The following is a 72,089-nucleotide window of genomic DNA, read 5'->3' on the forward strand; positions in this document are numbered from 1 at the left end:
CAAACTCTTCGTGGCTCAAGGCCTGGATATGTGATCTAAAAGGACCAATCAGGGTCCTCATCAGAAGATATAAATAAAGACGAGGTGAAGTCCTTGCAGTATAAAGGAGATAAAGATTTTACTTTTGGATTTCTCATATAATATTCGGGAGTAGATTTTGAATGAATGGAGAGATATTCTGTCCCGGAGATACAGATGTTGGGGTTGTTTACTTGATTACTCACTTTCTGTCATCCTCTTCATTCCAGAGTTAAGTCCCGAAAGCTCTGCTTCCAAAATTTATCCAGAATTTACCTATATTTCTCCATTTCCATAGCTGCACTCAGTGCAAGTCATGGTCTTCTGTCTTCTGGGCCATTGCACTAACCACCTGTCATCCACTGCCTCCTCTTTTTCCTCCATACAATATGCTCTTTACCCAGCAAAGTGATCTTTACAAAGTGTTGTATAAATATAACAAAATGACCCCCCCCCCTTTACTTCCCCAACAGTTTCCCGTCAAATGTGGAACAGTTTAACTTCCTAGTGTGCTTTGCAAGACTCCACATATTCTGGCCTCTGCCTCTTCAAACTTTATCTTACAGCACATTTGGTGTCCATTCTTTGATTGATTCATTCAACAAATATTTATGTGTTGCTTACTCTACTACTTTTTAAGCAATGGGGATGCCATGCTAAGCAAGGTAGACTAGGTCCCTATTTGGACAAAGCTTACATTTTAGGGGGTGGGGAGAGAAAAATCAATAACACATGAACAAGTGATCAGCACTTATGAAGACAATAAAATAGAAATAACAAAGCAGTGATGGGTATTGGGTTAAATGGGTAACACTTAGATTGGGTGACTTTCTTTTTTATTCCAGGTCAAGGGGCCAGAAGGTTAGGAAAAATAAGTAAAATGATCTAATTTACATAATTTTTTTTTTTTTGTCTAGCTATTGGGTTAAAATACAGTGTAGAAATGAAGGACAGAAGCAGGCAGAGCCAGTTTGGAGGATCTTGCAAAAATTTGAGGTCAGAAAGACTGGGAGCCCTCTTTCTCTTTTTTAATGTCAGATATGCTTCTATCTCAGGACTTTGCTTAGAGCCCTTTGCTCTCAGGTCTTCCATGGCTGCTTTATCTTTGCCATTCATGACTCAGTCCAAATTCCATCTTCTCTGTGAGGCTTCTCCAACCATGCCGTGTAATGCAGCAGTAATTGTACTTTCCCTCTGTTTCATGAGATGCCCAAATGGGGATCTGGGTGTCCATGAGCCAGGAACTGGGCAGGTATCTCCAGAAAGGGGAGGAGCACTAGAGGAACATTCATTTCTCAACTCTTATTCCAGGCTCTTGCCCATTTCGAACTGTAAGGGGCTGTCTCCACAGCAGTGCTCTAGAATGCTCATGTTTCATATAAAGTAACCAAAAATGCTAAAATGATAATAGAGCTTAAAATAAAATCCAGAAATCAATAGGTATGTAGGCCATTTCTTCAATCAAGCTGAATGCTGCAAACAGATCCTCTCTACTTCCCTCTCCCTCTGTCTCTGTCTCTCTCTCTCCTCCTTCCTGGATCTCAGCTTTTTCATATGTAAAGTGAAGTATTTAAGATCAGAAGGTTCTGGAAAACCTCCGATTTTGGTTTTTCTGAGCTCTGCCCAACTTCTGCCCAGTGTCTGGGGCACCAAGCTACTCCATATGGTTCTGGATTGCTTGCTGCTGGCATAGATAGAGAGGAGAGTCTACTGTTCGCTAGAAGAGTCCACTTTCACATTTAGTGACTCTTGGGGCTTCACCAGAGACTCAACAGCCAGCCTGGAGAAAAACAGGAAAGCCAAGGGAGCTAATTAAAAGCTTTTTGATTGATCACTGGAGGAAGGATGAAAAACAAGGGTGAGCCTAGGAGTCGTTAATGCATTTGCAGCTACAAATTGCTTTTTGGACTCAGAATTGGCTCTAAGGAGGGACCTATTGCACATGAAGTTCTTACTCCCTGCCATCATCTCCCAGACTGTCATGTCTCCAAGGAACTGATAGAGAAGGCAACCAAGGGACCATGTGCATGAGATGTGTGTTGGAGAGCTGGAAGTTAGCATTATCTGAACAATTTCATACATCCGAGGTTGCAGCTCAACCTCTTGGTATCTAAAAAGGCTGGAAATCAATGCACCTGCTGTGTGTCTGTTGGTGGTTCCTTCCAGACCCAGATTCCAGCCAGAAGGAAGGTTGTCTCTGCCCTGTAACAACTACAAGTCTAGGGCCGCAGGTACAAGAATAGTGAGCCTGGGCATCTGTGGGGGCATTGAGTCTTCTAGCCCAGACTTGAGGACATGCTTCCTACCTCAGTTTCCTGTTGAACACATCGCTTCTCAGCCGTGCTCAAAACTCCATCCTGACTCCGGCCTCCTGACTCCTTGATTCACCTCTACCTTTTAGCAGTCCCTTGGGGTCCTGACCCTGTTGCTGGAGCCCTTCTGATGACCCCTTCGAAGATCACAGATGCGACATGCCACCTGACTCTGAGCATCATTCATGCCCAGAATCAGACTTGTTAGACTAGGTTGTTGAACCCCTGAAGATATGATGGACTGGACCACAGGGTGCCATGATGACTGCCTCCACACCCTATTACTGCCAAGGCCCATCTTCCTACCCAAATACCTTCCTTGCAGCTGCATCTTCCTGTTCCGTGATCGATCGCTGTGAGGGAAGGACATAGGAGCCATTCTGTGCAGGCACTAGGCCATGATAGAGAGAGAAAAGGTCCTCAGTCCCAGTGGGTCACAGACTTGTGAAGGATGTTCAGAGTTGGTCAAAACAGGGGAGGTAGAATTAAATGTCCCGGAGCTTGTGTGGAGTAGGTGGAAAGCAGACAGTAGTCAGTTCCAGGCAGGGCAGCAAGGCCCCTGCTCCCTCTTGTCCATCAGCCACCATCTTCTACCATTCTACCTTCCCCTCACCTTGCTCCAGGTGACCTGCCTCCTTGCTGTATTCTGACTGTGCCTGGTGGGATCTGCTTCCTCGGGGTCTGTGTGGGTCCCTCCATTTTATTCAGGCCTCTTCCACTCTAGTCTCAGCCCTCTCATGAGAGAGCCTCCCTTCACCACTCGGCTTGCAGAGGTGCTGCCCTTCCCTCCATATTGTTGGGCCGGTGGGATCAAGGGCGATTGGAAGGCACCAACAAAATGGTGGCGGACCATCCATCTTTTTACCCTTACCTTGGAACTTTCCCACCACCAGCAGACCGCCCAAGGACAGTCATCGGGGGAGACAGGGCCTATGCAGGAAACCCGAACTGCACCTTACCCAAACCCCATACAAGGGCATAAGCAGTTATCTCCCCATACAGACACAAGCCCTTACTCCTCCCCCCTTAAAAAGCTCGCATGTGCTCCCTTTGGGGGCGATTTCCCTGCCTGTGACTTCCCCGCTCTCTCCCTCCCCTGTGGGGCAATGGAACCTCTCCTGAGAGCCCGTCCCATTAAAAGCTTGCCTCAACCAACTTTTGCCTGGCCTCTCTATTTCATTTCACTACCAATCAGATTAAACCTGACACATATCACTCCATCACCATACACTGCTTATTCTTCCTTACAGCATGTGTTACCATTTGACATGTTATGGGTGTTCATTTGCATATTTGCTTATTTTCTGTCTCCTCCAACTAGAAGCGAAGTCCTGTGGAGGCAGGGATTTATTCTTTGCACTGCTGACTCCCCAGCACCTCAAAGGTCACCAGGCATACAGTGCAATGCTAAATTGATGCTTGTTAAATGAATGGGTAGATGATACAAAGGGTTGCCAGCAGATGGTAGACCTTGGACTGGCCTTGAAGGATGGATGGGGTTGAATGGATAGACATTCCAGAAGGAAGCATTTGTGGGGGCAAAAGCACAGAGGCCAGGAAGTGCAGGAGAAATGCAGCAGGTGGAGGATTGGGATATGGGAATAGAAGGTGTGTGTGCTCATAGCCAAAATGGGGAAGGTGCATGTCAGAATGTATAAGAAAATTCACTTCGGCCTGTGATTGTGTTGGATACCCACCCATCTGCCTCCATGATTCCTCCTCCATTCTAAACACTCCATCTCCCTCCTGGCTCTGTCCCACCCGCCTCACAGGCTGTTGACCTCATGCTTTGAAATCTCTTAAAGTTTGGTTATAGTCTTGCCCTTGGCCTTTACTTGCTAGGTGACCTTGCCGCCTCCTGTCTCAGAGCCCCTGTGTCATGCCCTGTCCCACACATTGCAAGAGTGCTACCTGGGGCAGGCTCTCAGTGCTTCGGGTGATAGCTTTCATCCATTGTCACCTGCTTCTCTAGGACCTGACCCTGATTTTACATCAGAATTATGAACAGTGACTCTCAGGTTAAGGAGGAAAGCAAGGGTGAATCTGATTCCTGGTTCTACCCCCTTACTAGCTATGTGACTAGTATCCGGACCTCGGTGTCCTTGTCCATAAAATAAGAGTCAAACCACTTCCCTCCCAGGTTCATTGTGAAGATTAAATGCAATTCCACTGAAGGTGCTGAGCACAGGGAGGTACTTAAAACAATAGATCAACCTCCCTCACTGCCAGTTCCACCCCTCCCCGCACCCCCTACCAAAGGACCCACAGCTTCCTGTGAAAACCTTCCTGCACAGCCAACTCCCTGGCTCCCCGGAGGGCCTGGACCACCCCAGGCAGCCAAGGCTCTTGCTAATTAATGGGCTGAATTTTCAAGCAACCTTAGCCTCTCCGAGGGGATCATCAGCCCCATTAATCAGAGCAGGCCTTCCCAGGTCTCCTGTAAGGCAGCCTCGGGCATCGTGCAAAATTCATCATAAAAACCCAAATGAGATGGCAAAAGTATGTTTCCATTTGAAAACTCTGATTACCCGTTTGCTAATGCAAGCTGGCGCCAAGACAGGGGTGACATTTTTATTTATTTATTTGTGGCTTGGTGTTTGTTCTTGTGATGGTGTTTTTTTACCCTTCTTCTGAAGACTGATTGGAACTCATTCAGCAAGTAGAGTATGTTTATTTGCTTAGAATCTAATTACATTCTAGAACAGCCAGGCATGGCACCTTGCAGTTTTTCTAGGCTGCTTTCCTTTTCCAAACACGTGGGAAAGTGGACCGCAAAGAAATGTTATAAAGCAATCATTTCTCTCGGATTTGGTAAATAAGTGGGGACCAGAGGATATGAGTGGATCTATTTCTGAAGGTGAAAAGGCCAAACCATCCCTTTCAGTTACCTACCCTGAAAACACTTTACATTCTGCTCACGTAGGTCAGTGGCTACTGTGTCCAGAGCATACTCCGAAAAATGTACTTCTTCCTTCCCAGATTTACATGGTAATAAGTACTAATACTTACTGAGCTTTTACTAGGTGCCAGGCACTGTTATAAGGAATTTAGTTGTATTGTTTCATTTAAACCCCATGAAAGCCTTATTTATTAACTGTGCTACCTGCATGTAACAAATAGAGAAATTGAGGTATACAGACATTAACTTGCCTGCCATCAGTTATTAAATGGTCGAGCTGGGTATCAAACCAGGCAGATTGGCTCCAAAGCTGTGTTTTTAACTGTATTAATGTATTAATATTAATGTTAATGTGTTAATATGTATTATTGATATTAGCATATTGTTGATGAACAGGTTAGTTGGCAGATAATGACAAATAATTAAACTGATGGATTATGGTCGGGGTTGACTCTGCTGTTGGCTTCCCATTTGATTTTCCCTTGTAGTTCCTGGTTGCTCAGTTCAGGCTACACATCTTAGCATCCCTAGCAGTGAGATAGAGTCATGTGACCAGGCATACCAATGGAATAGGAGTGGAAGTAATGTGTGTGATTTCTGATCCCCTGGATAATAAGAAGCCTCAGTCCTGGACTTTGCCTGTTTCCTCCCCATTGATTGGCTATGGTGATGACTGGGATAGTGTTGGGAGCCTCATGCTGAAGGCAGAGCTACACTCCAATCCCACCCCAGTCTGGTTCCCATGATGATTTTAAGCAGAGGGTGGCAGTCTGCCCTACACTGTTATGCAGAGAGTCACAAATTTCTTTGCTTTTTTATTTAAAAAATTTTTTTAAAAGATTTTATTTATTTGAGAGAGACAGAGAAAGTGAGAGCATAAGTGGGGAGAGAGGCAGAGGGAGAAGCAGACTCCTCAATGAGCAGGGAGCTGGACATTGGATTCAGTCCCAGGACCCTGAAACCATGACTTGAGCCAAAGGCAGATGCTTCACCAACTGAACCACACAGGCACCCAATTTTTTTGCTCTTTAAGTGATTGCAAGTTTGAGTCTCTTTTTTTATGGCAGCCTACCTCTTATTCCAACTAATACAGTGATACCCACCCGCCTCTTTCATAGAATCAAAGGTTTTTTTGCCTTTAAAGGTAATCCAGGCTAACTTTGAATCTATCACCTGATAGAACATTTCTTGGAGACATTTAGTTGTAGTTGGCTTACTTTCTATTAAGTCATCCCTAAAGCTCTACCATTATAAAATTGATAAAATTTAAATTCTGAGGTAATTCTAAGGTAAATGTAACTCAGTAACTCACATGCAGCATTCCATTCTCCTTAAGACCATATAAAGTCATTGAGATTCTCTTTCCTACATCCAGAGCCTTGTATTTTCTGAGGACAATGATCCTGCCCCAGAAGTGGTCTTCTGGGCTAAATGTTCTCCATTTCTTCAATTTTCTTCTTATGACATTGTTTTGAGATCCAGGCACCAAATCCCCAACCGTATTTCAGGATGTGTATAGTCCTCAAAGTATGGTGACGCAGGACAAATCCCAACCTTGCATATGTGTTTTGCCCAACTTGGAGAATAGCAGGATAGCTATTCTTATTTTCATTTCTATGCTTGTATTTATTCATCTTGATATTAAGCTCAACAAACATTTATCCAGCTTTTTCTGTGTTCAAGGATGCTTGGAGGTAATAGGTGTGGCTTTGGTAGGTGCTTAGCATGGCTGATTTACTCTGAGCCTTCTGTGGGCTGCTACCATATTGTCCTCATTGTTCTGTGAGGACGAGCGCCAGCTGGAGTCAGGGAGGCAAGAATTCCTGTCCTCTTCAAAGGCCCTCTAGCTGGACAAAGAATCAAATAGACATGAGACAGATCAACAAGAGAAAATCAAATTTAGTGATGTGTACACATAGGGAATCCATACAGATAAGTAAATTCCAAAGACAGGCAAAATGAAGTATATATGTAATTCTGTAGTAAAGAGAAGGGGGTAGGGGTCTGGGACTACAAAGGGAAGGGATGCAATGTAAGGAAGATGAAAACGAGTAAATGTTTGCTAGATCATTTGGAAACAATGAGATCTAAAAGACTTTGATCAAACAGGTCTTGTTAGGTTTCTCCCTGTCCGCCATACCTAGTTCACAGTAAAATGTAGTTATCTGTGGTGATATGATAGCTCTCTTTCTGGAGCAAGTCTTCTATCCAAATTCTTTTCAGGCAGTTGAGGGGGAGGTAAAGAGCTTTTCCTGAATCTGCTGGGTTTTGATTGCTTTTTAACTCAAAATAATCTTCATGCCAAAGCGGCCCATCTTGGGACAGCCTACGCTGGTTTTTTTAGACACAAGTGCAGGACCTAACAAACACCTCTGTACAATTCCATACAATGACAGTTAGTTCCCCATACCGTCCAATCAAGATCGTCACCGCCTGATTCTGTCATCTTATGCTTCCTTCCAGGAAAGTGATGAAGAGATAGACACAGTTTTGACAGAGAGCCTCTAAAGAGTAATAAGCTTTAGCTTGTCACCCACACACCGCATCATTTATCCTCAATCTAGTATTTAGTTTATGTGTACAAAAAAATGTCATTTTTTAATATCAGAGTGGACAATTTACTTGACCTTGAGAACTACATTACCCAGATTAATATTGTTTGGAGTGGTTGGGTAGAAAAGCCTATGTCGTATTCCGTATAAAGCCTTTAGGTCTCTAACACAGGTTTGAATTTCTGGTACTTGGTGAAACGAATAGTTCAGTTTATCAAAATTAAAGACTTGTTAGAGGGCCTTAGTGGAATGAATGGACGTGGTGTCTGAGGGTATTTGAAATGTCTGCCGAAGAAGGAATTCTTGGATGTTTCTCCAGTGAACATTGCTTTATTTGTACACTCTCTCTTCAAGTTCACCCCATGATCATGTGCTTTTGCCCATCCCCCATGTCTGTCTCTTGTCTGTCTCTGTCTCTGTCACATACACATAGCCAGGAGGGTCTGTTTTCCATGGCTATGCCTTCCAAGGTTTTCAGCTCTGCTGCTGGCTGTCTTATTCTTTCTGGTTAGGTACTCCTGGTGACTTCTGTGTATACTACCATCCAGACCTGCCCCAAGGACCCTCATCCCTGGTCAGCTCCCCACAGCAGAGAGCAATTCCTGCACTTATGATGTGCTCAGACATCTTACAACTAGTTACCTTCCTCAGGACTATTTGGGACTCTAGAAAACTCAGTGGCCCAGGAACCAAAACTGACAAATGTTAAAGGAGGCACAAGAGACAGACAGAGAAGACCCAGTCATCCCATCATTTCCTGAGAAGCTTACTGGTGAAACAGGGTAAGACAGGTGCTTTTGCTTAGGGCTGCCAGGCACGTATGTCTCTTGAAGACAAGTGTCTCAGTCTGCTCAGGCCGCCATAACAAAATAGGATGGGCTGTCTGACTCATTTCTCACGGCTCAAGAGGCTGGAAGTCCAAGATCAGGGTGCTGGATGATTTGGCTCTTGATGTGAACCCTCTTCCTGGCTTGCAAACAGGCATCTTTTGCTGTGTTCTCTCACATGGCAGAGAGAGAGCAAGCTCAGGTCTCTCTTCCTCTTCTTACAAAGGTACCAATCCCATCATGGGGGCCCCATCCTCATTACCTCATCTAAACTGAATTTCCTCCCACAGACCCCATTTCCTAATACCCTCACACTGGAATCAGGACCTCAACATATGAATTTGGGGGCACACATCCATTCAATCCTTAGCAGCAAGGAAAATAGGCTAGCTATTTTCACACCCCAATTTATAATCCCAGCTCTGCCATTTACTAGTACAAAACATAAATTCTCCCACCTCAGCTTCTTCTCTAGGAAGTGGGGCCATAAGCACTTATGTTAATGCTTTTAGTGATATCTGCATGCTCAAGAGATGTCATTTCCTATCTCTATTCCTTGAAAGCTGGTTCATACTTCTTTCCAGTATTTAACTTTGGTCATCAGTAAAGGTAGGGTTAAACTGGAGGGGATTAGAAGCCAAGTGTGTGGATAAAAAAATATCAGATCATCATCCCAGTATGGCTAACTCGAGAGGAAGGCAGAGGCTCACCCTCATGTCTACAGTCTCTCAGTATCCACTTCCTGCCCTCCCAAGGCTCATAGTTATTTCACAAATCAAGCAAGCAGTGGCAGGACTGTTGAGTGCTGCACTCCCAAAATGTTGGACTGGCCCCTTGGATGCCCCAAACAGACCATAATGGCTGTACGGTGTTCTTAATAAAGAGCTATTCATCTAACATGTATTTATCTGGAATCTCCATGTGTTGAACTTTTATACTGGAGGCTGAGGAGTCACAATTACATTGGTGAATAACAGGTGCCATTTCTTATGCTGTTCCCTCTGCCTCAAACACCCTTCCTCCTAACCCTCTTGTCTGCCTGGCAAACTGATATTTCAAAACTCTGTTCACACATCATATTCTGTTTCATGGCTTCCCTGATCCTTCTAGGTATCATTACTCTCTCCCTTGTGTTCTTACGGCATTTGTTCGTAATCTCATTTTAACACAGCACTTTACGTTATAGTGGTTTGTTCGGAACAGGAACCCCCTCCAAGACAGGGATAGTGCCTTAATATTTGTCTTTTGGAGATCTTGTATGGATCTCAATAAATGTAGGTGCTCAATAAATGAATGAATAAAACGATTAAAAAAAGTTTCTCTGTCGTAGAGAATTTAGGGTCTAACAGGGAAAGAACATTTATTTCCTCTATAATCCCCCCACAAAAAACAAATCGTAAATTTAATTATGTCCATTTTATGGGAGAGGAAACTGAGTCCCACTGAGATTAAACCACTTACTTGAGGTCACACCATGAATAATTAGCACACTGGAGATTCCAGCAGAAGCTGGAATTCTTCCCACTACTTCATATGCATGATTAACTGTGATATGGTGATCTGAAGACTCCTATAGCCCCGGATGGAATGCACACTCTGCAGGGTTGAGAGTGTCACAAGAAGATTGTCAGGTCTTCCAGGTCTGGGAGAGATAGGAGGCTCACAATAGATATTAGGGAGGCAATGGCTTCTCACTGATCAGATATTAAAGCAAGACTCTGATGGGGCTTGGGATTACCTGGCTGAAGTAAGACCACCAACCTCTGGATGGATACTGCCAAATTTATCTCCCCCACCCCACCCCACCCAGGGGAGTCACGTGAGTAGCCTGGGAGGGAATGTGAGACCATATTGAATCCAGAATATCCACTTGGTAGAGTGGAAATGCCCTGCTATTTGATCCCATTTACCTGAGTAGGACTTTATATACAGGCATCTCAGGTTTTAAATTACATGTCATTGACAATATTGCTCTCTGCGCGTGACATGAGGGGTTGTCCTTTTAGGGAAGCCAATATGAGCTTAGTGCTGGGCATCTCCATCTCAAGGAAGGAGAAGTTTCTTGGTTTCATACTTTTAGCAGATCTATGCTAAGCATCCCAGCAGTGCCAGGCCCTGTGGTAAGTGTTGGGAATACAGACATGGCTCCTGGTTTTAAGGGGCTCAAAACATGATAACACTAACAGCTACGATTAGTCTATTCATTCCTCCAACAAATATCTGTGTTACTTACTTTTCACAAGGCACCATGACAAGCACTTGGAGTCTATCAGTGACTGTTAGATAAAAAAAACCCTGCCCTGTTGGAGTCTACATCCTAGCTGGAGAGGAGAAGTAGTAAAAAATACAACAAATGAGTAAGCTATGCAATATGTTAGAATATGATACATGCTTAATAAAACGGGATGGTGGTGGGGAAACATGGTTAAAGAGCTGGAAAGTACTGATAAGAGGGAGGTTTGCATCTGCAAAAGGTGGTAAGGTGGCTATCTTTTAGGAAGCAGCCCATGATGGAAAACATGAAGGAGAGAATGAGCACGCGGATATCTTAGGAACACACTTGGAAGTGATGGCACAGGCCATGCAAAGGCTCTTGTGTGGAGTGTGCCTGGTAGGTTTTGAGGTACAGCAGTGGGGTCCCTATGGGTGCAGAGAAAAGAGCAAGGAGGAGAGTAAGAGATGAGGTCAAAAAGAAAAGTGGGGGAGCACAGTATGTAGGGCCTTGTAGGCCATTGCCAGGACTTCAGCTTTGACTCTGAGTGAAATGGGAAGCTATGGAGGGGTTTGAGCAGAGGGAGGATGTGGTCTTACTTACAGCTGGAGAGGATTGATTATCCTCAGATTCCATCAAAAGTGGAAGCAGTGAGATAGGTGAGGAAGCTCTCTTCTGTTAGGTGAGAGATGGAAGTAACTGGCTCTTTGGGGTCATAGAGGTAGTGAGAGATGGTCAGGTCCTGAGTATGCTCTGAATGCAGAACCAGTGAGATTGGGAGTGGGATATGCTAAAAAAAAGGGGGATGATGATGCTGGCTTGAGCTCTAGAAGGTTGGTGTTACCATCTACTGAGGTTGGGAAAGCTGTGTAGCTTTGGAAGTGCCCATTAGGCATCAAAGCAGAGAAGCTGAGTGGATGGTTATTCACCTAAGCCTAGAATCTCATTAGCGTGGGAGCAGATTTTGAGGGAGGCTTGGACTGGAGATATGAATTAACAAGCACTTACCAATTGCCAGCACTGTATTAAGCATTTTATAGACTTTGTCCCACTGAATTCTTAATGCAATCCTGGAAGATAGTGTTTCCTCATGTACAGAGGAGGAAATGGAGGCTTACAGAGTTTCATGCAACTAGCCCAAGGTCATGCAAAGAAGCAGTTATGCAACCAGGTCTCAAACTCAATGTCACTGTGGGATAAACAGTGAGTCCTAGGGGAATTGGTCCACTAAGCTTGGGTTATGCTTCAAAAAAGTATAAATGTTTTATACTTTTATAAAGTGTCAACCTTTATACTGCACTGGGACAGAGCTTGGGGGCAAGGAGGGTTTGTTGCGGTGGGGGTGGTGCAGGGCCACTTAAAAATCTGGAGCATCAAAAAAAAAAAAAATCTGGAGCATCAAAGAAATACTATAAGTTGGTATAGGTGGGACAACTTAGGTACCTAAGTTCCAAAGGAACCTGAGGCTGCTAGGCTGAGTCTAGAAGGATTGGAATTAGAACAGAGAGTGATAGAGGTGGGAAAGAGGAATGTTAATGGGGGGCCTCTGGATATCCTGACTTCTGGTGGCCCAGCTTCAGACTCCCTCTGCTCCTCGTGAGTCTTCCAGAGCCACAATGGTGAGTCTGACACACAGAGCCAGACATTTTACCATATATTGTTCTCTGTATGACACAGTCATGACATCAGAACAGTTTGGCACCTCTGGGGATGACTTCCAGAAGGAAGAGTGTCTGCAGCATCCATTGTAGATAATGGGCAGTTAACAGGATCCAGGTGAAACCACTGGCCCTGAGTCTTCCCAGAGTCCCCTAGTCTGGATTAGGTATATAATGAAAGATAATAAATGTCCTCACAAGATCTCCATGCCTGTCTTGCTTTGGATACTTGTTTTCATCCAAGGGAGCTCCTTGTCTTGATCTTACTTCAGAACACTGGGATTGACCAGGTCCTGAATGGAGCAGCCAAGTGAATCTTCTCGGTCAATCTTACAGGATTTCAAAGGTAAAAGGACATTAAATTATAATTCCCTAGTGGATGAATTAATCTCTCCTAGCATCCCAATCTCTTCTTGAATGCCCTTAGTAATAGAGAACTTCTTAGACTATTAATGGAGAGAAGACAAGTTATGGCTAAAAGCCAATAGCCTTTGGAATTAGATGGATATGGGAATAAGCCCCTGTACTGATCCATCTACTACCTGAGCCCCTTAATTTTCCAACAAGTTCCTTCATTTGTGCCTTCAAATGGCTCATCTATAAAATGCAAATCCCATTCTCTTCCTAGCTGGTTGCTATAAGGACCTTGTGAGGCAGGATAGTTATATGGCTGTGGAATTAGACTGAGTTCAAAACTTTGCTTTGCTCAAAACCTATGTATTCTTGGACAACTTACCTAAACTCCCTAAGGCCTCATTTTGTTTAGCTCCAAAATGAGAGCCAGAACAATGCCAACTTCCTAAGCAGGCAGGGCTACTGCCAGTTCATGCATCACTTGGACATGAATGAGAAAAAGGTTCTCGTTCCTCCAAGTGAACACAGCTCCACACCTGGGCTCAAGCCTTGGCAGGCACTGTGGTCCCTCAGCCAGGCAGACCTCTTTCTGCAGAACACACATGCATGAGGGGCCATGGCATTCTGCTTGTGGTGTTATTGTGACAATTACTCCTGTGAGCCACTCAGAACATTGTTTGGTGCACATAAGAAGCATTTATTTAATTCATGTTAGTAATTATCATGATGTAAAAATATTAGTTCTTAAGGCAGCCTGTTTTACTATGGGATAGTTTGGACTCTTTCCTCTTGCATGTGCTGAGATGAAATCTGTCTTCTAACAAATAAATCTTCACCCTAACCCCTGTGGCTTCATAAACTCTCCTCTGCAACATTGTCAGGTGGGCTCTTCTTATGGGGGAGTGGAAGACACACCCCTGTTCTCCACCTGCCTTTGTATCTGTGCCCATTGCCATTGGATTTCTCCTTCATCAGGATTTAGAATCTCTTTTTCCCATCCCAAGAATCCGAGCTGGCCTTGTGGCTTGGTCTTTTCTGCTTCTGTTCTTTCTTGAAACTTTGCTACCATTGCATGAGCAACCCCAGGCTAGCCTGTGGGATGATGGTGGACGTGTGGGCCAGTTCTGTCTTATATGGTTCAGGACTTGCTACCCCAAAATATGGCACCTTGGCATATATAATATCTTAAGCTGAGGGAGTTTGAGAAAAATGGCAGAAGCAGAAAGGTCACCTTGACCTTGTTTCTGTCCTTCTCCCCCCGCAGCTGCAGTTCATAGAATCCTCATATGAGAGGTACTCTTCCCCTACCTGCCGGAAAGGAGAATCTTTCCATCTGGAGGCAAAGGGATAGAAGTATCCAAACAATCAGGCCTTACTATTGTTTCCCTCAGTTTCCTACACTTTCCTATACTCATCTTTGTTCTCTCCTATTTCTCTATGACTGTCCACTCTTCATCAAACCCAGCATAAACATACTCGGGTTTAGCTGCTTCTTTGGGTCTTCATTTCCTTATGAGGTCTCCTGTGTCACATAAAGCATGATTAGATAAATTTATATGCTTTTCTCCTGCTAATCTTTGCCAGTTTAATTTTCAGACCCAGGCAGGGCCCCTAAGAGGGCCAGGAGAACCTTTTTTCTCCCTACACCCTCATTGCTTCAGCTGATAACCAGCCAACTATCAGACCTGTAAACAAAAATGTTCTAGATGAGCCATGCCCTGGGGGGGCCCACCCACTGATCACAGACACAACAGTAAGGCCAGCTCAACCTGGCTCATAAACTTGTGCAAGAAAACCAGTGCTTGTCGTAGGCCTCTGAGGTTTGGGGACTGTTTGTTACACTGCATTATTGGGGCAGGAGATAGCTGATTCAGGTCTGGACTTATTGGTGGCTGTATCCAGACTATGTCCCAATTTTAGACAGAATTCAATCTGTCCCATGTCATTAACAGCCTGCTACCCACCCAGCTCTGAATTTATAAATCTCCCCCACATCTCTCTAGAGCCCTGCCCCTAAGGCCAAAGTGATTTTCTTCTCCCCCCCAGTTCTTTCTCTGCCACCTCCTAGATGAGACTATGGGGACTAGACTTGGTCAGAAGGAACGTAGCACCAGCCTTGAGGCTTTCTCTCTGCTGGTCTCGATTTCAAAGGACATTTGATTCTGGCACTGCCGCACACAGTTCCAGGCTTAATGACATCTCAGGGCTCCCACTAGAAAAGCCCTGGTTTTTCCAAGGGTATATAACTTAGCTATTATGACTCACTCTAGGGTAAAACTGGGCAAACAAGTCCTACCGCCCGAAGGCGATTTTGATTTTTAAATTATGAAATAAATCATCCTGAGCTTTTATGTTTTGTTGGAGTTTGTTTTTGTTTTTCTCTCTTGCTCCAAAACTTCCACAGTAGCTTTCTGGTTTGGGATTATTTATCACTTGGCTCTCTTCTTGCCCAAACCATATTTGTTTTGTAAAATGACAAATCACCCTGTACACTCCAGGCCAGAACCTTGTGCCGAGTAGAGCATGTGGGCATGGAAGGGGTCAGAAGTAGAACAACAGAGGTTAGCTTCACTTCAGCTAAGAGGCAGGGAGTAGAAGAAAAAAAAGAAAGCATTCCCAAGGCATGTTGGCGTGGGAATAGGTGTAAATACAGTTTGATGCTGAAGTCCCTGCCTTGGAAGATCTACTTTTATTATGTTTGAATATATGTTTTGAAACCAGGTGTTTGTTTTCCTCATTTAAAAAGTCTCCACAAAAAATAAAAAATAAAAAAAAATAAAAAAAAAATAAAAAGTCTCCAGAGATTTGTTGTGAACCACAAATGTTTTAAATCAGAAATTAGACACCTCCCAGAAGACATGGGGCCACGGGTCCTCAAATCCATGAATGTTTTAGACTTGTCTGTAGAGTAGACAGATAGGATGTCTCACAGGTTCACATGTTCATCTTTTCATGAAATGTGTAGTTACCTCTGCACAGACAAAATTCTATTTTGGGTAATAAAGCAGAAATTTTTTAAAAAGCAACCTCTAAATTCATCACAGATTTTAGCCATTATATGGCTTCTCGGTTAATGAGCATTAAATATATGACTTTTACCATGAGGGAGGAGGTTGGCTACACATTATTTTTTTAGATTTTAGAAGAGTCTTTGCACTTGAAATCTTTGGGAAGCAATTACCGATATGGGAAGAGTAAGGGTGCTGGAGCATTTGGGCATGGGGAATGCCAAGAGGACTAAGTATTTTCCTCCTGGGAATTGCTGGCCAGTTTTATGGATATGAATTAAGGTCACTGCAAAGGTTGCAAGTCTGGGGAAACAACAACAAAATCGTCAATGGTAGGTTCCCACCTGGCTTCAAGCCACGCACCCTTCCTCCCAACTGCGTAGCAGCTACACTGAGGAGTGTGACTCATGGTGGAAACAGAAGGGGGAAATGAGAGAAGATGACAGCATGGCTACTTACGGGACACACAGTAGTGGCGACCTCCAGACTTCCTGTCCCAGGAGGGAATTCCATGTTATCACTCAGCCACTATGATGTTACTTGCAGTCAAAAGCATTCCTGACAGTGCAAATATTCATGAGTGCTTGCCGGATGTGAGTCCATCTTGCATTGTACATCTTGAGAGTAGACTGTGATACTGTTCACATCTCGGCTTTCTGCAGCTTTAGCACAGTGCCTGTTAATACAGTTGGGCTCAAAACACATTGTGTTGAGTTACATTCCCTCTGTTCTCCACCCAGTAAGAAACCTAAATAAGCCTAACTAATCCTGTTCCTGCTAGTCCCTGCTCCAATCTGTCCTTTGCACACAGACACCAGACAGATGACAAAATTCCTCTTCCCTAAAACTCTCCATGGCTCCCCAGGGGGTCCCATAAGGAAGTCAAAAATTCATTTATAAGGCAATCAAGTTACTCAACAACTTGACTCTGACTTGTTTCCAGCCTCATTTCCCTTTGCATCCTGATCAATCTCCAATTCTGCACATCCCAGTTTCTTTATTGTCCTCTCTCCATATTCCCACGTGGGTCTCCCAACGTGGACCACCCATCCACCTCGCCTCCATGCTTTCAAATTCTCAGCGCAAGCTCCACTGCCATGTGTAATCATTCCAACAAGGAGGAACAAAGCCTTGCTTGGAAAGGACAAGACAGATAGACAAGACTTTGAAAGAGAAAACCAATGACTGACAATTGAACCAGAAGGACAATTCAGCAAAATCAGATAGAGAGTGGCCTGTGAATAAGTCCATACAGTAGCAAGAATTTTTAAAAGATTATCACGGAGCCTGGTTTTCCACTCAAGTGGAATCAATCATGCCGTAGACTTTGACACCGCAAAGCCATCAGATCAGAAGCTTATTTGGGAAAACACATCTCAGTCTGCTAAACTGAAACTGTTGTGCTGGGTTTACCACCTGGCCTGAGCCCCTCCTCCCACAGGGCTCCTGGAAAACATGATGAAGAACAATATCACCCCTAATTGAAAAATTGTTCTTGCACCTGTGAGCTGTAAACTCTCCACTCAGATGGGGGCCACATGCCCATTTATGTGAAGGCTGCTCAAAATTCATAGCCATGCTGGGCCCGATGCTTGGCTTCTGCAGCCTCTGGGTTGTTTACTGCTATTGCTCAGAGCAGGGTGAGTGAACATATGCACATTTTTGTGTCTTTTTTTGTGGGGAAGGCAAGTGAAGGCACCTGAGTGCATAAAACTTCAGTCCAAGTTCACATGCAGCTAGAGGAAGTCCACCGAAAGCCATTCATGTGTGGCTCACTTGGAAATTCATTTGGAAGGGAACATTTCAGGTAAAGTTGGAGGCCAAGCAATTTCTTTTCTTGCCAGAAATGTGTGGGAATGGCCTTTGGTGTGTTAGCAACAGGACACGGAGAGAATCGGTACTCATTGCAAGGTGCTTTGCATGCCTTCTCATTTAATCTTTGTAATAAACGGAAAAGAAGATATTGTACTTCCCTTTTCACAGATACAAAAAGTGAGGCTCCGGAACTGACATGAGTAACCAGAGCAAGTGGGGTGAAAAGAGTGGTGCTGGTGTTCACATCCATGCACAGCTAATGTCTCACAATCTCATCCTTTCATTCAGCTGAGATCTTTGAGTGCCTACTATGTGCCAGGCACAAGTCTACAACCTATACTGGGGACATGTGTTCCACATTGCAGTGTGTATAACTTTCAGAGATGAAAGGTGAGTTGGGCAAGTCTTAGCCATCGACTGTGTAAGACCAAGGTCTGGAGGGCTTTATTAACTTTCCCGAGGTCAAAGGCCAGTAAGTAGTGGTGTTGGAACTAGAACTTGGTTTAGTCTGGCTTCAACCCACACTGCCTTTAACTGCTTGCCACTTCAGTTGGGCTAGGCTTGTGTCTCATTTCTATGCCTACGACTATCCCTGGAAGAGCCTCTCAAGGCTCAACTGCACTTTCCTGTGCCACAACCCTTCACTGCCTACTGGGTGGTTATTACCCGATCCAATAAAGTAATCTGTGTCACAGTTTTTTTTTTAAGATTTTATTTATTTATTCATGAGAGACACAGAGAGAGAGAGAGAGAGAGAGAGAGAGAGAGAGAGAGAGAGGCAGAGACACAGGCAGAGGGAGAAGCAGGCTCCATGCAGGTAGCCTGACATGGGACTCGATCCCAGGTCTCCAGGATCAGGCCCTGGGCTGAAGGCAGTGCTAAACCGCTGAGCCACCCGGGCTGCCCTGTGCCACAGTTTTAATGGGCACCTTAATGTCTTATGGAACCCGGTGAGCATATTTGCATTTTAACAGCAGCTCTTAATTCAGCCCCATTCACCCTGGCTTAATTCAACAAATACAAGGAGGTTCCCTGTTTGCTACATACAAGGCACTTTGCTACGTGATGTGGGGAGACAAAAGGTGAAAACAACCCAGAATGTCTCTTCAAAGGACTCTCAGATTCTTGAGCAGGGGTGGGGGAAGGTAAAACCTGAATACACAGAAAAATGATGCCAAGTAAAAACATAGAAGCACATTATAGAAGCATGAAGAACCATTTTGTCTTCACTCAAATGAGTGACTAAAGGTTTAAGTAAAAGGTAATGAGGGTCCTTGTCACCCAAACCCTGAATAAGGAGACTGAAATCTGAGTTCAAAAGCCTAAAACAGAGGTAATCTAGCTTCACAAAACATGTGTTACAAGAATTTAAGGGCCAGAGGTTCCAAATGAGCCAGCCACCATCTGGAACACTGTAACAGCTTACTAACTGATTTTCTGCCTTTGGTTTTGAATCTTCCAGTCCATTCTCTTCTCTGAAGAGCAGGAGTGATCTTAGTGAAACTCAATTCTGCTCATTATTCTCTTGCTTAAAACCCCTCAGTTACCCTCTGTTGCCTTTAGGATAACATTTGAGCTTCTGGACATTTGTGAAGTGGCTGCAGAAATAGATAACTAAAATGTCGGGTAGGACTTCTCCTGCTCAACCATGCACCTGCTACATAACAACTCAAATAATTGTGTCCAATCATGGAGCCTGTGCTGCAGAGGGACAGAGACAAATTTGAGCCCATGCAGAGGATATTATGAGGACATTAATATGACTTAAGCTCATGTCATAGGAGGAAGATAAAGGGCCTGGAGATGTTTAAATGAGAAGACCAGATGCTAGGACAATGACAGGGGAAGCAAAGGCTGAGGACTTAGCCCAGTCCTCAAATCTCTCTAAGACCTCCATATGCAAGAAGGTGGAGTCTTGTCCTTTTAGTTTCTAGAAACTGGAACCAAGGATAAGCAATGAAGTTCAGAGAAAGTAAGATTATAGCTTAACCAAAGAATGTCCCAAAGACCAGAGTGGCTCAAAGATACAGATAGTAATTTGAGATATCAGGTGAGGGTTATTTACTGTGATATCTTCCACTCACCTTGAAGTACCTCAATCTCATTCCCCAACTTTATCACAATCATGGTCTGACACCAATGACATAGGCAAAGTTTTGGGTGGATCTGAACTAGAAGAGACAACAATCTTGAAAGACAAAGCTTTTGTCGTTGTCATTACTATTCTGAGACAGTGAGTTCATTTTTGTTTTTTTTGGTTCTGAATGGTAGACGTTGAATATCAAGAAGGAAAGCTCTTGTGGAATTTAAACCAGAATCAGTAGTTTGAGAGGAATACATGATGATAAAGAGCTGATTTTTACCACCATTCATTCATTCATTCATTCATTCTTTTCTTTCTTTCTTTCTTTCTTTATTTATATTAGTTTCAGAGGTAGAATTTAGTGATTCATCAATGGTGTATTATACCCAGTGCTCATTACCTCATGTGCCCTCCTTAATGCCCATCACCCAGTTACCCAATCCCCTCACCCACTTCTCCTCCAGCAACCCTCAGTTTGTGCCCTAGAATTCAGCATCTCTTATGGTTTGCCTCCCTCTCAGTTTTCATCTTATTTTATTTTTCTTCCCTTCCCCTATCTTCATCTGTTTTGTTCCTTAAATTCCATATATGAGTGAGATCATACAGTATTTGTCTTTCTCTGACTGACTTATTTTGCTTAGCATAATTACCCTCTAGCAAAGAGCTGGTATCCAAAATCTATAAATAACTTATCAAACTCAATAACCAAAAAACAAAAAAAAATCCAGTTAAGAAATGTGCAGGAGACATGACCAATAAATATTTATTATTATTATTATTATTATTATTATTATTAAGCACTTATTATTCTCCAGGTTTTATTCAAGACACTTGGGAAATAAAAGTGAACAAAAATAAGTTACATGTCGTAGGATGGACATGTATCCAGTGTAAACCTAAGAAGCAAATGATATATATGTTAGAAGGTGAGGAGGACTATGGGGAATATGGGAAGTGAGCTCAGAGTTGCTGACTAAAAGTGAATTGCTATTTTAAAAATGATAGTGTGGACCTTACTGTAGAGTTGAGATATTTTTTTAAAAAAAAGATTTTATTTATTTATTCGTGAGAGACACACAGGGAGGCAGAGACACAGGCAGAGGGAGAAGCAGGCTCGCTGTAGAGATCCTGATGCAGGACTCCATCCCTGGACCCTGGGACCCTAGAATCACACTCTGAGCAGAAGACAGACACTCAACTGCTGAACCACTCAGGTATCCCTGAAGAGTTGAGATCTAAGCCCAACCTTGAAGATGTGGGAGTTAGCTGTTTAAATAATTGAGGGAATAGTGCTGTAGGCAGAAGGAACAGCCAATGTCAAGACTGAAATATGAGATTATGCTCTGCAGGTTATGTTAAGAAAGAACAAGGGGGCCACTGAGGCTGGAAGGAGTGAGTGGGGGTGGGGAGAGAGGTGAGACAAGAGAGCAGGGTCCAGGAGAGGAATCTGAGAGGTCTTATAGTTTGTTATCAAGACCTTAGCTTTTTCTCTGAGCAAAATGGGAAGCTATTGAAGGGGTTGGAGCAGAAGAGGGATGTAGTCCAACTTAGGTTATAATGGGATCACTCTATTGCTGGTGAGAACAAGTGGAAGAATGAGAGTGGGAGCCCAGGTGAGTGTAATTGCAATAAACCAAGTGCCAGAGATAATGGGATGGAAATGGGCAATGGTCAATTACTGGAGTTATTTCAACAGTAGAGCCACCAGGATTTCCTGATGAACTGGATGTCAGTGAGAAAAAAGAGGAGTCAAGGATGAGTTGAAGGTGTGGGAGAAGCAACTTGAAGTCCCTCCCCATGGTGATGGGTAAGAGTGAGTGGAGCAGGTGTTAAGTCAGGTGAAAGACCAGCAGTCCAGTCTTGCTTAATTTTGGTTTGTTCTACTTGTTAGATATCCAAGTGGAGATGTTGATCGTGCAGATGACAGTCAAGGCAGAATTTCAGGGGAGAAGTCTGGCCTGGACATACAAATATGGGAGCAGTCTTTATGGAAAAATCTTTCCTCATCTTACCCTACAGTTACATTCCTAGAAAATCAATGTATATTAAATTCAATGTATATAAAAATCAATGTGTATTAAAGCAGTGCAAAAAATTGCTTTTTGCTTATTTGGAATTAGTGTCTAAACACAGGTCATTATAAACAGGAAGAGAGTCATGCAAGATGAAGGATTCTTTACGTAGGAATGTCTCCAGCTTTGTAGGACATTTAACATGCCTGAGCCCCACCCAATAAAAGCCGACCAGTGTCCCCAATCACAGTGACAGTTTAAAAGTACTTGCATACATTTCCAAAATGTCCCCTGAAGGGGATTACAACATTTCCCTTCTGAAAAATCTCTGCTCTGCGCACTCTACTTTAGGCTTTAAAGATCACATGTACTCTAGTGACAATTCTGTATTGCCAGGTGGACCTTTCTTGCATCTTAAGCCCAACTGGCTGCTAGACACCTCTGCTTGAGTGTCTTGCCAGCAACTAAAACCCAACATGTCCAAAGCTGCCTTTATTGTATCATCCTGCCAAATTGCACTCTTCCTCATCATTCCTATAAGCAGCACATGCAGCTACCTCATGGCTGAAACTCAAAACCAAGGCATTATCCTTATATTCCTTCTCCCCCAGCCAACCCTCTAATTTAGCAAGTCATCCCAACCTTACCTACCCATCCCAACCTACCCTCTGTGTCTCACCAAAGGTCCTACCACTTTCTTCCAACCCTGCTGCTATTATCAAATCTAGGCCTCTATTCGGGACATTGCAACACCCTTCTTTGGCTTTGTGTCTTGTCTTGATTCCTCCAATGCATCTTCTCTTCTGGAGAGCTGGAGTGATCTTCAGGAACCTTAAATCAGATCATTATTTATTCTGCTTAAAACTCTGTAGTGACTCTCTATTGCCTTCAGGATAAAGCTCAGGCCTCTGGACAGCTTTATATTCTTTCATCTGCTGTTCCTCCTGCCCTATATTGAGGGTAACTCTCATCCTTTATTCTCAACAATACATATTTTTCTTCAGAAGGCATTCCTTAACCCCTGGCCCCAAACCTGGGCAAAGTTCCCTCTACATGCTCTCAAAGTGTCCTGCTCTTTCTCTAGCATATTTTTCCCATTGTCTTGTAACTGCTATTTGTTTGTCCCTCTCTTGATTCAACTGCAAATGACAGGAAGGCAGGAATCTTGCCTTGTTTTCTACTGTCTTCCTACTGCCTTGAATGGTTTCTGGAACATAGAAATTTCTTTTGCAATGACTGAATGGCAGTGGATAGATGGTTAGATGGAAGGATGCATAGATGGACAGCTGAATGACAACTGTAGGAGTTATGTTCAAAATAAGCCTGAGACATGGGCCCCTACCAATCAAAGTAGATCCTGACCATAAAAAAATACCACCCACATCATATGCACTTACTGAATGTCAGCACTGGATGGATGGATGGATGGATGGATGGATGGATGGATGGAGTACAGCTCTGAGAAATTGGGAAAAGTAAAAATACTGAGAAATGAGATCAGAGGGATGGATGCTCACTCTGGTCCTTCAGACAAGACTTGGAAAAGATACCTTCATGTAGACATCTTGGCCATGATTTCAGAGTAAGAATCCTTATTGTGGGGTCTGTGGGTGGTGTTCAGGGTGTTGCCTACAAGCCCATGGCAACGGCAGGCAACTTTTCCATTAAACTTGTTGATTTTAATGGCATGTAACTCCATAGCTTTTTACTAGGTTTCCAGAGGGTTCTGTGACCTAGAAAAAGGTTAAGACCACTGCTTTAAAGACCCAGACCATCAAAGGTGAACACTGCCCTATCTTTGAAGCTTTGCCCACCATGGTGGCTTTGAAGCTGAAAAGGCCATTCTCAAAGGTTTTTATGTTCAAGCAATTGAAATTTTTCTGATGAGAAGCTATTTTTGACTTCTCTGAAGCCTCCTGAGAATGGGACTAGCAATGGGGCGAGGTGGGGGCTGGTTCTAAAGTGCAAGTAGGTGAGGGATGGTATGGGCAGGTGCTGTGGTCTGCTCCCTATTGGGGATCCCAATGAGCTCCAGAGAAGGAAGGCATGTGATAGAAGCATCCAGCTGGGCAGTCAGATCTGTTCAACTTTGCACTTGTTTGAAGATTTTACAGACAGCTTTAGAAAAGATCATTTGGGGGCCCTAGCTCCAGTGTAGAGCAAGCACAAAAGGGTACCACACCCCAAAAACTGGATTATGATAAGCCAGTTGACAAGGGTCCTTACAGAATAATATTGGTGACTGGCTGGGCTTATCAGACGCAAGCTGATGGTTTGGGGAGGAGGAGCTGCCATTTCTGCTACTGACATTGTGGATTGAAAACTCTACATAACATCTATCCCTGGGCTTTTTCCAGAAGGGTTATATGCACACACACACACACACACACGTATGATTTGATATTGGATTTCATATATATAAAATACATGTGCCTATATAAATATATATTTTTCTTTATATATATTTCCATATATGTATACACACATTTCTTTTCCAAGAATTGCAGAACTAATTATTATTTTGTAAATACATTCATTTGTACACAATTTTATTTTTTTATTTTAGTTTTTTAAAGCTTTTATTTATTTAGTCATGAGAGACACACACACAGAGAGAAGCAGAGACACAAGCAGAAGGAGAAGCAGGCTCCATGCAGGGAGCCTGATGCAGGACTCGATCCTGGGACTCCAGGATCACGCCCTGGGCCAAAGGCAGATGCTAAACCGCTGACCCACCCAGGGATCCCTATACACAATTTTAAATGAAATCAGATTTGTACAGTTCAACCATACCTCGGGAGCCTGGAGCTATCCAATCTGGAGAGGCCAGATGAGCTCCAAGCAAAATAACGTGCAGCCTTCCTTGACTCCAGGGCAAATGTGTGACCTTCTCCAGGCATTATTCCATGCCATTCACATACTTCCCTTGGTTAAATCATTTCGTCATTTACACACACACACACACACACACACACACACAAGGAAATTGTCCTCTGTTAATTTTCCTTTGGGAAAATAAACCCTCTGCTTTTTGAGGACCCAAGACGGAAGTTCCCAAGCAAATCAAGCTTTTTTTCTCTCTGAAGTGATATGAGGCCCCTCTGTCTGGCTGGAGAGAAGGGAGGACACCAGCCCGGCTACCAGGAACATGTCTTGTCTGTGACTACAGCTTGTGGTGCCCAGGTTGCTTTCTGAAAGCACAGGGCCACAATTAACTCCCTGGGCTGAGCCTGGCCGTAGCTAATGAAGCAACTAATTCCCTGGCAGGAGCAGCTCCTCATCTTGTGGTCAGGAGACTCAGAAACCTGCCATGCTCAGACTCAGCTCCTGCTTGTCACCCCTGGCATTTCTGCACATCTCTGCCGTCTGCAGGGCGGTTTTGCCTGGACTGGCTTCTTTGACATGAAAGGTTTTATTGTTCTTTAATGTAGTACTGATGGGGATCTCAAACCCCTGCCCAGGCAAACCCCAGAGCCTTCCTGTGTGTGTGCATTGGGGGGCATGGGGCTTCTTCCCATCTCATGGTCATTCTGTGCCTGTCACTCCAGAATCCACAGCACATAAAGGGTGAGAGGAATATGAGATTACTTACCTGGTCTTTTTTGAGGGACAATGAAAGAAGCTCTTAGCCCCTAACCACACTCTAAATACTTGTACAAATTCGTGAGGTACCTTTAGAGATCAGAATCCTTCATTCCACAAGGAGGCCTTAGGGTAAAGGGGAAAATATCCCACAGATCAAAAACCCTTTGACTTGACTTTACTTATGAAAGGACACACAAGAAGGAGATGGGGCTGTTTATCAGAAGAAGGCAAGTCGCAGTGACTGTCTGGCACTGCTGGACAGTTGGCAGGAGGCAGGAGGAGTGCCTTGGTCTGGGCAGTCTCCGGAGCTGTTATGCACAAAGCAGAGGAGATGCAGAAGGGTGATTCCAGCTTAAAACCAGGCAGGCACTTCCCCAGGAGGCAACTGCAAAAAGGACAAGGCAAGAGTGAGACCTTCTCCAGGTAAAGCCAGGGACCCACTGCTGGTGTGCAGGGGATAGCTTCCCCACTTCAGGTGGGTGTTTCGAAAAAATAAAATCTACAAGCCTCATCTCACTTAAGATTTGATAAGAATTGCTGATGTCTATGCAAGAGCTTGTTGACTTATAAAGGGAGAGGGAGAAGAATGGGCGTCTCTGGAGGATCTGAAAAGAAATTGGTGTACCAGGAGTGTCAAAGAGTATGGGAGAGGGCTCTAGGCCTCGGGCCTGAGCTTGGTCTGCTGTGCTCTCATGGGTAAGAATGTGCCCTCTGCAGACTGAGCGGCTGGGCATTAGAGCTCAAGTTCTCCTACTGTTGATGCAAAGCAGACTCGGAGTGGCAGGGTTTAATCAGGAAAACTAGGAGAGCATTCCAAGGAACTACAGCATGGGTAAATTCTATGTACAAGCAAGTATCAGTGTAAGCAAACCTGTAATCTAGCAGTCAAAATTCCACACCAACATTTCCCAACAGTGGTGCCAGGTATTATGATTTTGTCTTTTAGATAGAAGCCATTCCCCTCTCCCCCCTCAAAATGCTTGCATTTCCCAATGGGCCAACACTAACACATGTTAGAATGACTCGCAGAACAGCTGGATACTCCTTTCCACCACTTGGAAGTGTCACTTACCATCTCCCAGCCTGCTACCTTATCTCTTGCTTACAAATGATGTGTATGGGTGGTTATAAGTATCAGGGGCTCAGGGTGGGAGGGTTCCACTATTCTACAGTGATCTCTCCTCTCTTCTGGGAAAGAATTTATACACAGGGAGCAAGAAGCAAATAAGAACCAGGGAATTGTTTTATTGAGAGCTCATCTACCGAGGTGAGGGCAGCACTGGCAAAGGCCCCAGAACCCAGGGTGATATCCTATTGATGCCCATAATCTGAGTTGTAGGGTCAGTAGGAGCAGAGGGGATCTGTGTTCATTTGTCCAGCAAGTCACAGGGTGAAGAATAATGTAGTTGTGAGTACTTAGCCTTACAATGCCTGGGACAGGGTAAAAAGCTCAATTTATAGTAGCTATTATGAGTGATAATTTGATCTAGGATCATGCTCTCCTAGAAAAGATTAATGCTTTCCTAAATCTTTTATATTGGGAACCTTTTCCTTATTACCAAATAAATTTAACTTTCAAAAAACATACTTTTAGAAAGGCAGAGGTGCCAGCAGTCCAATTATAGCTATTAGATGAGGTCAAAAGGTCTCAGGTACTCAATTTATTTGGGGGATACATGCTAAATTGCAACAAGACACACCTGGATTTCTCACCATCAGCCTTTGTTTGTCTCAGTTTACCTTTAATAGAGGGACCGCGACCATTTACTATGCTTGCAGGGTGGTGTGTTGCAGGCAAATGTGGGCAACTTGGAGTCAGAAAGCACAACTTTTGTCTTCATCAACTCTGATGTCATAGGCAGTCTCTGTCTCTCTGTCCGTCCATTATCATGTTTGTGAGATGAGTTTAGAGATGCCAGCCTTGCCACATTGCTGCCAGGGTCCCATAGCTCTTCTCTCTGATGCTTGGCACATCAGAAATAGGTTACTCATTGAAGTTACTTGCAGTCAAACGAAAAAGAAAATTCAATGAATTAGAAGTCACATTTCCAGCCTCCACTTCCCTCTCTTAGAAAACAAGGAGCTGGGCCAGCTTAGGTCTCTTTCATTGCTGTCCTTCATTTCCATGCTACAATCATAACTAAGAAGCTGGTACTAAAAGAGTTCATAATAAGAAAACCTGGATCGAATGGAAGGATCATAAACACTTGAGCCACATTTAAAGAGAGAGCTAGAACTCACATTCAGGAGATCCAAAAGTGAGAGTCTTTCTGACCCGGGACACCAATTCTGAATATGCAGCTCTGAGTATTTTTCATGCCTGTCCCTGAGGACATAGGTGAAAGGGTATTCATGGTAGTGTTGTTTGCAGTGTCTGGGAGGTAGATGCCTCCTTAGGATCCATCGCTGGAGGGAATGGCTACAAGTAATGAATGGATGCTAGCTAGAGAATGTTAATTAGCAGGAGTTAGAAGAGGCCAACTGGTTATATACATAGCAACACAAATGGGTCTGATAAATATAGAATGAAAAAGGTAAGGAATGTAATGAACCCTATTCTTGCAATGCCATTCCTGCAAGTTAAAGACACCAATGCTCATACAACAAAATTACATATTTACAAAGCTATATGTACATTCAAGAATAGCTAACAAGCATCAGGATGGCAGTTCAAGAGGGTAAGTGAAACAAAATGAGTTGGGAATGGAAATTCTTTTTAAAAGGACACCAGAGTCAAGAAAGGGAAGACAATATAGCAAGGACAATATAAGTAAGAGTCTTGCCATCAACAACCAGTGACCCACATGGGCTCATGCTATGTTTGTATTCTGGGCAGATTCAGAACATATGGAGAGAGCAGGAAGCAGGACCTCAATCAGAGTGAAGTGACGGTCAGGTTTTGTGTGGAGAACATATGGTCTGGAGCTGGGTCATGGTGCTGGGAATTTTCTGTGTGCCTCTCCAGATCTGCTGCCCACACTTGCTTTGCACCCAGAAAGTGGACTTCTATAAAGAGCATCTGCCTGGATTCTTTGCCCTGGGCTTCCTGGTGGTTTTGGTCAATGGGAGAGGCTGGCAGGAGATGAGCAGGATGAGGAGGGAGAGGTTGGGGTGTCCAGTTCCCTGGTTCCTCACCACCAGGTCTTTGTTTAAGAATGCTGTGCTCCTGTCCTGAAAGTCCCAGCTCTGACGGGCCAGGCCTCTACCAGGGGATGGCTCTCACCATCCCTTGTCCCTTCTAGACCTAAGATGGGTTACAGCTACCTGCTGTGGATGACCCCAGGTGCTTCACCCTCTCTTACTGTTGCTCCTTAGATCTGTGCATGCATTTGTAAATGGTTCCTTCCTGAAACTCTTAGCCAGGACCCTGGTTCATACAGCAATTGTGCCAGAACTCGTCAAATAGTATTCAGGAATTGGATTGCTCACATATCTGATGAGTCCTCTGACAATTTCCTTGCTATCAGAATGAGACACTGGTTATCTGTGGCATGTGTTGGTGTCAATTACTCAAATTATTGCTGGTGACAGCATGGGAGAGAGTGCTGGTGGAGACCAAGACTTGGGGAGATTGAAGGACTGATATACATAGTCACTATGGCAACAATAGAGATTTCAGAGATGTCATGTGGGCAGGTTGCATCTGGTGGCACTAGAGAGAGTATACAGAGAAAAGGACAAATTGCAAGACTTGAATGTCCTTGAGAAGGCATAGGGGTAAAATTAGAAAGCCCCTATGGTCACTTTGAATGAGTCTCTTATGTCCATGAATAGCTTCTGGTGGTCAAACTCAGGGCTATGGCTGCCACATCTCTTATGCTAAAGCAAGGGACTAGAGGACAGAATGAGGCCCTAAGATATGGGATGAGGATTGTGGCTGGAAAGAATTGCAACTGAGAGCTCTCCTTGAACATTCCTTGTTGTCTCTGTCTGTTGAGAAGATTTCCCAGCCATAATTCCTTGCATTACCTTCATCCTAGGAACTGTTGAATTCTCAGGACCTACGTGCACAATCTCATTGCCTCCAGGCTTGAGGTGACAGTTAGAGTCCTGTTCAGAGAAGTACAACACCTGTTCCAAAGGGAGGGAGACTATTATTGTAGTTTAAGTTTTAGGGTGGATTATTACTCAGCAAACTAATACAAACAGCAAAGTGTTTGCAGTCATCTTCACCAGATCTATATGACCTGCTAGATTTGCAGTATCTTGCTGACTTTTTTCAACAAAAGTCTAGAGATTATGGGTGTTGATTCTAAGAGTAATAGATCAGAGAGATTACAATATATATGATTATATCAGAAGAAATCTGTCAATGAGGGACATTCATTTACGTTTTGAGATTGGTGTATTGACATAAATGACAGAGAATGACGGTAACTGCCTACTGGATTGGGTAATGGAACATGGATTCAATAGCACCCTCTAGCATCTTTCCCTCAAATGGCAAAGAACTGAATCTTGCCAATACTCTGAATGAGTTTATTTTTTTATTTATTTTTTATTTTTTATTATTTTTTTTTCTGAATGAGTTTAGAACTGGATTCTTCCCCATAACTTTCATAGAAGAGCCCAGCCCAGGCAACACCTTGACTTTGAACTTGTAAGACCCCAAGTGGAGAACCTTCATCTTCCTCTTAGGTAGGCTTAGTTGGTTACTTCCACTCTGAAACAGAAACCATTGCTGAGCTTCTGATTTGGCACTTTTCTTTGGGGGATAAGTCATCTACCTTAATGCAGGTAGATTCCATTAGATTTCTTTTCTTGTGGATGAAGTAGCAATTTATATACAAGAGAATGTGTGTGTGTGTGTGTGTGTATGTGTGTATGTGTGTATGTGTAGGTAGGTAGGTAGATATAGTCTAAATATAAACTAACCTTCCTGGCTTGCAGTGCTTCTGTTTGCACCACCAGTCATTGACTTATGAAGGTTTTATCTATTGCCATGGTGTCCCACACTTACTGCCTCTGCCTCTGACAAAGAAATTTATTTTATGATGAAAGAAGAACACCACTACACTTACATCCATTTATTTCCATCACAGAAGAGAAGATGATTTGATAAACTGATGGAATGCCTGTTGAAACACTTATGGTGCCAGTTGAAAGACAATACTCTAGGAAGTGAGAATTTCTTAGGTATAGTTTGTGCCTTAAATCAGCTGCCTGTATATTGTGTAGTCTCCCTTTCTACAAAAGAATGGAGGTGAAAGAGTACTTAAGGAATTTTTGCTTCCTTTCCCAACAACTTTGCCCTTAGAGTGTTTAGAGGTCCTTGTGCCCCAGGGAAGAATGCTACTACCAGAAAACACAGCCATGGTTCTGTTAAATTTGAAGTTGAGCATTTTCCTAGACATTTTGGACTCCTTATGCTACTCAATCAACAGGCACAAGAAGTGTCACTGTAAAGATTGAATCCTGATCACCAATGAGAATATTGTGTGCTGTCTTATCCATCCTGGTGATAGCCCACAGTATACCATCTGTTGTATTATTTATCTATTGCTACGTAGAAAATCATCCTGAACCTTAGTGACTTAAAACAACAGGCAATTTATTAACTGAATCTTAGACTTTCAGGTCTCTCATAAGGTTACAGTCAACGCATCTGTCAGGGTTATATCTCATCTGAAGGCTCAGCTGGGGAAGGATCTGCTTTTAAGTTTACTCACATGGTTGTCAGCAGAATTCAGTTGTGCAATAGCTGTTGGACTGAGGGCTTCCATTCCTCAGTTCCTCGGCTGTGGACTGGAGGCTACCCTCAGATAATCTCCATAGGGTCCCTCACAGCACATCAGCATGCTTTATCAGAACAAGTATGCCAAAAGCGAGAAAAATGGAGGGAGGGAGACAGAGAAAGAGATCAAATCCTTAATAATCTCAGTGTGCCTTGTGAGATTAGTCAGGAATATAATTCCATAGATTAGAATCAAGTCTCCAAAGTCTAGCCCACAATCACACACTTAGGGGGAGGGGTTTACACAAGGGTGTGAACTCCAGGAGGCAGAGGTCACTGGGGACCATTTTGGTCACTCATTTTATGATAAAGGATTTGAAGCAATAAGCTTCTATCCATTGTGCCCTATCACCCAGAAGGACTAAATTGAAGACCAATCTGGGAACCAAGGAAGTTTTCTGGGTCCTTCTTAGTACTTCCTTGCCCAATAGTCTTGATCAGTAGAAAGCTGTTCCTGTTCAATAAAGAAAGGTGATCAATTACTCAGAATCTAAAAAAGTGACGGTTTCATCATTCCACCAGGTAGAAAGATCAGGAGATGTTTTGTAGATAGTAATTTTGACATGGTAGAAGGAAGCAATGCATTGTGACTAGTTACAGAAGTGTGGACTATAACAGCTAAATTTTGGGTGAATTAATTATTCCCTTGCCTTCTTCCTCTCCTGCCCCACTACCTTATATAAAGAGCCCTCTTGGGGATCCCTGGGTGGCGCAGCGGTTTGGCGCCTGCCTTTGGCCCAGGGCGCGATCCTGGAGACCCCGGATCGAATCCCACATCGGGCTCCCGGTGCATGGAGCCTGCTTCTCCCTCTGCCTGTGTCTCTGCCTCTCTCTCTCTCTCTCTCTGTATGACTATCAAAAATAAATAATTAAAAAAAAAAAAGACAAAGAGCCCTCTTGGTGTTAATATTTTAGGTTTAAGGTGGGAATGACTGATTGAATTGGCATTATTGGGTGATGATACAATACCTGGGAAAATTTTGTGTGTCCCACCTGTTAAGGACAGGTATTTTCCATCCAAACAATAAAAGTGAATGCAAATGGACAAAGGCATTGAGTTGGATTGTGTTGGATGCTCTTCATTTGCTCTCCCAGCTGCACTCCCTACACTTCCATGGCTCTTCTGTTCCCTGAGAGACTGGATTCTAAGGGTTGTTGGGTTCCTGCGGGATTCAGTCAGAGTCATTGACAGAAGACTGGAAGAGGAAGGAGACAAAGGCTTTGAGTATTTACCTCCTTGTGTTCCTTCTGGGTTACAGTTTGGGAATGGGTGCTTTCTTCTTATGAAAACCACAGTTTCAGGGAGGCCATAATCTCTAACAACCACAGCTCTCTTCAGTTCTAATAGGAGCTTCTTCCCTTGCCTCTTTGGTGTAGGGGAGGTAAAAATTTTCACTGTTGATGGCCCCAGGGTGCTTCATTGTCCCTTGTGGGTTTCTCTTTCTGCACAGGCTTTTATAAATAGTCTCTTCTTCAAACTCTATCCTTTTGTGTGAACCATCTGTTTCACTTTGGGGCCACAATTTTCATGAACAACTTTTCTTTCTTTTTCTATTCAGAAAATATACACAATTTAAGTTTATGTTCATGAATTATTTAGTATAGTTTTTATTATAAAACTTGTTTTGTGTTTCACAAAGGATGTTCAGCAAACACTTAGTGAATGAAATGCGTGAATTGTGACCTGAAATCTAACAGGATCATCTTTTTCATAGAGACAAAAAGCTAAGGAAACTTCAAATATAACAAGTCACTGCCAGAGTCCAGAAGGATTTATGTGACTGATCAGAGTTCATTCAATGAGTTAGAGAGCTCAAGTATAGGATGTACAATCCTGAATTTTCCTTAAAAGGGAAGCTGGCCAAAGTTTGCCCTCTTACAGAAAGAGGAGAGAAGGAGGGAGAGAGCATGGTGGATGAGGACCTTCTCTGATGAAAAGGCTGAAAAGTTTAAACACAACCTTCTGCAAATAACAGCTACCCAAGTCTATCTCTGAATTTCCACTCTGGTCCCCTAAGAGCCATCAAACCTGGACCTCCAGTGACTAGAAACTCATAAGTGGGTTATTTCACTTCCTGTCTGCCAAACACAGGCTGATGCTACTCACTCAGTGTCCATCAGAACATTTCAGAGAGGACTAGTTAGATTTGCAGAATGCCTTTGACTATTTTTAAGACTTGACTTTCACTTGACTTTAAAGCAACATATTTGGCTAAATAGTATCTTTGGCTTTGAGAAGCTGGCGTGAGTTGGCCCAGTGAGGCACTGTTTGATCCAGCTTTCTTCAAGCAGAGAGAGCCCTGGACCCCAGTGAACACCAGATTCTTGAGCTGTTCTGAAGTCCCTTCAAGACTTGTACCCTGACCCCTGGAAAGGGCCTGCCAAAATCTGGGTCTCAAAATTTCCATCTGTCTCTATGTTTCTCTCTTAATCTTCTTCAGAAAGATAGTCCCTGGAGCTTTTTATTTTCAGCTATCTTTGGATGTTCTCTGAGTTCTCTAAGATTTGGTGGTGTGTCTGATTGATATCTATGGATGAACCATTTAAAGTGAGATTGATAGAGATTTGTAGAATGTGTAAAGAGCTTATGTTATGTTATATTAGGAAAGAACTGTACAATACCATCTATACAGTATGATCATAACCCCTTAAAATATACTCAGGAAATATAACATCCTACAGGTCTTTGGGATGTGGAAAATGGAGTTAATTTTAATATACATTCGAAATAATGTTTATAAAGAGTATGCATCACATGGATAGTGTAAATATTTACTTTATTTAAAATAGGTTTAGGGTTATCACTTGAAATTGCAGAGTTTGTCCAGGGCTCTGGGGGCACCTGGGGCTGAAATTCAGACCACACCTGGCCATGGCATAGAGGTGCACTTGCCCAGGGTCCCACTTCTTTCACATTTATTTGCCCAGAGGAAGCATCTTTTTCAATCCTTATGGAGTTGTTAGAAAGAACAATGGCATCTCAGAATATGAAGCTGGTGAGTAAGTTGATCAGCCTTATAATGGTGAGGTTGGGGTCCTAATTTATCTAAATGAGACAATTGTGTTTTACATGTTCCTCACCCTCTGACATCATTTAGAAGCCCAGAACAATTGTTGTGTAATTGTGCTTTTTGGTTCCAAATAGAGCGGAACGATTCAAATCCAATCTCCTGTGCTATGAAGACACGCCAAATACAGTGGCAACTTTGCGCCTAAAGTTTGATCGCAGTGAAACATGGTAGGTGTTTTGGATCGTTCAGCGTTAAGACTCTGAGTAAGTGTTGTTCTCAGAAGGAAGCTGGGCTGATTCTATCTGTGCAAATTAATCAGAAAGTTCTTAGCCCAGGTTTTGCAAATTGAGTTCTGTGAGATGTTAATGCGATTTATAGCCACACATCCACAAATAGATGATGGAACTATGATTTGTTCTAAAATCTACATAAAAGAATACTAAATTAGGTGCTTCCTATTTTTTCAGAGTCCCCAAAGGTCAATAACAACCTAATGGTCTGTGGGGCTCCTACATGCTGAATAGTGTGCTTCCCAGGATGTGAACACATCACTGCTTATACTGCTTCCCCAAACCCCTTCTACCCTCAGTAATAGGAGAGGTGAGGGTGGATAAAGGACTTCAGAGAGATTAAAAAGTAAACATTGGTCAGAGTAAGAGCTTCCAAGGAGCTGTGAGTCCCTGCTCCCCTCTTCACCAATAGAGCGGGGGTGCTTCCCCCACAACTCCAGCCAAGCAAGGAAAGCTTCAAGAAGACATTTCAAGAACTTGACATGTGTTCCCTGGAGTTGAGGAGTTCAGAGCCTGGCATCTGACTCACATTCAAAAATTCAGGAAATGAGAGCTGAGGTAGACACTTCTCTAGCTGGCCTGAGAGCAAGAACAGCTGCTCTGGGAAGGGTTTGACTTCTAGGGTTTTGTGGTCCAAGAATGCATGCATATTTCTGGAGATTCAAATGTGGACCTCTAGGAAGGGCATGTGGCATCAAATCACAAGACAGACTCTCCCTAAGAAGGCCATCTGCAGGTGTGGAGAGGGAAGTAGAATAGGAGAGTGGGCCAGAAAAGACCAGGGAGCCTAAGAGAAAGTCACCAAGGGAACAGTGACGGAGAAGATCCAGTGACCCAGAGAGTTTATGAAGAACCGACAAAGTCACTGGAAGACAGGAAGAGCCACTTCTGGACAACAATCTTATCCGTAAGGTTCCAACATGAAACAGAAACAGGGCTTATCGGAATTTCTCACACCTGCAGGAGTCTCATGTGGTAGCTGGTGGGTGGAGAAGGTAGCATTAAGAGAGAAAATACACAGAAAAGACACTATACACTATACTTTCCTTTTACATCTCTGCTTCCCTGACTAAGATTGACATGAACAGGGGGCAGAGAAAGATTTTAAATTGTCTAAAGTTTGGAGTTTCAACATTTCACTGGACTTTATTTTTTTTTTAGTACTGGGGCAAAGGCTACTTGTTCAATAACATAGTTATAAAACTAAGAGATCTTCCTGAGATTTCATCACAGACAAGGAGGAATGAGTCAAGAGAGGGGTTCAAAAGGAAAGTGGTGTGAAATAACCCAGTGAGTTTCTGCTCTTGTCTTACCAGGTTCAGCTCATTCGATTGGCTGGTTATGGTTGTCTAACTGTAAAATCTTGGTTATTGATTTCACCTGCTGATAACAGCAGCCTTGATTCATGCTTCCCTTACAATGATATTATAGAAGGAGCATCCACTATCCAACTTGCTGGAGATGATTTCACATCAAAGTGCCCCTCTTTCATAATTTCTGAGGATTTTTTTTTCTTGTGGAATTGTAATCCTTACATAGAAAGGTACATTTTTCTGGCCCCAATATTCCAATTTTCTTGTTTCAATTTGCTGTCCCTCCTGTTGTTGGTTCTTACGAAAAATAGCTACTTTCTGTTGGTTCCATGGAACAGACCTTGGTGACTCCTCCCTGGTCCGGGTGACAAGGCGCTGCTTTCCTCATGTCCACAGTATCAACCTTGTGTGCTCAGATGGCTACTCTGGAGCAAGAAATCCAATCTTCCCCTTGAAACAGGAAGTCTTATAGCTGCTATTTTAGGAACTAGAATTTCACTATGCCCCTGGTGCTGATACTGCCACCAATTTGAGAGCTCCTGCAAAATCAGAATGTTCAGTGGTGCCACTTATGCTTAGTTATCTCCGCATATCCTAAGACATCTCACCTCAGCTACCTGAACCACTCCAACTCTTCCCACATATCGCCACTGCTCCCAGCCTCAGAGAGGAAGGAGTCTCTTTCTTCCCTATTCCAAAATCAGTCTATTTCTTGACCCCAGATTAACTGCTTCTCCAGGATGACTGGCAAGGTAATTGTTAATTTCCTTCGGGAGAGTGCCCTACCACCAACCACTCCTGTGTAATATTGGCCCCAGCAACTTAGCAAGCCAATAACAAAATTTGCTTTTTCTAGGGTTAAGACGATCTATGACTGCCTTTTTACTCAGGAAGCTAAATATATTTATGTAATTGCCTTAATTGTTATGTGATAAACTATCTTTACAATGGATTATAGTATGTAAAAACCATACCAATTGACCACCACATTAATATCATCTTTGTTATGCGTATTTCCTATCATTTCAACACACTTTTATGGTAATATTCAAATTGTATTGCATCGTTAATATTTCCATGATTCCAACATATTCCCTGTAGATCTATGGCAAAAAGAAGGAAACCTTGAACCAATTGTGGAGTCTCATGGCCCTCAAACTGTGTGAATCAAACAAAAACTCAGAACACAACCCCAAGCGAAGACAAACAATTGCACTTAATAATGCATGAGCCGTTATTGGCATTCCATCAATGCAAAAAAGTTGTGACAGCTTATAAAGTACCAAATAGTTCAAGAAATACTGTTATTAGTAGATGAGAGGGGGCTGGTAAGTAGGAGGCAGATGGAGGTTGGTCAGGTTGTTCCAAAATCATGTGTCCACTGTGCTAAGGTCTCAGTGGCAAAGAGGATGAACAATCAGAATTTGCTTAGCAGTTAAGAGTGTGGGAGTTTTAGAAGGTGCCACAAAAGATTGTCATTTATCTTGCTGCCCAGGAGGTGTGGACAGAGCTCCAGTGACCTGCAGAGAATAAGTTATGTTTGTCTTTCTGCCTGCAGGCTCTCATCAATTACAGGTTCTATAAAAGTAAATTGGGTGCCCTGCTGGGGAGAAGGTGAAAGGTCCATAGGGATTTCTCTCTGGGCTCCTTCTTATTAGAGAGGATAAAGCAGTTCCTGAATGGGTGGGAGACATATTCCAACAAAGCAGTCAAAAACAACAACAACAACAACAACAACAACAAAAACCCAAACAAAGCAAAACAAAAAAAGGATTCAGAGAGGCAGAGGAGGGATTAAAACCACTGTCATGAGGCTGGCCAGAGGAAGAAGGCCGTGTGGAGGAATAAGGGAAGGGAAAGGCTTTGAGGTGGGCAGGCTGGCAGGTCTGGGGAAAGCTGTGTCTTCTGAAAGAGCTGCTGCAGCTCATACTTGGAAACAGGCTGAAGGAGGCTTGTGACTCCAGGGTGATCTGGAAGTCTGCTGAGCTGCACGGGGTGTCTGCACGCAGACCCAACATGCCTGATCTGGAGGAGAGCTGACTCCTGTGCCGACTGCCCATCTGCCCAGATGTGTCAGACCCAGCATCACTTCCCACTTCCTCCAGGCTGTGTGGGTGAAATTGATCCAGCCCTAAGCAACTTGAAACTTGCCTGGGTATTAATAGTTTGATGCCTGGGAAAGAAGACTGAAGGCCCTCAAGATGCAGGTATTGACATTTCTTCTTCCTCCCACAGAAGGATGGTCATTTAGAGGAGAAAGGAAGGTGTGTGGAGTGAACCTGGTAGAAATTCAAAGAAATGGGTCATGGCCTTCTAGACTGTGTGTTGAGAAGCCAGAATAATGAGCTTGCTACAGCTAGAGGCTACTGGGAAGAAAGGGTCTTGTTAAAAGTGAACTTCTCCCCTGATCAAGGAGGCTTTCAACTGAAATTTGAGAGGGATGTAGGAAGGACCCAGATAAAAAGGTGTGTCAGGAGACCATGGAGGATGAAGGGTACCATCTAGAACAGCTATCCCCAAATGTAGGAACTTCAGTTCTGCATGAGGTTAATTGTTGTTCAGGTAAAAAGGATTTTGTGATGAAGGAGGAGTGGGAATCCCCAGGTTATACTCTCAAGTTTCTTTGGGGAAGGGCAACTCATATTACATGTGTGGTCTTTCAAAGGGGATTAGAGAGAAGTGTCCCACATCTTCTTTGACCACAGAATATGTTTTTTTTCCCCTCACTAAACCTTTTAATTTTTTTAAAGGATTTTATTTATTTATGAGAGGCACAGAGAGAGAGGTAGAGACACAGGCAGAGGGAGAAGCAGGCTTCCCACAAGGACCCTGACGTGGGACTTGATCCTGGATCCCGGGATCACACCCTGAGCTGAAGGCAGATCGCTGAGCCACCCAGGTGTCCCCCTCTTAATGTTTTATGAAACAAAACGGAATGATGATTCATGGCACCCCATTTGGGAAGCACTGATCTGGAGGCATGTAGCAATTCTATAGAATTCTCTCCATCTCCTTCCACAAGGAGTAGGTCAGTTGGCATTTAAGAGAGCTCAATAAATAAAGTCCTATTCTCTGTCGGAGTTAGGAACTGATCCAATGTGAACAGCTAAGCCAGAAGGAAGAACATCCAGGAGTCCCTTTGTTACTAATTGGAGCTGGGTGGACAATATGGCTTAAGGTTTTTTAGTCATGTGGTGCCATGGACTGAAATGTGTCCCACCCCCCCCTACAGTTCCTGTGTGGTAGCCCTACCCCTCACTGTGGTAGTATTTGGAGATGATGCCTTTGGGAGATAATTAGATAAGCCCATGATGAAGATAATGCCCTTATAAGGAGAACCCCAGACCCTGCCATGTGAGGACATGGGAGAAGGTGGCTAACCAGCGAGCCAGAAGAGAGTTCTCATCAGAGCCTGGCCATGCTGGTAGCCTGATCTCAGACTTGCAGTCTCCACCAGCTGTGACATTTTAGCCATCCAGACTGTGGTTTCTTGTTAGGTTGGTCTGATGGGCTCAGGCCCATTAAGACATGTGGCTTCCCTAAATGAATTCCACTTACGCCATCAGTCATAAAGAACTCTGGAAAAATGCAACCTTCCATCATGAGGAAGTTTACACTTGGCTAAGAACTGACTAGAATCCTTACAGGTGAGCAGATCTGCCATGCAGGCCAAGTGGGTCCTCCCAAACTCACTGATTAGGTATGTCATACACCCTACCTTAGGGCAAGGAGGGTGGAGAGTAGGAGGCAGCATTAGGGATGAATGAGAATGTGCTCTTCCCTCCCAAGTTTTCCATTCACCAAAGGAAAAGTTATCTAGTGAGGGAGCATTTGGAATGCTACTGATGTCCTGTGTGACCATGGAATGAAATCAAACAAAGAAAAGCAAGAGTGATCTCGTGGATGTTCAGGGCCTGACCTGGTGCATGGCTTGTGCTCAGTAAATATCTGCTGACTGTAAATCTGTGAGAGGCTACCTGTGTCTCCCAGTCTGCTCACAGAAACTCCAATGAGCTCATTAAGAGTAAACACCTCAATGTACACTAGTTCATACTTGTGGACCCATCTTGACAGCATATCCAGGACCACATGCAGTGAAGAAGAAAGAAAGTGAGCTGGGTATGTCCTGAGATGCTAACAGGGAGGTCAGAAACTCAGTGTGGATTCTAAAGATTCTTGGCAGAGAGATTGGGCACTGGGAGCCATGGTTCTGAGACCTGGGAAATTCTGATGCTTGTAATATTCCTCCATAAGGAATTCTTCTATTTTCCATAATGAGTAATAGTAAAATTCATAAATGGCAAATTCCAGGAGAGAAACAAAGAGATCAACTGGGTTTGGAGGGAGGGTCTTCCCAGGGACAGAGTGAGCTGTGGGATCCATAGCAAGGAAGAATGGGGTGTCCAAGTTTGTCCGGGCCAGAGAGGGGCCTTGGCCTTCAGCAGTTACAGGATTCAGGATGGTATTTATGCCCAAATATGAAATAGAGGGATGCAACTTGTTTTAACAAAAGAAGTCTAAAAACATGGACTTGTTCTATCCATTATAATGACACCTGCAGTGGAGAAGTTTATTTATTTATTTTTAAAGATTGTATTTATTTATTCATGAGAGACACAGAGAGAGAGGCAGAGGGAGAGGCAGGCTCCCTGCGGAGGCCCAATGCCGGACTCCATCCTGGGACCCCAGGATCATGACCTGAGCTGATGACAGATGCTCAAACATTGAGCCACCCAGGCACCCCACAGTGAAGAAGTTTAAACACGCAAGTTGAAGCAAAGGTTCTGTCATAGTGAACTCATTCAACAGGCATCTGCAAGGTGCACGCTGGCATAAAGCCATAAATTCATTCATTAATTGAATACATAACTTGTCTTACATAGATCCCTATTGGTTATAACACAACTGAGAGTTAGAAATGCATGTAAGATATGATCATTGCTAAACTTCTCTTGTTGTTGGTTTTTTGTGTTTTCTTGTAGGTATTTTTTGTGTGTGTGTGTTGTGTTGTTGTTGTTGTTTTTTAACTCTTGTGATCTTTGGCCTCTCAGTTTAGTTAGGTATATGTTACACGTAAAACTGTTCAGATCATGGTCAAGGATCACAAGTGAGACTACCTGTGCATTGCAGGGCAAACACAGCTGCATTGTAGTTTGGTTTTGAAACATTTTTTAAAGCCAACTTATTCTTTTTAGCTTGCAAAAACAAGACCAACTTTGAGCTATTAAAAACACCTTTAGCTCTGGAATTTTTGGAAGAAAAACAGCTTTGTTATTTTGAGTCTGAAATTCTCCACTCTGAATTCTTTCCTTCCTAAAAGAAACGATTGTTATTGTAACATGATTTCCTGACCAAAGTTGTGTTTTCTCAAGAACACAACTTTCACATTTTGTAAGAGAACAAAGTGTGCTCACAGGACCTGTTATGTGACAGGCTCTTCTTTTCTGATCAGTGTCTTACCTTGGTTGTCACATTTCTGGGAAGTCCTCCCTCCCCCATCTCCATTCCAAGGTTGGACCATATCACCGTGGGCTATTGTTTATTTATAATTTGGCCACGCCTTCACCTTCCTAAAGGGTCTTGTTTACTGTTCTTTTTTTTTTTTTAAGATTTTATTTATTTATTCATGAGACACACACACACACACACACAGAGAGAGAGAGAGAGAGAGAGAGAGAATGGCAAAGACACAGGCAGAGGGAGAAACAGGCTCCAAGCAGGGAGCCTGACATAGGACTCAAGCCCGGGTCTCCAGGATCACACCCTGCTGAGCCACCATGGCTGCCTTTGTTTACTGTTCTTATTACATAAAACAGACCTTCAGTAAATAGTGATTGAATAAATGACTTGACAAAAGGCAGATTTTCAGTGAAGTTAAAAGGGAGAAGGAACAGATGAGGTCTTGCAGGACTCTGGAAAAGCTCATTTGGCCAAACCAAGACACAAATAATGAGCAGGAGCAAGTGAGTTGAAGAGGTGCCGGGGTGGGGAAGAGAGAAAGGAAAGGAGAAAAAAAGAGCTCCATGCAGAGGACCAGTATTTAAAAACCAAAGAAAGGGAGGACACAATGCATCTGTTCTGAGAATAAGAATGTAATGTTCTTGAAAAACTTCATCTGATAAAAATTCAAATTATTAAAGTATCATTTCAATGGGAAAAAAGGGTTAAGGGGTTAGAGATTTTCAGGCTCAAAATAACAGATGATGCTTTTTCTATATAGGTCTCAAAATCTGCAAAGAATTAAGATCTTGTACCAGTAGGAATTTCAATGAAGCAGACATCTGCTGGAGGTCTAACTCTGTGAAAACACACCAACTGATAAATTTTTATAAAAACCTAATAATCATTTCATTTTTCAGAAGCTGGAGTAAGCAATAAAGGGGATAGAGCTTAATAGCAAAGGACACAGGACAGGGCAGTGATAAGCAAGTGGAGGACCTTTATGTGAGCCCTCCCCTCATCTTCCTTCCTATTCTCCTATTTTTCTTCAACACTTACTGGGTGCTCAGTGCCAGAGATACAAATGAAGATTAATAATGTTCCATTCTTTTCTGTCCTCAAGGAGCTCAGGGGCCAGAGAGAAAAACAGTTGCAAAACACAACTAAAAAGCGATATAAGAAATGACATATCTGGGTTCAAATTGTGCAACTATCTATAAGGAGTTATATGCATCTGATGGCATTGGCCAGGGGGCTGCGTCCACTTTGAAGTTGACCTATAAGAATGTATAGGAGCTTCTACTTCGATCAAGTGGGATAGGGAAAGGGCTTTCAAAGAATTCCCAGGGGAAGGGACAGCTTAGGGAGAGGCAATATATATGAAGGGGAATCATAACTGTATGGGGTAGCTGAATTAAGAGGATTAAAGAAAAAAAAAAGCAAGGTAAGGCTGGAAATGTGAGCCTGTAAACAGTGTCTGCCTTCACACATGTTGTTATGTGTCAGATGAATGTGAATTACAGAGGCAAAGAAACAGACAGAAGGGTTTTAAATGGAGGAATTAAACGAGTAGATTTGCATTTTAGCTCATAGAGCCAACTGAGTGGTTAATGGCATGGATGGGAGGGCTGTACTAATAAAATACAATCTGCTTTCCTTAGCTTTGAAGATAGTAGACTTTAAAAGGATCCCCAAAAAGATAGGAGCGGTCTTACAGGTTCAGATGTGACAAGGGAGAACTTGTCAGGATATTCTACAAAATGTAACTCTTGATACATTTATTTATTCACTTATTCAACGAAGTGTCACCAGGTGCCAAATATGTGTCAGAGGATGTATTGGGTTCTGGAGAAAGAGCTATGAACAAGAGCTGAGAGCCCTGCCCTGGTGGCACTTACAGTCTGGAATGTACCATCACAGCCTGTTGGTTGATTGTGAAGTGAATTTAATGGGTTTTGTCCATCAGCAGCAGCAGAGGAAGGAGAAGAGGAGAAATGGAAGCAGAAGGAGATAAAGGGGAGGAGGAGGAAGGGGACAGACAAGGAAGACAGTTAAATAGCATGGCACAGAGTGGAGGAGAATAGGAAATATAGGGTGACATCTCACAACATGGGAGTAAGAATTGCCTCATTAAAATGCTCATGTATGGCACCCATGTATGAGTCCATGTAGTGGCCCATGATGTAAGATATATGCCTCACCGTGCATCACAATCAAGAGAGTCTGAAGAGCTGCTGGTTTGAAGCATAAGACTTTAGGGGTTTCCTCTGTTGGAATCCATTGCAGGTACAACTCAAATCCCAACATTCCCTATTGATTCCACCCCATCTGGTTCTCTCTCTCTTCTGCTCCTGGTACCTCTTTTCTCTTCTGTTCTTTTGGTACTTTTAAAATGAATGTTAGAGTTCCTTACCTTTATGTGGAATCTACTGGTAATTATTTAGTTAATACAATGTTTATGGAGGCCTCCCGCCCCCATCACCATAAACATTGATGATTCAGAAGTGACTTCAATAAGATTCCCTGGCATAATAGTGTTTACGGTATAGTAGGGGAGATGAACATCACTAAAAATATCACACAAATAAATAAATAATTACAAACTGTGATGAGTGATCCCAAAAAGGAGCTCAGATTTCCAGGAAGGTGTACCAGTTTGTGCACAGGAGGCAGTGAGGTGTTTCTGAAGAAGCTGGAGAGAGAGGCTGTGCATGAGGGAAGGTGTATTCGTTTCCTGTGGCTACTCTAACAAATTGTGACAAACTAGATAGCTTAAAACAACAGAGATGTACTCTCTCAGGATTCTGAAGGCTAGAAGACCAAAATCAAGGTGTCAGCAGAGCCTGCTCTCTCCAAAGGTTCTGGGGAGGGGCCTGTTGCTGGCTTCTGGAAGTTGCCAGCAATCTCTGCTGTTCCTTTTCTCAGAGTGGCATCACTCAGATCCTTGCCTCTATGGTCACATGGCCTTTGTCCCTCTGTGTATTTCTTTGTGTCTTGTCCTCTTTTTAAATGTTTTAAAAGATTTATTTATTTATTTATTTATTTATTTATTTATTTATGAGAAATAGTGCAAGCGAGTGGGGGGAGTGGTAGAGGGAAAGAGAATCCTCAAGTAGACTCCCTGCTGAGTGCAGAGCCCAACATGGGACTCAGTCTCATGACCCTGAGATCATGACTGAGCCAAAATCAAGTCAGATGCCTAACCAATGGAGCCACCCAGGCATCCCCATCCCCCTTTTAAAAAAAACACCAGTTACTGGATTTAGGGCTACCCTAATTCAGGATGATCTTATCTTAAGGAATTATATCTGCAAAACTATTTAATTAGGTGGCAATCTCTGCTATTCCTAAGCCTCTTCCCAAGCTATATTAGGCAGCCATTAGACTACATTCTAAAGTTCTGAGATGGATATCAATTTTGGGGAGTACTATTTGAATCCCCCCCTCAGCCAGCTTCCCTGAGCCATGAGCTAAGTGTAAAAGCATGTAAAGGGTGCATTAGGCAAAGGGGTTTGGAGGGGATAGCGATCCAGAGAGAAGGAAGAGTGTGAGTTGGGAGAAGTGTGGGAGAGGTCAGAGCCTCAAGGGGGCTGGCACACAATGTGGAGTGCATTGTGGCTCCTTTCATGGGGGCCAGATCAGGAAGTCTGAGCTGCCATGAAGGGGCTGGGTCTTCTAGGAGAGGGAGCAATGGAAGCCCCTGATAGCTTTAACCTGGGCCAGATTAACATATTGCCTGTCTAGCTGGCCCATCCATGAGAATGCTCTGTCAGGGGTGCCCAGGGGTGTCATTTCTGTCCTCTTGACATACATCTGTTCTTCATCAAGCCCTGGCTGAATAGGCCTTCTTAGCCAAGCCCTCCCTGACACTCCATCTCCCCCATAAAACAGATTGGGCGGCTCATCACAGGACTCCCAATGAACCCCATGTTTCCTTCTTCCCAGTACCTACTAACCTGTACTGGAAGTGACTGCTGACTTGTCTCTTTCTCTCTGTGGAAGTGTGAGACTCCCACAAGGATAGCTAGGCCCTAATGCCTAACATATGACTTAGTAACAAGTATACTGAGATGAAGGAAGAAAGAGAGAAAGGAATTGAATAGGGGAGGATAATCTCCAACAGTGAGAAAAGGACCTTCCCCCTTGCAAAGAAAATATGCAAGCAAATGCAAAGAAACCTCGCTTATCTCTGTAGGGCATTTTCCCCTGTCTTCTTGAAACCCTGTGGCCAAAGCAGCCCCTTGTCTCCATCCCTCAGATTCCATTAAATGGTTCCATGTGTATAGTCTGGGAGCTGAGGGAAGAAGGGTATTTCTTATGGAGCCACTTATTCCACTTTGTAGTCCACTGGATGCCTAATGCAGCTTGGGAAGAGGAGACAAGTTCATTACTTCCCAAATTAGGAGTTGAAAGTGAATTAAAGTATCACTGACTGGCTCTCATTTTAGCCATGGTTCTACTTAGGAAGCTTTTATATCTTTTTTTTCTAGGTCCATACATAGGATCTACAAATTGGACTCATTCTGCCATTTAGATTTTATTGATGGGCAGGAGTACTGCATCTTTGTCCAGAACATTCCTCTGCATCAGTACCTGCCTTCAGTACCTGCTTTCCCTCCAGGCTAGATGAGAATAGTGCTTCTTCTCATCTGTGTCTGTAAGGCAGAGGCAAGGAAATCAATTGGATACCAATGTCAGTGTGATTCAGTGAGCACTAGGCAGAGGCTGGGGATTGTCTCTGATTCCATGGGTAGATAGGGAAGCAAAAGACCAAAAATGGAGAGTTACCAGGCACAGAAGCTGTGAAAGTGTTTTTAAGATGAAGGCACATAGCACACCAACGCGATTAGCAGAAGGGGACTCTGGCATCTTGCAAAGACAGAAAAAAAAATAAGAGGAAAATAAAAGTATCCTTATGGAATCCAGGAATCTCAGAGATTTGATTCTACCCTAGTGATTCCAGCTCAGCTCCCAGGTGCCTCAGATGGCCCCTAGCAAGGCATGCATGCAAAGAAGGTGACCAAAGCCCTGAGAGCCAATCCCCTGCCAGGTGCTGTACAGGGTGCTCTTCATCTCCAGTCTCAACCAACCTCCCGACAGCTCTATGAGAAAGGTCTTATCATGCCATGGACAGCACATGGTACTGAAGTTCCCAGAGGAAAGTAGCTTGGACAAGGTCAATCATTCATTCTATACCAGTGATCTCTGTTCAGCTTTGCAATGGGCAAGGGGATACTGTGGTTAACAAAACAGGCAAGATCTCTACCCTCAAAAAGCTTCAAAAGATAGAGAACTGGTATCCAAATAAGCAAAAATAAAATTTCAGAGTGATGAGTGCCATGGAAACAATAATGGTGTAGTGTGATTGAGAATGGCTGGAGTTTGTTTTAGGTGCGATGGCCAGGCAAAGCCTCCCAACAGAGGTGACATTTGAGCTGAGAATGCTTGACAAGAAGGAGCCAGGCATAGAGATATCTAAGAGAGAACATTTCAGGCAGGAGACCACCAGTATAAAATGCCCTTGGCGGGGAATAGGCTTGTCATACTCAAGGGACAGGAAGGCCAATGTGGTTGGAGCACCATGAGAAAGGGATCACTGTGGCCCCTCAAGTAGGGCTTGATCAAAAAAGCAAGAACACTACAAATTATATGGACAAGCTATTTGTTATGGGGTTCAGCTTTGTGCAGTTATGGGAACTAGTTAAAGGGTTTATGGAAGACTGTTGCTTCTACATCTGGTGTTGGGCTTGAAGTCAGCAGACAGGCAGTTAGGATGGAAATATGGATATGAAGTGGGAGAGGGTGACGTCATGTGTGACCTGCAGAAGCTGACACCCTTTGGCATGGAGGTGCCCACATTGGTGCAGGATTTGGAGTGGCTGAAGGAGGACATGGAGTGTGAGCTAGAGTTGCTGAAGCCATGTCATTAAGATGAGGCAGTGGAACAGCAATATGTCTGTGAGAAGTCACAGCACTGGGCTCTATACTGACTTTTGTGGTGTTAAAAAAAAAAAAAAAAAGAGCTGCCATTGTTTTTCCCCTTCCACTTCCAAATGCCTCTTATAGATAATGCATCCTGGAACTGCATAGAGAGTTCTGGAAGCTTTGTTCCAGATTACTAGATTAGTAAATACTTCACTCTAGGTCAACTTGTCACCCACGTATCTCTTTAAGCCATATTTAACTTCTCAATAAAAATAATAGGAGAGTATTGCTTCTACCTAACATGTTTTTATGTACAATAAAAAATACATGAACTCTGTCTCCAAAAAAGAACACAAAGTCCTTTACTCATCTTTATTTTTATTTATTTTTTTAAGATTTTATTTATTTATTCATGAGAGACACAGAGAGAGAGGCAGAGACACAGGCAGAGGGGAAGCAGGCTCCCTGAGGGGAACCTGATGCGGCACTTGATCCCAGGACCCTGGGATCATGACCTGAGCCAAAGGCAGATCCTCAACCACTGAGCCACCTTTATCTATTCTTTTTCCAGCTAAGTCACTTCTCCTTAGATAACGTGTAGCTTAAATATTGAGATGTAAGATTAAACACTGTTACACACATTTTATGTTAAGTGGTGTGCAAATGAGAAGGCAAAAGAAAAACTGGCTAATATATATGCAAATAGATTCACATCCAAATAAGGAGGAAACACAACTATTATGGTCCTTGTTTCTGCAACTGGTCATGTAGTGGTAGCTGATATTTATAACTTCCATTTAGCACATACATCCCATATTCCCTTTGCCCTCAGCAAGCAGGTTAGTTCCTTATGGTTCTGTGCCTGGTGGGTGACTCCAAAATTTATTCCTGAAGAGTGTGGGTCACTGGCCATCTTGCCTATATTGGGTCATAGTTTTACATTTGACTCTAATCATAGGATATGGAAGTATAAGAGGTGCCCTAGGGCGTCTCTTCCTCCAGATGTATCCCTCCTTCTCCAGATCATATAAGAATAACCAAATTTCCTCCTGATAATCAAGATCAATCACCCCATGTGTTAACCCTCTTCTTAACCTCTTCCACGTGGCTGAATACAAGTCTTAATTTCCAGTTTAATTGAGCCAGTCTTTTGTCCACAGTGTCAGTGTTATACCATGGATATCTAAGACTTTTAGACCAGCATAGTCTACAGTTGCAAGATTGGGAAGCAAAAATTTAACTTGTGGATCATAAGAGAAGCCACTGGCATTTCTATTCTTTGACTCTCCATCTGTGAAACCTGGCTGTAGGTACACACACTATGCATTGGTTTCTAACCAAGAGCATGTACTACAACATGAAGGAGGACATTACCCTGGCCCTGTAAGATGTGACCCTCCCAGTGCCATTACTGAGACTTTATATATTCTGTTCCAGTTGTCTGCTGTTGGGTAATGAATCATCCTCAAACATAGTGGCTTGCAGTAATAACAATGATTTTATTCTTTTTTAAAAAAGATTTTATTCATTTATTCATGAGAGACAAAGAGAGAGATAGAGACATAGGCAGAGGGAGAAGCAGGCTTCCCACAGAAAGCCTGATGTGGGACTGGATCCCAGGACCCTGACATCACGACGTGAGCCAAAAGCCAACACTCAATGACTAAACCACCCAGGTGCCCAACAATGATTTTATTCTTATGTCTCACAGTCATAGAGTTGATTTGGCTCAGATAGTGGGTTACAGCTCAGAGTTTTTCATGTGGTTCAAGCCGGCACTGGTGATGGAGTCACCTCAAAGGATGCCCTCACTCACATGTCTGGTATTATTTCTGGCTGTTTACTGGATTTCATATGGGACTCTCAGTTAGAACATGTATTTGTGGCATCCCTAGGTGGCTTGGGTTTCCTCATAGCAAGATGGCTACATCAAAGAGTGCTTGTCCCCAGATGCAGGAAGTAGAAACTGCTAGTTTTAAGGTATGAGCCTGGAAAAATGGCCCAACATCATTTCCACCATCTCCCATTGGTCAAGAAGTTACAGAGCACAGAAAAAAGAGAAGAGCACCTGACCCACCTCTTCTTGAGAGAAGCGGACAGGCATCAACAGAGTGGGTTTTTAAACACAGATGCAACGCTATGTATTCTTTATTTCTCTATGCTATCTTTGACTAAGAATCCTGGGTTTAGTCTAGATAAGAGCTAATTCTGTGATGTTGAGGAGAGTATTGTTTCCTTTCTAGTTATATATGAAAGTGGAGGCTTGTATGGAGTCTATTCAAACTGTGTGGTACTAGGTAGGCCTTTTCAGGGTCCTGGGGACCATCTTCATCATGACTGGTTTTTCACATACTGAGGCCTCCATAGAAGCTTTCCCAAAGCTTTCCACAAATGAAACACCCTAAATGTCCATGTCCATAGTGAGATGCCCTAGGTAAAATCCTACCTCCTCTTCAACCACAAGCTGCAGTAGTGCTTTCCTCTGTAGTTTAGCACCTTGGCCCATAATGCTGTATTGTATCTGTTGATTAATTTGATATTTCACCCTACTTCAAAGAAGATTTGGGATGTGTTCTCTGATCTTCCAGATTGATTTAGAAGGGATCAGGGGGGTAGTTAGAAGAGCATTGATTCTGAGCTGCCACTCTGCCTTCATTTTAACTCTGTTCTTGAGACTAGGCAAGCCATACCTCCTTTCCAGACTTCAGTTTTGTCCTCTATAAAATGAATTGGGAGACAGGGTTAGGTAGGATGATCTCTAAGGCTGCTTCTGACTGGTTTCTCTAATGTATTTATGAGATAGGTTAGGTGAAGGGGAGTGACTGATGCTTTTATATTTTATTTTATTAAAAAAAATCTTCTTTTAGATAGAGCTTTGTATACAGTGGGTGCTTGAAGCATTTATGCTCCCAACATGGTGACTTCTTTTGTCTTATAGACATTTCTCATGTTTGGTATCCCTAGTGAGATTATTGGTTCCTTAAAGAGAGGGGCACAAAGAATTGGTACTTGCCAAATACTTGTCGAATCAACACTAAAATGTTAGCAACTAGCTGAATACCACTTCAGGCTGGGATGGGGAGTCATAAGAAATATCAACAAACACAGTGTAGTTACTTCTTGATTCGTTAACCACTCCTGCGTGCCTCCTCTGGGTAAAGCATAGCCCAGAAGCTCTGCAGACCATATGGCATAAAAGAAGTGGTCCTTGGCCTTTGGCACCTTCCACACAGTGTGGAAAATTCAAGGAAGACTAAGGCAGATGGTAAAATATAAGTCAAAAATATCTTGAGACAAGAGAGAAGATGAACTGTCTGGTGAGATCATCAAGAAGACAGGATTGGACTAGGGATATGAGGAACAATCTGACCCTAAGGGAAGAGATAGGAAAAGAGGTAAAACAAGGGGCAGGGGTAAAAAAAGACAGAATGCTCACAGATGGGAATTACTGAGACTTCTTAAAAAGAGGAGAGGGGAACAGCAGACCTTAGATTTTATGTACCAAAAGGGAGAAAAACACAGAGAGTGGACATAGTAAAGACAGTTGAAGCCAAGCCATGGATGGACAGCAATGCTCTCCTATGAATATGGGCTTTCACTGTGTGGGAGATGGGAAGTCATTGCTGATGAGGAAGAATGTGGTATGATCCAACCTACACGTGGAATACTTCTTCCTCCTTCCCTCCCTCTACATAGAATCTTCCATGTGTCAGCCTGCATGCTAAGCCTGGGGAATGCAGAGGGGAGTAACATGGGGCCCCTGCTCTCAAGTTGTTCATAATGTGTATACAAACTGTGAAGTAGAAGAAAGAACCCTAGGCTCTATGGTTGAAGTCTGGACAGGGCCCCATGGGAGATGACAGGAAGGGACAGCTAATAATAACTGGGAACAGCAAGGGACTTGGAGGCAGAAGGGACACTAGGAAGGGTATTCATTTATTTGGCAAACATCTTGTTTTTAAAGATTTTATTTATTTATTCATGAGAGACACCGAGAGAGAGAGAGAGAGAGAGAGAGAGAGAGAGAGAGAGAAAGAGAGAGAGAGAGAGGCAGAGACACAGGCAGAGGGAGAAGGAGGCTCTATGCAGGGAACCCGACGTGGGACTCAATCCCAGGTCTCCAGGATCAGGCCCTAGGCTGAAGGCGGTACTAAACCACTAAGCCACCCGGGCTGCCCCGGCAAACATCTATTGAACACAAACTATGTGCTAAGTGCTTTTGTGGACACGGGAGACAGAGGTGCATGGAAATTATGTTAAAGTGGAAAGAGACAACTACAGATGATAGCAATGGTATCTGACACTCCATTCTTGGCAGTGTGCCAGGTATCACTCTCAGCACCTTTGATGAATTCACTTAATCTTCATAACAACCTTGCGAGGTGGGTGTGGTTATTCTCCCCTTTTACAGATGGGAAACTGAGCCATAGAGTTTGAAGTTAGGTAACTTTCCTGAGGCTTTATAGTTAATAAGTGGTATAGATTCAAACCCAGACTGCCTGACCTCAGAGAGAAAGGTCTTAGCAACAGAGCCACATGACCTCTTCATGAATCAAATAAAGAGATTCCGGAGAACCAGAAGTGCCATAAAGAAACTGAAACAGGGCAACAGGGTAGAGAGTAATGAGATGGGGTGGGGGTGGTGTCACTATAATGGGATGCTATCAAAGACCTTATTCCAGAAATGATATTTGAATGATGTCTGAATGATGGAGAGGATCTGGTCATGAAATGATCCCAACAGCAGGGTCCAATGGCCTCCACTGGACCACTGAGAGTGAAGGAGAGAAAAGCTACAGAAATGCAAATTTCCTCCTGGCTGGATGTACAAGTCAAGAGACTGCTGAGCTAGAGATGCTTTCAAAGGACTCTTAAGCCCAAGTGGCATCAGAGGGAATGGGGCACTGACTTGCTTCCCAACATGGTCCAGAAGCCTTCCCCTTCCTGCATAGCTGACCTGGATACCAGCTTGCCACGAGTTGTCCCAAGTCCCAGCTGTTTCTGGCTAATGTTCATTGGCCTGGTGTTCCGGCTGAGAATTTAATGATACACATAGGCAATCTGGGCTTTGAGCAGGTGAACGTGTATTTCCTAATTCTGCCAGAACTGGGAGCCAAGTCTCGGGGAGCAAATATGTAACCAGATGTCTTTGAAGTGAGTGAGGTGTTGAAGCTTACAGCAGAAGGCAGAGGGACTCTCTGCTGGTCAGAAGACCAGAAGCCTCTTCCAGAAGGCCGTGTGGGAGGCTGGGTCTTTGGAAGGAACTCTGGCTAAGTTTCTGGGAAAATGGGTGGGGAAAAAATGCTGTTCAAGTAATGGATCAAGAATTTGAAGACCTCAGTATTTACACTACTTCTGCTGCCAGCTTACTGTGTGATCTTGGCTAAGTCATTTTTTTCTCTCTGGGCCTATTCGCCCTGTAAAAATAGGGCATTGAGCTGAGTTAACTCTATCCTGGCAGGTTCCCTGATCTTGGAGTTTGAGCACTTTATGAGCTGAGTCTTATTCTTCTAATAACTTAATATGTCAAGTATTTCAACAAATGCACCTAAGTCACTATCATGAGGAGGTATCAGAACTTTGTAGGATTTCTTATTTTTGTTTTGAGGTTTAATATGGTTTTTTGAAAGGTGAGACATACACATAAGGATGCTTCTGAAGCACTGTCAACTGAGAGTTGAGTGTGCCTGAAGAGCTAACCCAGGTTTGCTCAGTTCTGCTTTTGCCTTCATTCATATCTAGCGGGGGCAGAGATTTGGGTGGGGGGAATCCCACCTGTCTTTCCAGATTCCTGTTCTCAATAGAAAACTTATGCTTTTGCCAAAAGTTTTTAAAACATAGCACTTAGGGATGGCACTGGGTGGTGCCTTTGGGCTAAAGAGATCTCCATCAAATTTTTGCTTCTATTTCCCTCTGAGCCCAGGCTCTGTACTCAAGACCCAGAATGCAGCTTGAATGATGGAATTTGTGAAGTGCAGACACTCTGATTCCCTAGGATGTGATAGCAGATGTTTCTACAGATCTTCTGAAATTTGCTGCATTTGTTCTTCCAGCTTAGAGACCTCTTCACCATCCCTAGTGATACTAATGTGATGCTTTAATTACAGGGCTGATGGCCAATTGGACACTTGGCTAATCAACTTCACACTTAAAAGGTGTGGGGGGGGGGAGGGGGGAGAGTCCTTGGGTGCAGCCAGGAAGCCCATTGTAAATGCATCATTTCTTAGAGAAATGGAAATGGCTATTTCAAATTTGAATACTGCCTCCTTGAACAGGATGATTTGCCCTCTTACTCTTTTCCTTGTCTTTCTTTCAGGGAGGTTTCAAGCTTCTCCCAGAGATGGGGACAGATTGCCACAAATAGAGACACAGCAGACAAAGGGCGGAGACGGTTCCAGGCAGAGCCCCTCTCCTGGAGGGATCATCACCAGAGGTGGGTTTACCTTGAAAGCAATAAAGGAAGCTGAAGATTCAAGACCCCCCATTGCACAAGATCCTATAGAGGCTCTGAAGGAAGCTCTATCCGTATGTTCACATGAGCAAGTCTACCTTAATTCATTTGGGCTGCCATAACAAATGTCATAGACCAAGTGGCTTAAAAACAATAGAAATGTATTTCTCAGAGTTCTGGAGGCTGGAAATCTAAGATGAAGGTGCCAGTATGGCTGGCTTCTGGTGAGGTTCTTCCATAGTACAGATTGTTGATTTCTTGTTGTATCCTCACCAGATAGAAAGACAGCCAATTAGCTTTCTGGCTTTTTCTTAGAAGAGCATGAATCCTATTCATAAGGGCCCTACCCTTCTGACCTATTTACCTCTCAAATTCCCCACTTTCAAATGACATCACACTAATCACACTAATTAGAGTCACAATATGGACTCCTTGGAACTCAAACCTTCAGCCCCAAACAATGTGTTGTTGTAAAATTTGCAAGGGTAGGATGTATTAATCACAATCAGTTAAGGCAGTTGCCCACTCATGCTGGGTGGTTGTTTCTCTAAAGTAGCCCTAGGCCTCTATGGTACTGACAAAGGGGACACTGAGATGGGGACACATTTGGTTTGGGACTAGTGAGCTGTATTTATGTGGTTGAGGCCATTTCTATATATAGTTACGGTATTCTTGGCCATCCTGGTTAGGAATTGTTTTCCATTGTGTTAATTCACTTTTCAGTATGACCCCAAGACAGGGTCTAGGTCTGATTATAGTATGAATATGCACTGGAGCACTCGGCACCGGAGGTTCATAGGTAGTAGGAGAAAACAAGGTTTGAAATGTGCTGGGCCAGAAATTAGTACATGGCCTTTTCTTTCCCTTGTTAGAAGTTGTAAATTTGTAGGTTGGAGGACTGATTCATTTCCTATCAATATCTGGTCCATAGGGAAGTTCTTTTGTCAAAAATATACTCAACCAGCACCTGGATGGCTCCATTGGTTATGTGTCTGCTTTCAGCTCAGGTCATGATCCCAGGGTCCTGGGACTGAGCCCCACATCAGGCTCCCTGCTCAGTGGGGAGCCTTCTTCTCCCCCTCCTCCTACCCCCATTCGTGCTCTCTCTCTCAAATCAATAAATAAAATCTTAAAAAAAAGAAATATACTCAATGCAGCATGAACAAATATCGATTGTTTAGGAGCTGAGGGGTTTGAAAGGAATTGTAGAAAATGCTGTTTATCATAATTCTCATGTTTTTTAGGGAGAAAATTCATAGTCATAGCACAAACATGAGTACACCCATAACAGCTCATATGTAAAGCATATGTGATAGAAGATTTACCATATTTTGACTACAATCATAAACGTTTACATGACATTACAATATGGAGTTGTGAACCTAGAAGAGCCTTTTTATAAACTATTACTAAATTGTTTTGATCTAGAGCGAAGCTTAATTATCTCCCTGTGCTTTCCATGGAATAATAGTACAAAATTGTTATCACACGGAGAGCTCATTGAAGAGTTATGTAGCCAAATGGAGCATTATAAAAGTGGTTGATTAATAATAATATTTATCTCTCTGATGTTGTGATTTTTCTATGTGTCATCTTTTTAAACAAATATTTGAAATTCCATTTTAAACCTAATTTTGCATCCCTTTTCTTAAAGGAGGACCCCAAACATATAGGCATCAGACCCCATAAAGCCTGGATCCATCCAGCACTTCAGTGTGGCCTCCAGTGCCCCCAGAGCAGCCTGCAGCCCACACCTGCTCCTGGAACCAGGCCAGCAGAGGCACCGTAGCTGCTTCCCTTCCTTGTGTCTGCAGAAGTTGGGGTGCAGTCCCATTCTCAGATCTTGGCTGGGGCGCAACATACTGCTGGGGCCTCTGCTGCCTTGGGAGCCCCCTCATATCCCGCCCAGGTCTGGATCTAGCAGCATAGAGGTGAACCTGCACTTGTGGGCAACAGCCCCTCTCCCAACCATGTGCGTACTCCCTATTCTCCTCCCTGGCTCCCCACCAGAAATGACAGAGCTCAGGAGTCTGGGCCCCTGTCCAGGCTTGATCCCATTCAAGTCAACACACAAACCTGGGGCTTATCCCAGGATGCGGGACCGAACACTGAGTGGGTTATAGCACTAGGAATGCAAGAGTGAGTGACAAGTGACAATGAATAGGAATAACAAGCCTGTCCTAGCCTCAGGTGAATATGAAAATTCAGTGACATACAGAGTGATATGGGTACTCTTGGAGGTCGCATGGAGGGAACAGGGAGACACGAGAGAAAGCAACGTGATTGATTCACTCTCCTTAGTGATTCGTAATAATAAATGACGGTAACACTGCACCTTTTGCTAATAACAATCTGCAATGAGAAGAGCAATCGATGGTGAATTGTATAAGGGCAGAAGCCATGCGGGTTGTAAACTCGCAGATCTGCAGCGTCTGGACCAGAACGTGGTACGGAGTAGGTACTCAACAGACAGCTGTTAACTGAGTGAAACGAAAAAGATTTTGAGTGCTTACTTTGTGCAGGCACGGTGAGAAGTGCGCCACTTCATTTAACAACCCTCTGGGAGGTGCTACTCTGTTTCACAGATGAGAAAACCAAGGTGGGCATAGGTTATGTGGCCAAAGTCCACAGTCACTCGGGTGGGTCCTCCCTGGTACTTGGCTTTCTTGCCTCATTCTAAGCCCGGAAAATTGCTTTTCATTACTCAATCTCCATCTGTACCAAATCCCAGACCATTTGGTTGGAAACGGATGACCCCAACTGCCAGTCTTTGCTCTAGTCTGAGAGTCTTGCTGCCTGTAGAGACAGGTGTTCTGGGATGAGAACAGAGCAGCCAGTTCCCAGGTGTTGGGTCATTGGCTGGTCTTGCTACCTGGTCCACCTCACCCACTGGCTGGATATGATCTGCTTCTGAAATTAGGGTTCATCTGGCTGCCCAGACTGAACCCACAGACACAGCCAGGTTGTCCTGCATAACAGAGTTAAACTCACGCCTCCCAGTGGGCTTCTGTTTGTGTCCACCTCTCCCCTAGTCTGCCCATCTTTAGAAGTTGCTAATAGCTTGTACCCCTGTAAACATGATCAGTGCTTGTGCTTCCGCCTCCTCCAATAGATTATGCATCCTCAGAGGCAGGGGCTGGGTGATACAAGTACCTCCATGCCCTGTCCTGTATGTCCAGATAGTGGCAATTTCATAGGAAGATTTCAATCCTCTTACTGGCTGTTGATCTTAGGCAAATGACTTCACTCCTGTTTTCTCATCTGTAAAACAAGGAGTGATAATGGCGTATACCTCACAGAATTGCTGTGAGGTTTAATTTAGTCTTAGTCAGTAAATATAAAGACAAAAAGTGGTACCTGGCACAGGGAAGCTCTCTATCAGTATTAGTCATTATTTCTCTTAATGACCATACAGCACCTTCTTTTCTTCCTTTTTAAGCTTGTTAATAGTACATGCAACACATTTTAACATCAAACCGTTGGCTGTCTGGTGTTTTTCTCTGATTGTTTCTTATGGACAAGCTTTGGTGTCTTGATTATATTTTATAAACTCTCTTATGCTAAGTTAGGATACTGGTGGGTTTTTACCTGGGTTGGTTTATAGATCTCTTTGGAAATCTGAGCAAAATCATAACTGTTCCTGCTCAGGGACCCATAGATGCAAAGTATCACTTCCCACTTTTAGGAGTCTTCCCACTGCCAGCAAGGGCTTTCTGATCAAGAATATCTAGCCTGGGGCAGTCTGGGTGGCTCAGCAGTTTAGCGCTGCCTTCGGCCCAGGATGTGATCCTGGAGACCCGGGATCGAGTCCCATGTCGGGCTCCCTGCGTGGAGCTTGCTCCTCCCTCTACTTATGTCTCTGTCTCTCTCTCTCTCTCTTTCTCTGTGTCTCTCATGAAGAAATAAATAAAATCTTAAAAAAAAAAAAAAAGAATATCTAGCCTGATTCTAGATCTGGCCCTGCCACCAACATGCTGTTGCTGGGCAGGCAACTTTCCTTCTATGGGCTTCTGTACAAGGGGCTTGATGGATTCTTCTAGTAAGGACATCTCATACTTTTCATCTTCTGCTTTACCAAGCAATAACTTCCTTCTAAATTCCATTAGGTCAGATAGAAAGAGGAGAAAAAAAAAAAAAAAAACCTCAAAAAACAAATCTCATTCCATTACAGCTCAAAGCTTTCTCTTCTCTTCTCTTCATAGTACCTTTAAAATGGGATAGACAGAAAGAAAGCTTCATAAATCTCCCATAAGCCAAGAGCTTGACTAAAGTAATTGCAAGACTGGGTAGAGAGGGCAGCTTGCGCCTCCACTTGCTGTGTCTGGAATCAACTACCCTTAGGCTCCCATATATCAAAAGCCAAAAGGAGGGCACCCCTTGTATATCACCTTACCCCCAAACAGAGGTGGGGTCGATGGTAGGACTTTAGTAGGACAATCAGATTCCAGGGACCTCTCCATCTCCTGTCCCAAGTGTCTTCTCAGGGGTCTAATAGGGCCCATTACTCTGCCCCTATTTCCTAAACTGTTCCTTCTACACCCTCCACACCACAGATACATGTTGGTACTGGGCAGAAAGTACATTAAATAGGTCACCTTTTGTAAGCTCTTGGCCTTACTTTCTTAGACTTTAAAACTTCTCCCCACCCTACCAGGTTGGTATTTCCAAGGTAAGGCTCCATCAGAGGGATGATGACATACAAAAGCCCTATGATGGGCACGCTCTACAGGAACTGAAAGAATATTAGAGCAGCTGGACACTGAAGGATGTGGTATAAGATGTGGTGAGCAGGGGCCAGTTCTTGCAGGACCTTGAACTTCTTGTGTAGTATTTTAGTGTCCAAAACAAGTAGGATGCCTACTGATAGGTTTCAAGCAAGGGTAGGGGTGGAGATAGTGCTTTAAGTGCAATGGCAGTCTACAATCAGGATGTCTTAGAAGAGCTGGAACATGGGTACCAGGGTGGTTCAGTTGGTTAAGCGTCCTATTGTCAGCTTCAGTACAGGTCATGGGACCAAGCCCCACATCAGGCTCTGTGCTCAGCTAGGAGTTGCTTGAAATTCTCTCTCTCTCCCTCTTCCCAAACACCCCTTCAATGAATAAATAAATCTTAAAAGAAGAAGGAGGAGGAGGAGGAGGAGGAGGAGGAGGAGGAGAAGGAGAAGGAGAAGGAGAAGGAGAAGGAGAAGAAGAAAGGAGAAGAAGAAGAAGAAGAAGAAGGAGGAGGAGGAGGAGGAGGAGGAGGAGGAGGAGGAGGAGGAGAAGGAGAAGGAGAAGGAGAAGGAGAAGGAGAAGGAGAAGGAGAAGGAGAAGGAGAAGAAGAAGAAGAAGAAGAAGAAGAAGAAGAAGAAGAAGAAGAAGAAGAAGAAGAAGAAGAAGAAGAGCTGGAACATGACATTCATCCAAAGCTCAGTCCCCAGGTAACAGGCAGTAGGTGGGTCTTGGGACCCAGGAAGCAAGCAGGGACTTGGTTTCCAGAACTGAGATACAGGTTAGCAAGAAAAGCAACAAGGCACCTTAGGTTGTGATTAAACTAGAGATTCCTGCAACCACACCTCTCCTTCCTAGGGAGTGGGTCAGTGATGGCCTGTGCAGGCACAAAAACAACTCAGTCTGCAGGTGTGGGTCAAGTGACACTAGCTTGGGACTGGAGTGCTTCAGGGTGGGCCATGCAAGAGTTTAGGGCCTGAAATTAGGACCTGCATTTCATCCTGTCTTTGGAGATCTGTGGAGGGGAAAATGATAAGGAGGAGGAAGAACGTGGAAGATGGAAGCACTGGTGCATAGGCAGAGTGGCTGTTGGAAGTTTATGTAAAAGGCACAGAGGAGGAGGCCCATTTCCTTATTTTTAGTGCATTTGCATTCAGGATCTTCCTAGCTGAGAGCTGGCCAAGGTCATTACGACGGGCATTTTCTCTTGCAGGGACCCGTTAATTTATCCCATTATAGCTACGCCTCTCCATTCTCCATAGGTACTTACCATACATCTAAATTCTGCCTGTGTTAAAGCTGAGCCATGGGAAAGGCCCACTGAATTATGGGGTCAGGGCCTTTCTTCCCATTCCCTCCCCCAAAATTTCCTCTACTTTTGGTTGTCACAGAACCATTATCACCTGTCTGGAGTAACCCATTAGCTAAAGAGCATATTAGCATAGATGGCTTTTTCAGACACACACCATCAGGAAGCAGTTCCACCCAGCCCTGGGCTTAAAGGGGGTGATCAGGAGAGTTCATTTCAGTGGGAGACAGCATGGTGTCCTAGAAAGAGATGGGACCTCGGGTTCTGGTTCTCATCATGCCACTTCTCATCTACTTATTCATGTAAAGGGTTTGCCCTCATACTTCCTGAGTGCAGACATGGACTCTGCCCTCAAGGATTCTTGAAGTTCTGCAGGAATGACATGATACTTGTATGGAGACTTATTTTAGTGATGTCATGCATTCAATTAAATTAATTTGTATTTCAGTTTGGGGTAAATCAAGAAGTCTTTGTGGAAGGGCTAGCCTTTGAATTGGCCCTTGAAGAATGGAAAGGGACTGAACAACTCTTGGGACATCATCTGTAACATGTAACTTATTCTTTCTGTGTTACAGCTTCTGGCCAGATCTGCAGATGGAGAAGCTTTCTTCTAGGTGTGTAATAGACTAACTTTCGGTGAGCACTTTTCATGAGGCAGGTGCTGAGCTGCACAATAGGGTACAAAGATGCAGTGGCTGGTATCCCTTGGTAAAAAATCCCCAAGGCCATCACAACATGGAGCCATCTGCTCCCTAACCTCTAGCTTTCCCACATACTCCAACATCTCTATTTCTGACAGAGACCAGCACTATGTTGCCTCCTCCCAGGTGAATCACTTTTGGTCAGATTCTACTTGTTCATTAGTAGTTCTGACATGTTTGGAGTGTTCATGCATTATCTTGAGGTGTCGTATAAACATGATTAACACCATCATGTCTGGTAAAGGAAAGAGCAGAGAGTATGGAAGTTTCTAGCACGAAAGGGGCTGTTATTATGGAAGAAAAATTGTGGTCAGGAAATGACAGATGTTGAGGTCTACATGGGGTGATTTGTCTGTAAAGGTAATTCCCAAGGGCAGAACACATACCATGAAGCATACAGAAGAGGCTCTGTGTGCAGAGTCATCACTCGCCAGAAAAGGCAATGACAGTGACAATGTCGGAGTACCTGCACTTGCCAAACAATTTCAAAATTCTCTGCATACACATTAACATGTCTATTTCTCACAAAAGTCTTTGGAAGGTGGGGGGTCACTATTAGCATTGCCCCTGTTTTACAGATGTAGAAACGGAGCCTCAGGGTTGTTACACAACTTACCCAAGGTCAGGAAAAAGCATCCCCAGCCACTAATACATTGGCACAATTGGACATGCATTGAGTGTGTACTATGTGCCAGGCATTGCTCTAGGCTCTTTCTACCCACTATTTGTTCATTTCATCCCTACCACAGCCTTATGAGATGGGCTCTAATTATGGCTCTCATCTTGCCAGTGAGAGGGGTTAAGTGACATGGCCAAAGGAAGTAAATCCAGCCTACCCAATTCCACAGCCTTCCTTCGCATAGAAGAACATGAAGGCGGTACAGTATTTATGGAGGGAAGGGGACCAAGCTGAGAAATACTCAAGGCAAAACCCAAATGGCTTTGTGGCTGAGGGTGCAAAACAAGGAGAAGCTGAGATTTCTCTAGGATTTCTTCCAGCTTCCCCTCTATGTTTCAAAGGAGGAGAGCAGATGTGGGGGCTGTGGTGAGCTGTCTGAGCCTTTGAAGCAAAAATTGAACTGGCATGGGAACGTGAATGCTGGCTCTGGTGTGCAACCAACTTCTGACTTCAGGCAAATTATTTTTACTTCAATAAGTCTGTTTCCTCATCTGGAAAATAGAGGAAATAAGATCTGCTCTCCACTTACTTCACTTCAGTGTTTTTCAGATAAAAGACCAAGTTATGCAGAACACCATGTCTCCATCACTCTGGGGGAGAGCCCAGGTATAAATGATTGACATCTGCAAATTCATTCATTCACTCCCTCACGCATTCAGGTACAAGATCATAGACTCTTTGAGCTAGAAGGGGCCTTGGAGATTCACTCCACCACTTCCTCATTCCACCACCTCCCTGAAGCTGGAATTCCACCTAAAATATTTCTGAGCCATTCTAGGTTCAAGCACCTCCAATGATGGCTAAACACTTACATCTCAAGGGTATTCTTTCCATTATTAAAAAATAAAAGCTGTCAGTGCAGGGAGTTATCCTTCCATTTAACTGAAGGTTACCCTTTAGTAGCTTCCTCCTCTGGTTCTTATTTTATTCATTTAAAAAAAAATCCATGTCAAAATGTAACTTTTGGTGATTCATTGGCCATGTATTAGACACTGTGGAGGATCCAAGAGAAATAGCCATTGACATTGCCCTTGAGGAGCTTCTGATGTGGCTGACAAGATAGGATAAACATTCCTAAAGATTTGCACAGCAAATGAAAAAAACAAGAGACACCGGAAGGCTGAGCCCTGTTGGAGCCACATGGAAGGTATAGAAATAAGTGCCAGAGGGACTCAAAGGGGGAAGAGAATCCAGTGTGGACTAAGTGGCCAGGAAGACCTGCCAGAGGGGAAATCTCAGGGGATCCTTAACAAAAGAGTGCAATTTGAACAGGCAGGGGATCATTGGGACAGGGAAAACATTGGGAGCAAAGTTCAGAGACAAGACAGCAGAGAGGCAGTAAAGATTGCCCTTCAGAGTTACTGTGTGAGTAGCCCAGGTCCAGATGTGTATTGAGCAGCTGGCGAATAGGAGCTGCTTTGGTGGTTTTGCCTGTACTCTCAGAAATGTGGAACCACTAATCCTCTTTAAGCTTCAGGTTAGCATATTTTTCTTCCTGGGCAAAGCCATTTATCTTACTGAGACCCAAACTGACAGTCAGACTATTCTCTTTTGATTGTTCTGGATCCTTTTCTGGCGAGAGATAGCAATGACCCAAAAAATGTTCCAGAGGTCTCTTTGCTAAAGGAAAGAGAGAGAAATCAACAGACCAGAGGGAGAAATGTCAGTGTTAATCTCAGCTCTGTCACTGACCTTGGGTGAGCCCTCTACCCTGTCTTGCCCCACTTTCCTTACCTGTCAAGTGAGGATCTCCATCCTGGCAATTACTAATATCCATTTCCCCTTCACTCCTGGGCTGGGATATGCAGTCTTGAATAATTGTGGCTTGCCTCTATATGAAGCATAATCATTATTCAAATTAACTTTTGTATTTGTCTAGCACTTTTTACACTTCATAGAGCCTCCACATCCATCACCTCACCTGCAGCTTGTCACAACTCTGACATAACCAGGGCAATAGCTCTTGTAATTCCTGACACATGGGGAAACTGAGTTCTAGAGCAGAGAAGTGACTTGCCAATAGGTCTAGGGCCTCCGAGTCTCTGGATTTTCACTTATTATCTCTGGGCTGATTTTCATCCCATTCCAGAGAAACCTTAAAAAAAAAGTCCAAAACATATTATTTTGTAAATTGAAAGTTGTTTTTCTTTTTCCAAATGAAGCAGTCTGTTTACTTTCTTCTCCAACAGCAATCTTTGTCTCTAATTTCTCTAAACTTTTTTTAATTGGAGCTGCCAAAATTTCAGGTTGCTTGCAGTACAAATATTAATTTGACTAATGCGACTTGGAAATTATGTGATCCCATTTCCCAGTTTGTACCACAATACAGAAATTAAAGAAACATGCAGAGATTGGAGTAACAAAGGAGTATCAGTTCCTTTATCTTCTCCCTGAGGAAGCTCTTAACAGAGGCTGAGACCTCTGGATGGGTGAGAAGGTTAGACGGTGTATGAACCCACTGAAGCTGGTTGAGTTAAACTTAAAGAGATATTTGAATATTCAAAATATCAACACTTGAAAACATTGGGTTTAAAAGTATGAAGACTGGGCACCTGGGTGGCTCAGTCAGTTAAGCATCTGCCTTTGTCTCAGGTCCTGATCCTAGGGTCCTGGGATAAAGCTCCACATCTGGCTCCCTAATCAGCAGGGAGTCTGCTTCTCTCTCTGCCCCTTCCCCATCTTGTGCATCTCTCTCTCTCTCTCTCTCTCTCTCAAATAAATAGAATCTTAAAAATGAATGAATGAATGAATGAATGAATGAATGAATGAAGATTGGAGCTCTTGGACTAGGTTTTGAGTTGTTTTTGCCACTTACCAGGAGTGTGATATAGGACATGTCATTTAAATTTTTGGAGCTTTAGTCTTTTTGTTTCTTAGGGTTTTCTTGCAGGAGCTTTTGGTTTTTTTAGAGCTTGAGGTTTTTGGGTTTTTTTAAATTCTTTTTAGTGGTGATACTAATAACATCTACCTCTTAGGATTGGATTAAAGATTGAATAAGGCAATTAGTCTAGACCATTCTTCGTAATGTTTGGTATATACTAAGAGCTCAGAAAGTTTAGCTGCCATTAGCATGAGCTTAGAACCTAGGAGCCTGTGTTTCCAAGATGTGCTCATATGTTAAAGTCCTCAGGGCATTTGTATCTCAGCCCAGTTCCTTAGCTGGGCTTCTGACCTACCTATCTACCCATCCAATATCTCTTTCTGGAAGCCTTACAAGCACATTGGTCTCAACTGATCCCAAGGGCTCTAATGGTCTTCCTCTCAAACCAGCTTATCCCCAGGCTCCCCTATCTCAGTTAACAGCATAGATCCCCATCCAGTTGCTCAGTCAAAAAGGCCAAAAACAATCCCAGATCTTCCCCCTCTCTCCTGCTGTACCATCACTAATCCCATTAATTCCACCTCCTAAAGATCTTTATTCTTTCCATTCTCCTCTATATCCATTGCCATCATGCTAGCCTGAGAATCACCATGTCTCCCTTGAAACCCCTCATGATCTTTCCCCATCATCTCTGGCCCATCTCTAATCCACTTCTCACAATCAGCCAGATGGACTTTTGAAGCCAGCTTCTTATTGGGACCCATGCAATCCCCCCATTCTTGCTGATGAATTTCTGACCACAGTCCTGTATATCTCAATCATCCATCACCTGTTCTGGCCTGTTCACTGTTGCTTACAGCTCAGGGCTCTGGGCGGGGGGGCCGGGGGGGTATGCACTTTTATCAATACACTTTATTTTCTACAAGAGCTTTAGGTTTGCAGGAAAATTGAGCATATGATACTAGGTGCTCCTATATATACCCTCACTCCACACAGTCTCCCCTATCATTCGTGGGGTAAATTTGTTAAAATTAATAAAATAATATGGATATATTATTATTAACTAAAGTCCATAATCTGCATTAAGGTTAACTCTTTGTGTTGAATTATTCTATGGGTTTGACAGAGGTAAAGTGTCATGCATCCACTGCAGAATAGTTCTGCTGCCCCCAAACATTCCAATGTTCTACTTACTCATGTCTCCTCTCCTCCCCCAAATCCCTGGCAACCAGTGATCTTTTTCCTGTTGCTATAGTTTTTCTTTTTTCAGAATGCCATACAAGTGAGATAATACCGTACATAGCCTTTTTATATTGGCTTCTTTCATTTAGCAGTGTGCACTTAAGGCTCCTTCCTATAGTTTTGTGACTTGATAGCTCATTTCTTTTTATTGCTGAATAATATAACATTGTATAGATAGAATGTGGTTTGTATGGCCATTCATCTACTAAAGAACATTGTGGTTGTTTCTAGTTTTTGACAATTACGAATAAAGCTGATAGAAACGTTTGTATGCAGGTTTCTATGTGGACGTAAGTTTTCAACTCCTTTGGCTAAATACCTAGGAATACAATTGGTGAATTGTCTATGTTTAACTTTGTAAGAAACCACCACCAAACTATCTTCCAAAGTAGCTCTTCCATTTTGCATTCCCACTAGTAATGAATGTGAGTTTCTGTTGTTCTATATCCTTGTTAGCGTTTGGTGTTGTTAGTGTTTTGAATTTTAGCCATTCTAATAGGTATGTCAGAGGTATCTCACTGTGGTTTTAATTTGCAATTTTCTAATGATTCATGACATTGAGTATCTTTTCATATGCTCAGTTGCCATTTATATATCTCTTTAGTGAGATATCTGTTCAGATCTTTTGTCCATTTTTTAATCTGGTTGCTTGTTTTCTATTGTTGAGTTTTTTGTAATTTTTGATACAAATCCTGTCTCAGATATGTATTTTGTAAATGTTTTTTCTTAGTCTATGTCTTGCCTTTGCAGTCTCTTAACAGTATATCTCAGAAGCTTCTAATTTTTATTAGGCCAGCTTGTCGAGTTTTTCTTTCATGGATTTGCTTTTGGTGTTGTAGCTAGAAACTCATTACCAAATCAAATCTCCTGGATTTTCTTTTATGTTACCTTCTAGAATTTTATGGTTTCACATTTTACATTTAGGTCTGTAATCGTTTTGGTGAATTTTTGTGAAAGTCTGTGTCCAGATCTTTTTTTTTTTTTTTTGAATGTGGGTGTCCAATTGTTCCAGTACCATTTGTTAAAAAGACTACCCTTTCTCCATTGTATTGCCTTTGCTCCTTTGTCAAAAATCAGTTGACTCTAATTGTATGGGTCTATTTCTGGATTCTTTATTCTGTTTCATTGGTCTATTCTTTTCCCAATACCACACTATCTTGATTATTGTAGTTTTATAGTAAGTCTTGAAGTCAAGTAATGTGAGTCCTCTGATTGTTATTCTTTGTTCTGTGGTTTTGACAGCCCTATAGTGCACACCAGTCATCCTGAAGGTTGACTCCTAAAGGATACTTGATAAACCTCACAAATATGAGAGGGGTGGGAGAGCCTAGCAACTTGTTCTGTAGGAAAATTTCAAACAAGTACTATTCTCTTCCACCCTACCCAGGAAGCAATATGTTTCTTCTCAATATGAGGAAACTGCATGAAGGTTTCCACTCTTATAGAAGATGTCCAAGTTTTCTGCCTTTTCATCACTAAATGGGGTTGCTTACAGGTGTCTGTGACAACTGTCTAACAGTTCTCATAGGGATGAGTTAGTGAGAATATCCACAATGGCAGACACACATCTTTTGAGTCTCTTTCACTCCCTGACTCTTCCACTCATCTTTCACTACTAATCAAGTCACCACTTCCCTTTTGGAAATCTTCTGGTGAGAATTGGTTACTCTCCATATATAGAAATTCTGGAGTCTCTTGTCTCTTCCAGAATTTTCCTCCATCTCTGTTCTAGTGGCAGATTGAGATGAGGATATGATACCTGCAGCTCAAATAATGTTCCAACTGGAGAGTTAGATATCAATTTCCTTCCTGGGAGAAAACCTGCATTACAGTGGGGTTTTCTTTAGAAATCCTCTCACCATCCTTCGAATAGGAGTGGTCCTATCTCACACTGAGGACAGGAAAAATGCAACTGTGCTCTTGATGAGGCCAACAATTTCTTCAAATGTTAATTTTCTCTTCCATGGGTTGGTTGGGACAATGGAGGTAGGAGTTGAAGGATCAGGTCTTCTATCTTTTAATAATACCCCTGAGGGGAAATGTGGCAGCTTCTGGAAGGTGAACACACTTTGATCCTATTGTTTTTAACTATTGGCCTTTAGTTAAATATGGAGACCACAGAGAAACTGCCAAGTAATATCCAGTCATAAACAAACATGCTCATCTGAGTCCTTTTCTCCAAATCCCCAAGTTTCTTTCTTTCTTTCTTTCTTTTTTAATCCCCAAGTTTCTTACCATAACTTATTCAGACTCTACAGTTAGGTTCCTGGCTTCCTCCCTGAACTCATCATCTACCTCACTTCCCTAGCATATTCTGCTCTAGCTATACTTGCTCCACACTGTGGGTTATACACGCCATGCTTAGCTGGCTTTTAGTCTGTGCTTCTGTGTTCCCTCTATCAGAGACACTCTTCTTTCAGACTGTTACATGGCTCAGTCACTTCATGTAGGTTTCTGCTCAAATAAGACCTTGGCAGATGTCTCCCCTGGCTACCTCTAGTGAGCTCCTATACTCTCCCTTCTCTCATCCTGTACTTACCATTATCTGTGTATTATCTACCTCAGTACCCTTGAATATCAGCTCCATAAAGGTGGTTGGGTATCTTTTTCACCTCTGTGTCTTCAGTGCACACCACAGGTGCTAAGGAAATATTTCTTAAAGATTCAATGCACTAAGTACTCTGGCAGGTTTGATCACACATTTGCTATGTACCATGTCTCTTGTGATCATCTCTACATTTTATTCCTATCATTTTCCATATTATTTTGATTTTAGGACAGAAATCATTACCAGAAGATGGTTAGCGGACTTAGTACAGAGCTGGGTACACACTGAGGACACAATAGCATTTGTAGACAGACTGAGCTCTGCTGGATCTTTACTGTTAGGTTGTGCCTTGAACTGAGTACAAGATATACAACACCTGCATGCAGCCTACGGGAGTAGGCATTCCAACAGCATTTAATAACATATTCAATAATGTACTAATTTTTCTCAGGGCTTTCAATTTTAATTCGTTCTAACCTTCTCTTCTTTCACATCCCACTGTGGTGCCTTTGAGCAGATGTCTTCATTGGTGCAGACATCTCTGTTGAATGTTCTGGGATGACCTGACTCTCCTTTGGGAGCCAGCCACTAATTCTGCCCATTACAACATGCACAGAGAGTTAGCGTTTTTCCTTCCAGCACATTCTACCAACCACTTGTCTATGTCCTATTTTGTTGTCTGCTGTATTGAGTAATTATTCACTTTTTAAAAAATTCCTAGAGGTTCTCATATTCTTCCTTTGCCCCAAATCCTTTTTATCCAAATAGAAAACTTTTAGTTTCACATTAAGTCTGCATTTTAGGAACATGAGCTAACTGGCCCCACTCTTTTGATCTACTCTCACTCATGGATGTGGGAGTGATGGGTTGTGGTGGGCTCAGGAGGTTAGAAATGGGTGCTGGTTCCACAGGCCAGAAATAAGAGTGAGAAGTTCCTAATTGACTCAACCAATGGTACTGAGAACCAGAGAGTCATACAAAATCAGTCTTTCTGGGGCATCATAAATTAAAAACATCAGGCACACCAATTCAAACCCCCAAATCCAGCATTCCAGAATCGGAGATCAGGATAGTATCTCGAAGCCAAGAGTTGACAGACTAGTTTAAATGGGGTGAGATGCAGGAGATCAGGATGGGATTCTGAGTGTTCTCAGCATTTTGGTATCAGACTGCTTATGCAGAGGATGAGAGAGGTGGGCCAAAAGCAAGGAGAATAATGACTTTTTTTTGAAGAACTTTTGATATTTCTGTGTGACCACAACAACAGTCACATGAACATTCAAATCTTGATATAGAATTTATGAAGGATTTTAACATGTGTTATTGTGTGTGACCAGTTCTGCTAATTAGAAATGATTATATTTTTCTCGTATTTATAGCTGAAAAAACTAAGGGACAGAGAAGTTACATGACTTGCCCAAAGTTACAAGCAAAGAAATGGTTGAGCCAGGATTCAAGCAGAGTTGTATCTAATTTAAGAGTTCTTTTTATTTACCCCATAGATAGTTACTCAGTACTAACCATATGCCAGACACCATTCTACAGGCTTAGGAAATTTCAGCAAATCAGAAAGACAAGCACCTGCCCTTCTGGGCCTTACATTCTCTCCATTATCACTGTATTATGCAGATCTTCTGGGTAGGTTCTTATCCTGTTTTTAAAGATTTTATTTATTTATCTGAGATAGAGAGAGCACCAGCAGGAGGCATGGGAAGAGGCAGGAGGAGAAGCAGGCTTCCTGCTGAGCAGGGAGCTGGACATGGGGCTTGATCCCAGGACCCTGAGATTATTATGGGAGCCAAAGGCAGATGCTCAACTGACTGAGCCACCCAAGCACCCCTGTAGGTTCTTATTCTAACGAGCAGAGGGTTGTTGTACCTAATGCTCAACCACAATTAATGAGAAGAAAAACATTTATTAAAGATTTATTATGTGGTAAGCATTGCAAGAAGTGTTTTCTGTGCATTATCTACTTTATCTTCACAAATACCCTCTGAGGCAGGTTTAAAATGTCACCATTTTATAGATGGAGAAATTGAAGCTTGAGGATATTGTTTAAGTGATTCACATAGCTAGTCATATTACAGCTGGATTTGGATCCAGGAGGGTCTGATTCCAAAGCTCATGCCCCTTATCATACCACCTCACTGTTGGTAGTTTTGTTGCCTGATGTGGAAAAAAAATAGAAAATATACTTAAGGGCAGGGTACCATTCTGACTGGACATGTGTAGAAACTTTGCTTTTCTTTCTTCTCATCCTCATCAACCAGACAGTGGTTCTACAGGATTTTCAGCAACTATCAGGTTAAGCCTCTCTCCTGACAAGGTTCTGTGATATTAAAACTATTTACAAATTGAAATGACTCTTAGTGACTTTAGTTAATATACTCACAAAAGTCGGGCACCTGTGTGGCTCAGTGTTTGAGTATCTGCCTTTGGCTCAGGCCCTGACCTGGGGTCCTGGGATAGAGTCCCTCATTGGACTGCCTGCGGGGAGCCTGCTTCTTCCTCTGCCTATGTCTCTGCCTCTCTCTCTATGTCTCTCATGAATAAATAAATTCATTAATATAGTAATATTTTATTAATATATAAATTAACATCAATTATTACTATATTAATATTCATATTATATATTAATACAAATTATATCAATTTAAAATTAATAACATCTTTAATATATATACAGTCACAAAAGAGAGCTCAAATGTATTCACAAAATGTAAATATAAAGAGAGTTTAAAAATAAATGAAATATTTAATAATAATACTCCAGGACTATTTTATAAGCAAATTCTATAAGCCATACAAGAAAGTTGGCGGAGAAACATTCACGGAGAGAGATGTTTGCTCCTGTCTTCATTATATAGGGGAGTAATCATGGTTTCATTGTTGAAAGTGATAATAAGAAAAATATAATTTCAAGTATTTTTTAGTGCACAAAGGCTTTGGCATTAAAGATAGACTCCTAACTCTGAGAAATGAACAAGAGGTAGTGGAAGGGGGTGGGTGGGTGAGGGTCAGGGTGACTGGGTGACGGGCACTGAGGGGGGCACTTGAGGGGATGCGCACTGAGTGTTATACTATATGTTGGCAAATCGAACTACAATTTAAAAAATGTACAAAAAAAAAAGATATGCTATTTCTTCTTTTCAAAATCTCACTAAAGGGAAAGTATCCCACAATGATGATCAGAATGGGAGAAGGCTCCTTAGCCGTGGAAAGAATGAAGGGAACGTGGGAGGAAGAAGTGGCAGCTAAGCACACGATGTCAGGCTTGCTTCATGGCCCGGCATATTGTCAATTTTAGTAAGTTTTTTTTTTTTCCTGTATGCCCTTGAAAAAGTAGATATTTTGCAGTTTCTAAATGCATGTTTTGTATGTTTTATTATTTCTAAAATTAAATAAGTACCTGTTATTTCCAAATTATCATAGTAGGTGCTGCCGGGAAAGAGCTTTATTGAGAGACTTGGTGCCTATTCTTTTTTTAAAAGATTGTATTTATCCATTCATTCTTAAGAGACACAGAGAAAGAGAGAGGCAGAGACAAAGGCAGAGGGAGAAGCAGGCTCCATGCAGGGAGCCCGACGTGGGACTAGATCCCAGGTCTCCAGGATCGCCTTGGGCCGAAGGCGGTGCGAAACCGCTGAGCAACCTGGGCTGCCCGTCTTGGTGCTTGTTCTTAAAGAGCTTAGACCCCATTGCAATTTGAAAAATAGATTTATGAAGGTAATAAAACCATCTGTAATCTAATGGTAATCTAATAAAAAACATTAATATTTTATTTTAGTTTAGTTCCCCACTCCATCCCAAGCATCTATTACTTATCTGAATCATACTACTAGAGCAAACTTACACAATGCTTTTCCCCTACTCTGTTAGATACCTTTGCTCTGTCTTTTTACATCAATTCCCCTTAGCCTTACTCTGTGTTCTGGGATTCTGATGGGTATGGACACATTAACGTGTTCTCTTCCCTCTCATTCCCACTTGGCATTTGGCTAATGGAAATCCCAGCAGGGTTCAGAAGGAGGGAATAGAATAATATTGGGTTAATTTTTCTCCTTGCTCCCTTCCTACAGGTTCACTGCAGGCAGACTTCATTCTTCAGCTGAAGATCAAAGCTCCTGTCAAGGAACTCCTGCCCATGTGACTTTCTCCTTCCAGGTGCCAGTAACTTTTTCCTTCCATCCACCCTCCAGACTTAGGGGTTGCCACCACCTGGGGTAATATACTATATGGCTGTACTGCACTCTTCTCTCATCTTTGTAAAGTAGTCCATTTATTAAGCTTGTATCAAATTAGTCTAGCTATAGCTTGCCATTTATCTCCTGTTGGGATCCTGATTAAAACAATAAATGGTATTGTATGAAGTCCCAGAACAGAGACCTTCAATATTGGATTCTGAGATTGAGTTGCTCATATTTGACTAATGTAGGGATAACCTCCTTGCTAAGGGGGAGATAGGATATGGGTTATCCATGGTAAGTGGTGACATGCATCATGATTATTTAATTTTTCATCAGCAGTAGCATGGATGACATGTAGGTGGGGGCAAATGCAGTGCCTATGATACTTTGTTGCT

The 72,089-nt window shown here is 43.0% G+C and overlaps 1 long non-coding RNA gene across 1 annotated transcript; it reads right to left on the bottom strand.

The window, feature by feature from the left end:
- Positions 1 to 25,494: 25,494 nt before the first annotated feature.
- Positions 25,495 to 29,406, bottom strand: LOC140596028 (uncharacterized). The gene is made up of 2 exons (XR_011998068.1): positions 27,076 to 29,406; positions 25,495 to 25,720 (listed from the first exon to the last, which is right to left on the bottom strand). It is a non-coding gene; the product is annotated as an uncharacterized lncRNA (long non-coding RNA).
- Positions 29,407 to 72,089: the final 42,683 nt, after the last annotated feature.

The sequence above is a fragment of the Vulpes vulpes genome, chromosome 16 (genome assembly GCF_048418805.1).
Source record: "Vulpes vulpes isolate BD-2025 chromosome 16, VulVul3, whole genome shotgun sequence".
NCBI lineage: Eukaryota > Metazoa > Chordata > Mammalia > Carnivora > Canidae > Vulpes > Vulpes vulpes.